Source organism: Sabethes cyaneus, chromosome 1 (assembly GCF_943734655.1).
Source record: "Sabethes cyaneus chromosome 1, idSabCyanKW18_F2, whole genome shotgun sequence".
In the NCBI taxonomy this organism is placed as follows: Eukaryota; Metazoa; Arthropoda; class Insecta; order Diptera; family Culicidae; genus Sabethes; species Sabethes cyaneus.
In genome coordinates, this window is record NC_071353.1 from 145762585 (window position 1) to 145834673 (window position 72089).

General features: G+C 41.1%; 5 protein-coding genes across 5 annotated transcripts; 4 read left to right on the forward strand and 1 right to left on the reverse strand.

Moving 5' to 3' along the window:
* The first annotated feature begins 28627 nt into the window (after window positions 1-28627).
* On the forward strand, window positions 28628-31770 carry LOC128746356 (zinc finger protein 595-like). Its single transcript, XM_053843410.1, has 2 exons — window positions 28628-28845; window positions 30462-31770. The coding sequence occupies exons 1-2, from the start codon at window positions 28628-28630 to the stop codon at window positions 31768-31770; spliced, it is 1527 nt and encodes a 508-aa protein (XP_053699385.1).
* Window positions 31771-31788: 18 nt separating this feature from the next.
* LOC128733076 (oocyte zinc finger protein XlCOF15-like) lies at window positions 31789-43960 on the forward strand. The gene is made up of 2 exons (XM_053826675.1): window positions 31789-31940; window positions 42728-43960. Exon 2 carries the CDS (start codon window positions 42840-42842, stop codon window positions 43647-43649), a length of 810 nt encoding a protein of 269 aa, XP_053682650.1. The 5' UTR covers window positions 31789-31940; window positions 42728-42839; the 3' UTR covers window positions 43650-43960.
* Window positions 32593-33300, reverse strand: LOC128746357 (jerky protein homolog-like). Its single transcript, XM_053843411.1, has one exon. It carries the CDS (start codon window positions 33298-33300, stop codon window positions 32593-32595), a length of 708 nt encoding a protein of 235 aa, XP_053699386.1.
* A 962-nt stretch (window positions 43961-44922) lies between the features above and the next one.
* Window positions 44923-54672, forward strand: LOC128744162 (zinc finger protein 664-like). The gene is made up of 2 exons (XM_053840973.1): window positions 44923-45287; window positions 53296-54672. Exons 1-2 carry the CDS (start codon window positions 44998-45000, stop codon window positions 54449-54451), a joined length of 1446 nt encoding a protein of 481 aa, XP_053696948.1. The 5' UTR covers window positions 44923-44997; the 3' UTR covers window positions 54452-54672.
* A 5324-nt stretch (window positions 54673-59996) lies between these two features.
* On the forward strand, window positions 59997-61723 carry LOC128745236 (uncharacterized). The gene is made up of 3 exons (XM_053842267.1): window positions 59997-60521; window positions 60588-60951; window positions 61023-61723. The coding sequence occupies exons 1-3, from the start codon at window positions 60256-60258 to the stop codon at window positions 61500-61502; spliced, it is 1110 nt and encodes a 369-aa protein (XP_053698242.1). The 5' UTR covers window positions 59997-60255; the 3' UTR covers window positions 61503-61723.
* Window positions 61724-72089: the final 10366 nt, after the last annotated feature.

Consider the following 72089-nt stretch of genomic DNA (forward strand, 5'->3'; position numbering starts at 1 on the left):
ACCGAACTTCAGCTGCTTCCAACAACGCCGACAGGGAGATGTTTAAAACGACAGAAAGTAGTTGTTCTGACGGAGAGGAGCCCAAAACCGACCAAACTACTGCTGAAAGGTTGCAGGAAATAGTTCTCAACACACACCAGCAACAGGACGAAGTTGAGCAGTTAAGCAAGGTAAAACTGATAAAAATGGATGAAGAGTTTGAGACGGAAAACGGAGGACAATGTCAAATAAGGCAGAGAGCAAGAAGTAAAACAGAGGAGTGTTAAGATTGTTGAATAGTTATGTAAGGTGTAAATCGTAAATTACTTAGGTTAGTTGAAATAAAATCGATTTATTCATTCTATACATATCAAAAACTCAATTACCCACCCAAAAATAGTGGCCTTAAATGTGCTGAATAGAGTTCTCCATTAGCGGAAAGACACTGGAAATGCGGTCGTTTTTCATTCAACAAACCATCAGTCACTTTTCTTTCTGTTCTAGCGAGCGTCAGAACAGCAACAGTCATAATCCTACCACTGAAAGATTATTCAAGTGTGACCTGTGATAGTGAAACCTAGTTCACTTCCTACCAACCGGACAGCCACAGAACGCGGCACGCAGGAGAAAAGAATTTTGAATGCGACATTTGTGACAAATATTTTTTTCTCTCCTAAGGGTAGATGGTTTGACGGGCACTTCGGCAGCCTCCTAGATTTTAATTGTGCATGTAGAATGTAATATATGACTCATACATTCGTCGATCAGAAACCACTCAAATGTGACATCTGTGGGGCTTTGCTGAAATCCGCTAGGAATCTAAAGTTACATCTGAGGATGCATCCAAGCTGTTAAGTCTTGATTGCGATGACGCTTTTCTTTTATTTCACGTAGTAGGCCAGGTTATATGTATTATTATAGGAGTTGTCAAACTGGACTGCTGAATTGAAGTTGAAAAATTTGGGTCGAGTACACAATACTGGGAATTCAACGAACAAAACAATTACATTAGATGAGCATGGACCTGACCACTACAAACTGCTTTGGAGCTTTATTATGCAAATCATTTTGGTAAAAGCTGGCAAATTTGTCGATTAATTTTTAGGGCCGAGGGAGCTGAGAAACAGGCGGAAATAACCGTTCTGATTCAAACTTAGAACAGTCTCAAACTTCGAACACTTCAGATTAGAATGCTCATTAGTATCGCTAATATGATAAAATATTATGCTTATTGTACACCAACGTGTTCGTCAGAATGTCCTCTATCCGCATGTGAGGCATGACAGTGAACTCTAGGACCCCTTGTAAGAAATCAGCAGGCGCTGGAAAAAAGTAAGAGCTCAGATTTTCACTTGGCCCGCTTAGTCTTAGCGTTTCGTGCAAAAGTAGGGTAGATGATCTATTAGTTGCGCCACTAAGCGGAATATATCTCCATTTTGCTTGTTTATTGAGGTATATGCTTCAATTAATGCTTGTGGGATTTAAATTTATTGAATACAAGGTATTTGTCACAAGGCAAGACAATTGCTTTCATTGTACGAGAAGCTTTATAAAGAAAAAATGAATTTTCCGATTCAATTATATTGTACCAACAGTTGCGCTAATGTTTCCTTAATTAAGTTTGATGTTCCTTTAATTGTGGTATTCCATATACATTGCTAGGTTGCTAAGTGAAAAAACATCGTAGCAAAACTATAGATGAGCGCCTATAGTTGTGCGCTTCAACTGCGCGTTGGATTTTGGAAAATTGGCATTTTAGCAAATAATGCTTTAATTTTAAATGGTGTAGTTTAACTACCAATACTTCTAAACACCTGTTTTATATAATGAATGTAATTGTTTTATCTAAAATGCTACGGTGACGAAAATATGCATTAATAATGAATAGTAGCGCAACTATTGGTACTACCACAACTATTGGATCAACTACCCTAGTGGTTTTTTCGTTGGTATTATTTTACTAATTTTAGAATGTTCACCTTCCAACTACGTGATTATTAGATAAGTGCAAGGTATTTAAGTAGTAAAACATAGGGGTCATTCCACGTCATGTATCCGAGTCACCTGTAATCGACCTTCTCGGATTTTCACCAAACTCGGCCAGATTGCTCGTTTTGGGTCAAGAAGCAAAAATTCCCGAGTTTGGTGCCGATTGGACTTTCCCTCGATTTTTGGGACCCCCCCCCCCCCCCCCCTTTTATTAGAAAAAGCATCATTTTCGTCAAATTCGCTTATTTTCTTTTGCTTATATCTTCGTAAATATTCAATTTAGAAAAAAAAACTCACTTTGACTTTGTCGAACGTCTTGATTTTGGCCGTTATTAAGTGCTCCAGTACTTCCGGAATTCTCACTGGTTAGAGGAGAAATCCACCAATACTTTTACCGGTTCAACTTCTATTATTTTCGTTGCTTTCATCACCTTCTAAGTTCCTAGGGAATACTATACTGGTCCCTAGATTTCCACGGACGGTAACCGTTGATGGCGACGAACTAGAAGTGGTAGAGGAGTTCGTGTATTTTGGATCGCTGGTGACCGCGGACAACAACACTAGTAAGGAGATCCAGCGGTGCATCCAAGCGGAAAATCGGGCCTACTTTGCCCTTCGTAAAACGCTACGATCAGGAAGCATACGCCGCCGCACGAAGCTAACAATTTACAAAACCATTATTAGACCGGTAGTTCTTTATGGACTTGAAGCCGTGACGCTGCTTACGGAGGATACACCGTGCCGTGTTTGAGCCGGAAGTGCTACGGACGATATTTGGCGGAATACAAACTGAAAGCGGAGAGTGGCGGAGGCGTATAAATCAAGAGCTACAGGCACTGCTTGGGGAGACTCCCATCGTACATCTAGCGAAAGTTAGCAGGCTACGGTGGGCCGGACACGGCGTACGGTGCCGGACAACAGTGCGACGAAAATAGTCCTCTTCAACAACCCCACCGGCACCAGGAACAGGGGGCCCAACGTGCACGATGGCTCGACCAGGTCGAAAGCGATTTGCGACTTCTGAGACGACTAGGAAATTGGCGACGAGTGGCCCAAGACCGAGTTGAATGGAGACGAGTGCTTGAAACAGCACGAGCCATCCCGGTTCTATGCTGCTAAAGAAGAAGAAGAAGAAGGTCGTACCGAACCATATACATCATTCAACAATGACGACCATTCAACAATGGTCGTACCGAACCATATACATCATTCAATTGGATTTTATTCTCATTTTCTCCGAATACTATTAACGCTATTAGTAACAAAAACAGAGACAGATAAAACTCTGTTCATACACCCTGGTTTCATCGAAAAAGTGTTTTACTGCATGAAGTAACTCCAGAAAGGACAAGCGTTATCGCACTTTGGAAATTTCCGAAACGAAAACTAATGTGGCTGGATATCAAAAAATTGGCTAAAGTTTTTGGAGCGTCTTAGTAGAATACGAAACCTAAAATTAAATAAAAAGAAGAAAGCTTATCCAATTTAATTCTACTATGTATATTTTATTCACGACAGCTACGTATTTCGTCTACGACTTGCAGACTTCCTCAGTGTATGTTTTCGAGTCTGTTCGAAAACAGACACTGAGCAAGCCGGCAAGTCTGTCGTGAATAAAAGTTGGAAGTTTTCTTCTTTTTTATTTTTTAGACCAAAAATTCATCCAATTCCAACCTGGACTGAATAAATAAACTTGCTGTTATAGAAACACTAGCTGACCCGACAAACTTCGTATTGCCACAAATTAACCTGTGTTGTACATAAATCATGAATCATGAATCTTTGTCACAATCTCAAGTTTTGCAAGCCCCCCAGCGGGCGGCACTTCCGAAGGCGGGTCACCGGCAACACTCGCGACCGTCTCGTCTTGAATGATCTAGTTGATAGATAGTTTTTGTGGTCTTGTTATTGACTAATGTTTTATGGAAGAGTCTCGAATTTCTCGAGTTCGATTAGTTTTTGAGTTTCGCAAAAATTTCTGTTTTATTTGTATGAGAGTCCTCATACACCCCTACCACAGGGGTGAGAGGTCTCTAACTATCATAAAATAAATTCATGACTCCGAAATCTCCCGCATGCCAAATTTGGTTCCATTTGCTTGATTAGTTCTCAAGTTATAAGGAAATTTGAATTTCATTTGTATGGGAGCCCCCCTCTTAAAAGGGGAAGGGGTCCTTATTCACCATAGAAAATATTCTTGCCCTCGAAAACTTTCACATGCCAAATTTGGTTCCATTTGCGTGATTAGTTCTCGAGTTATGAGGAAATTTGTATTTCTTTGGTACAGGAGCCCCCCCTCTTAAAGTGGGGAGGGGTCCTAATTCACTATAGAAAATATTCTTGCCCTCGACAACCTTCACATGCCAAATTTAGTTCGATTTGCTTGATTAGTTCTCGAGTTATGAGGAAATTTGTATTTCATTTGTATGAAAGCCCCCCCTCTTAAAGGGGAGAGGAGTCATAATTCCCCTTCTAAAGAGGGAAGGGGTCTTGTCACCAAAAACACCCACATGCCAAATTTTGTTCTATTTGCTTGATTAATTCTCGAGTTATGCAGAAATTTGTGTTTCATTTGTATGGGAGCCCCCCTCTTAGTGGGGGAGGGGTCTCTAACCATCACTAAAACCTTTTCTGGCCCCAAAAACCTCTACATGCAAATTTTCACGCCGATTGATTCAGTAGTTTTCGATTCTATAAGGAACATCCCGACAGACAGAAATCCATTTTTATATATAAGACTAGCTGACTCGACAAACTTCGTATTGCCACAAATTAACCCGTGTTGTACATAAATCATGAATCTCGGATGATCTTTGTCACTTCTCGAGTTTTGCAAGCCCCCTAGTGGGCGGCGCTTCCGACGGCGGGTCACCGGCAACACTTGCGACCGGCTCGTCCTGAATGATCTAGTGTTACTATAGATAGTTTTTGTGGTCTTGTTATTGATTAATGTTTTATGGAAGAGTCTCGAATTTCTCGAGTTGGATTAGTTTTTGAGTTTCGCAAAAATTTCTGTTTTATTTGTATGAGAGTCCATATCCCCCTACCACAGGGGTGAGAGGTCTCTAACTATCATAAAATAAATTCAAGACTCAAAAATCTCCTACATGCTAAATTTGGTTCCATTTGCTTGATTAGTACTCAAATTATAAGGAAATTTGTATTTCATTTGTATGGGAGCCCACCCTCTTAAAAGGGAAAGGGGTCGTAATACACCACAGAAAAAAAATTCTGCCATCTAAAACTCTCACATGCCAAATTTGGTTCCATTTGCTTGATTAGTTCTAAAGTTGTGAGCAAATTTGTATTTCGTTTGAATGGGAGCCCCCCCCTCCTAAAAAGGTAAGAAGTCCTAATTCATCATGGGAAAAATGGTTGCCTCCAAAAACACCCACATGCCAAATATGGTTCCATTTGCTTGATTAGTTCTCGAATTATGAGGAAATTTGTATTTCATTTGTGTAGAAGCCCCCCCTCTTGAAGTGTGGAAGGATCCTAATTCACCGTAGAAATTATTTTTGCCTCCAAAAACCTCCACATGCCGAATTTGGTTCTATTTGCTTGATTAGTTCTCGAGTTATGGGGAAATTTGTATTTCATTTGTATTGGAGCCCCCCCTCCTAATGTGGGAAGAGGTCCTATTTAATCACAGAAAAAATTCTTGCCTCCAAAAACACCTACACGCCAAATTTGGTTCCATTTGCTGGATTAGTTCTCGAGTTATGAGGAAATTTGTATTTCGTTTGTATAGGACCCCCCCTCCTAAAGTGGGGAGGGGTCCCAATTCATCATTGAAAATAAAATTGTCTCCAAAAACACACACATGCCAAATTTGGTTCAATTCGCTTGATTAGTTCTCGAGTTATGAGGAAATTTATATTTCATTTGTACAGGAGCCCCTCCTCTTAAAGTGGGGAGGAGTCCTAATTCACCATAGAAAATTTTCTTGCTCTCGAAAACCTTCACATGCCAAATTTGGTTCCATTTGCTTGATTAGTTCTCGAGTTATGAGGAAATTTGTATGGAAGTCCCCCCTCTTAAAGGGGAGAGGAGTTATAATTCCTCTTATAAAGAGGGGAGGGGTCTCAATTCACCATAGAATAAATTCTTGTCACCAAAAAAAACACCCACATGCCAAATGTTGTTCTATTTGCTTGATTAGTTCTCGAGTTAGGAGGAAATTTGTATTTCATTTGTACAGGAGCCCCCCCTCTTAGAGTGGGGAGGGGTCCTAATTCACCGTAGAAAATTTTCTTGCCCTCGAAAACCTTCACATGCCAAAGTTGGTTCCATTTGCTTGATTAGTTCTCGAGTTATGAGGAAATTTGTATGGAAGCCCCCCCTCTTAAAGGGGAAAGGAGTTACAATTCCCCTTATAAAGAGGGAGGGGTCTCAATTTACCATAGAATAAATTCTTGTCACCGAAAACACGCACATGCCAAATTTGGTTCTATTTGCTTGATTAGTTCTCGAGTTATGAGGAAATTTGTATTTCATTTGTATAGGAGCCCCCCCTCCTAAAGTGGGGAGAGGTTCTTATTCATCATAGAAAACATTCTTGCCTCCAAAAACACCTACATGCCAAATTTGGTTCCATTTGCTGGATTAGCTCTCGAGTTATAAGGAAATTTGTATTTCGTTTGTATAGGAGCCCCCCCCCCCCCTCTTAAAGTGGGGAGGGGTCCCAATTCATCATAGAAAAAAATTTTGTCTTCAAAAACACACACATGCCAAATTTGGTTCCATTTGCTTGATTAGTTCTCGAGTTATGAGGAAATTGGTATTTCATTTGTACAGGAGCCCCCCCTCTTAAAGTGAGGAGGGGTCCTAATTCAACATAGAAAATTTTCTTGCCCTCGAAAACCTTCACATGCCAAATTTGGTTCCATTTGCTTGATTATTTCTCGAGTTATGAGGAAATTTGTATGGAAACCCCCCCTCTTAAAGGGGAGAGGAGTTATAATTCCCCTTTTAAAGAGGGGAGGGGTCTCAAATTACCCTAGAATAAATTCTTGTCACCGAAAACACCCACATGCCAAATTTGGTTCTATTTGCTTGATTAGTTCTCGAGTTATGCAGAAATTTGTGTTTCATTTGTATGGGAGCCCCCCCTCTTAGTGGGGGGAGGGGTCTCTAACCATCACTAAAACCTTTTCTGGCCCCAAAAACCTCTACATGCAAATTTTCACGCCGATTGGTTCAGTAGTTTTTGATTCTATAAGGAACACAGGACAGACAGACAGACAGACAGACAGACAGAAATCCTTCTTTATAGGTATAGATATCTTCATCCTCACCTTATATATGCTCTCATTGAGTAAAACAACTATCAATTTCATTTGTCAAATATGAAATGGTTCGCATTCCGAACTGATTTTAACCACTCGAGGAGAGATAACCATCAAACTGTCAAATTTTAACTAAAAAGTTAAAAATTTCGCGAAATGGTTCACAGCCTTAGAAATACCAGACAGAACAAGGAGAGTTTTACTTCGTCATTCTAAAACTTCGAATACAATCAAACCAATCAATCAAAAAGTTCTCTTATATGGGCATTTTTCAACTGTACTTCTTTCATGGGCTTGTGCGATGGTTGTGCGTAAATCATCCAAACGGACGCCGTATACCGTTTTCGTCACCAGAATATGGTGGTATTTGAATTTCTCAGCTGCCGCCTCCCGCAAACCGCCATAACGCGGTAAGCACATTTTACATTTTTAAGAGTTTAATAATAGATTGTATATGGTATAGTTAATAGTTTTCTGAACGAAACCAATAGTTCAAAAATCCGTCTTATGTAGGTATTGTCGTTATCGTCGGGCCATCACGATTTTACAGTTTTAGTAACTAATGATATCTATGATACAACCGTTTTTCAATCGTGTACACTCAAGTCGCTTTTTACGCGAAGGATACGTCCCGCGTAAATTCCGAAAACCGCGTAAAAAACACGTAAATTCCGAAAACCGCGTAAAAAAACCGCGTAAATTCCAAAATTCGTCTAAAAATAACCAAAATTTCGCGTAAAAAAACTTTGTGGATTTCAACGCTACGCGAAAAAACAGACGTTTTGAGCACATCCGCGTAAATTTCAAAAATCGCGTAAAAAACCGCGTAAATTCCGAAAACCGCGTAGATTTCGAAAACCGCGTAAAAAAACCACGTAAATTCCGAAAACCGCTTAAAAAAACCGTGTAAATTCCAAAATTCATGTAAAAAACCAAAATTTCGCGTAAAAAAACTGTGGATTTCAACGCTACGCGAAAAAACAGACGTTTTGAGCACATCAGCGTACATTGCGAAAATCGCGTAAATTCCGAAAACCGCGTAGATTCCCAAAACCGCGTAAATTCCGAAAACAGCGTTAAAAAAACCGCGTGAATTCCGGAAATCGCGTAAAAATAGTCGCGTAAAAAAACTGCGTAAAAAGCGACTTCAGTGTATTCAAAACACCCGTACTGAATTCGGTGACTAAATCTTACAAAAAAAGTTTTCCAGGTGCAATGAACTTTTCTTCATGAAATGATTCATGAAATGCAATTAACGAGATACATTTTGAAAATGTCTGAGGTGTATTGTGCTGCACACGAAGACTATAGAAAAATCCCCTCCAGTAAGGTGTTTGGGAAGGCTAAGGTGAAATAGTAGAAAGGCGCTATTTGTAAAGGTCGGGCCACTTGAGTAGTCATGGTTGGGCCATCATAATTTTAAGCACTGAAGCGCAATAATCGCTAGAGAATGTCGGTCACGTAAAATGTGATGAAATAAAGCAAAATTAATACGATAAAAACCTAGATTTTTGTTGTTTTTTCATTGTAGTTGTACACTTCGGAAAAGGCGATTATGGTAATATTGATTAAAATTTTAAAATTTCGCAAAAATGCAATTAAAAATAGGGTATTTGTACCTATATGAGCCGTTGTTCACGGAATCCATTCTTTTCATATCTCTATATAGAATTTCAATACGTATGTCCTAGATTTTCTGCGGTGGCCCAACCTGTACAACATGGCCCGACCATGACAACATTTTTTGTCTTCACGTAAATGCCTATAACTTTTTTATTTTTCAATCAGAACTTTCCGGAAATATACCTTATTCTTAGACCTATGCAACGATATATTTAGATTTTTTTGAAACGAAAGTGATGGGCGAATTCCAAAACGTGGCCCAATCACGACGACACTCCCCTACACACTTAAAAAACTCAGCAAAATTTGCTGAGATTTGGGCAGCCGAGCGTTCGGTAAAATTTTTATTTTATTTAAAAGGAATTTATGTGCTGACTATGCTACGAATAACAAGGAATAAAATTCCGCAGAAAATTCCGCCCGTGAGTCAAACAAATCTCTGCGCGTCCAGTTTGTTTTCCAAAAATAGAAACTCAGTGGCCAGTGGTTTGTGAATTTTTATGCGACGATACTATGGAATCAGAGAATTCAACCCATTCCAAACTAGGTAGGTACTTTGGGACTGTCCGGTGCTTGGTGTTTTCTTATCATCTTTGTTTGGTTGTTGCTTTGCGAGCGGTCTGCTGAATTTTCCGAGGACCTCGTTTGAAAAAAATGTTCGTCGACTATCATATATGACTTTCGAAATGATTTTCATGTGATTTTTTCTTTTAGATTTACCGATTCACCCGAATCCTGCAGTCAACCAAAAAAGCGAAAGCGGGCTGCTTTCACGGAAAGTAACATACAGGACCTGCTCGCCAGTATACGGCGCGGAACGCAGTCCATGTACCGGGCATCGAAACTGTCCGGCATACCACGCACCACACTTCAGTACAGGCTAAGCGCTAAATACAAAAATAAAGGTACGAAAGGGCCGAACCCAGTCTTCACAGCGGCTGAGGAACGATATTTTGTCTCCTGGATAAAGACTATGGAGCGAAGGGGATTTCCGGTGACTCGCGCCGCTCTAACGTACAGGATTTCAACGTTCCTTGAGACAAACCCGAGGAGAACCCCATTTAAGAACAACATACCTGGTAGGATCGGGTTGTTAGAAACCAATTTATGGTTTAGAATAAATTTTACTTTTCAATTTTAGGAAACACTTGGTTCATTAAATTTTTTAAGCGTCATCCTCAGGTAACGATTAAAACACCGGAATCGTTGGCGAAAGTATCGGCAAAAAATATACATGACTGGTTCCAGACGGTAGAGACTTACTTGATCGATCACGGGTTGACTGATGTACTGTGTGATCCCTCAAGAGTATTCCAAGGAGATGAAATCGGATTCTACTTGAAACCCTATTTAAGTAGAGCGATTGCTACATCACTGACCGCAAACAGTAAAAAGCAGATCATTACTGGGATGTTTTCTTTCGGTGCTGACAGCAGTATCATCCCTCCGTACGTCGTACTTCCACAATGGGCATCGAGTAAAGACCTAGCGGAGACTTTACCAGCAAACGACTGGGGATGGGGCCGTTCGGATAACGGTTGGATGGACTCGGCAAATTTCATACAATATGTCACCGAAACCCTGCATCCATGGTTGGTTCAGAAAAATGCTAAGTTTCCAGTCCTATATTTTGTCGATTGTCACAAGTCGCAGATGGCCCTAGAAGCGGCCGACGCCTGTGAACGATTAGGCATTATTTTATTTGCTCTTTTCCCGGACTCCACCCGAATGCTGCAACCCGCTGATGTCGAAATTTTTAAGCCGCTCAAAAAACGATGGTTTGAAGTGGTCAGTAAATGGAAAGCGGCAAACAGCCGCGCTGCAGTGTCTGTCGGGGATTTTGCACCGTTGTTAAAGACCACCATGGAGATGGCAATCACAACCGGTGCCATAACGAGCGCATTCTCCGCATGCGGATTGTTTCCGTACCGTCCGGACGCTGTGAACTACAGCAAATGCGTTACCATTGCGTCTGAACCCGAACTAGCTTCAAAGGGAGCTGAAACGGCACCACCCAGACCGGATTTGGTGGTATCATATCAACTAGTCGATCAAATTCTCGAAATGCTGGGACCAAAGAAAATTGAATTGTACGTAAACACGAAATCTGAGAATCTTTCCCACGAGGATAGAGTTCTCGCTTTCATCTACCAGAACATTCTGTGCCAGCCGAATCCAACTTCGGTTGCTTCCGGCACTGATAGAGGGAAACTGATAAAAATCGATGAAGATGACGAGTCTGAGACGGAAAACAATCACATTAAGGCAGAGAGCAAGGAGTAAACAGTAAAATGCTAAAACTGTTGAACCAGCAGAAAGCGTGTGGATAGTTATATAAGGTTTAAATCGTAAGCTAGTTAAGTTAGTTAAAATAAACTCGTTTCATTAATTCTATATCTATAAATTAATAAATTACCTACCCAAAAATAAGGACCTTAATTGCGTTACGGATTGCTCCATTCGCGAAAAGACACTAGAAATGCGAGTGTTTTCATTCAAAAATCGTTTCTTTTCACAGTTATTTCTTTCTGTCTCTATCTGTTTGCAGCGGCCGGAATGTCTCAAAAGCAAATCCTTCTATTGCTGACCAGCGGAAACTGCCACGGGAAAACCAATTCGAATGTGACATCTGTGGCCGATGTTTTCGCCGAAAAAAACAAATAACAGAGCACATTAAAAATCGCCACATTACGGAGCGTCCCCATAAGTGTCTCGTTTGTGGGAAAGGGTTCAGTAATCGCTATTCGCTCACGCTGCACATGGACAGTCATAGCGACGAGCGACCGTTCAGGTGTGACATCTGCGGCTCATCGTACAAGCGACGGAATACGCTGACCATCCACAGAAAACGACACACATCCGTTCCGGATCGTCCGCACAAGTGCGACATTTGCGGAAAAACCTTCATGTTTCGTTACGCAGTCGTAAGGCATATGTCCTGTCACAGCGACGAAAAACAATTCAAATGCGACATCTGCGGCTTTTTATACAAATCAAAACGTGCGGTTGACATTCACAAAAAATACGGTCATCCAACCAGTGGAGATTTTCCGTACAAGTGTCACCTTTGTGGAATAGGGTTCAGAGTTCGTCATGTGCTTACGAATCACATGCGAACGCACAGCGATGAGCGACCCTTTAAGTGCGACATCTGTGGCCTGGCGTACAAGTCAACTGGCAATCTGGATGGTCACAGGAAAATTCACACATCCCTGGTAGAAAATGCCTACAAGTGTGACATTTGCGGCAAAGGTTTCATGCTTCGAAATCGTCTCACGAGGCATTTGCTAAGCCACAGAGACAATCATCCATGTCACATCTGCGGTTCAACGTTTAGGACCAAACTGGAGCTACTTGAGCATCGGAAAACTCATACGGCCGCCGAGGCAAAAATTTTGAAATGCGATATCTGCGGCTTATCCTATATGTCCGCTACGAGTCTCAAAAATCACCGGAATGTGCACAAAACTCTCCAGCAACAGTTCAGTCCGTTCTTAAACGGGTGAAAAAAAAAACGGTTGGAAATTTTCCGTTTTGCTTCACAAAGTAGGCGGCACGTTTCTGCTTTGTTACATATAAGGTCGCCATTCACCGCTCAGCTCCATTTACCGCTCATTTCAAACAAAAAATGCTTATATCTTTTTAAAAAGGTTCATTATTGCAAAAATTATTGACAAACAATAATTTTGTATATTTAATGATACGAATTAAACATAAATTTCCACTATATTCATAAAAGCTCATTTCCAAAATAAATAATCTTTATAGTGAGGGACGAAGAACGACATTTTGATCGCGTCTTTATTAAGACTGAGTGCAAATGACTAAGTTAATTATCAGCTCAAGCGAACTTGTTGCTTTGGTTATTTAGAAACTATTCTACTAAATAGCGTGAAATAAGTCAACAGTATTTATATTAAGGTTCTATTCTGCTATAAATGCCGCACCCAAAACAAGGGTCAAAACGCGGGTTTTATTTATTTGGTAACAGTAAAAAATATGAGCGGTAAATGGCACCCATATGGGCGGTAAATGGATCATCATATTTCAAGTGAGCGGTAAAAGGGGTTATTGCATTACTTTTATAAAAAAAAAAGTAACTATTATTAAATATTTAGAAACCCAGTAAATTTTTCTTGTAAACACAATTGTTTTCTCTATCTTATGACGTAAATTGGGTTTCGATGGACCTGAATTTAGATTGGCTATGGACAAACTAACTTAGAATCGTTTTTAAATGAGCGGTGGATGGCGACCATACGGTACATACTTTTACAACATGTAAAAGCCACGTGTTCACTCAAAAGTTTCTTTTAGTAAAATACAGAACTTTGGACTCGATTCTACCGGCAGTGTGTTTGCACCTCTAACGCTCCGAAAAATCTCAATAAAATACTTGAGTCCTTTTTTTGTTATTCCGGTTCAATTTTGAATCGTTTTTCTGCTATTTTTGTATCATTTCGATGTCACTATTTACCGTTTTTGTATCAACTTTTTTCACTTTCGTGGATTTTTGGGGCTCTTTTTGTGTTTTGTTTTGACGTAGGACTACGTCTTATGGCAATGTTTGGGATGGGGTGTCATTCCAAAAATTCCAAAATGACCCAATTGAAGAAAAGTATTGATTGTTGAGGTTGCACTTTTGAAAAATTGAGCATAATGAAGCTATGTTTAACCAGAATTCTCGCATCGTGAGTGGTTGTTGGAAATGACATCAAAGTGGATTTCGGCCCTTCGTGATTCAGCCATTCGTGTTTCGGCCATTCGGTACCAGCCCATAGGTAAATACATTCAAAAGTGTAGTTCTGCCTCTTACCAATTACAGATTCGGGATAGGTAGGAAAAAAGGCCGGATCATAATGCGTCCAACAATTACATAAAATAAGACTTGGCTACGAGTAGTACGCTAGGTAGTACCAGAGTAGGCAGTAGGCAAGACATTCCTGTTGAAAAACAGGTAAGCTATTTCTCTCTAGGCTAGACTGATTTTTACCTGTCCATTTATATAAGTGCCCTAATTTTCAATAATACATTCAGTTTCCCCGTTTAACTTCAAACTAATCGGATATCATTCGGAATTGATATTGGAATCAAAGGAAGCCGTGATCGCATCAACTGTCAAATCGGAATCAAACATTTTGTGACAATGGAATTCATCAAGGGATTGGAACCGGTTGAAGCTCAAGCCATATCTCCACAAGAGTTGATTGAGTTTGAAGCAGCAACTGCCAAGAAGACGGCATATATGCTGCTAACCATGGACGATTTTCACGATAATTATAATAATTTATTGGTGCCTAGGACAGACGTCCCCGGTCTCATCGGACAGGTAGCTAAAATTGTTCCTAGCATTATGCAACCACTGAAGTGGGAGAAAAGATACAAAAGCTTGGACATTCTTAAGCAGATATTTTACTGTATCGAGCCGGAGTCCAGATTTGCGCGCCTTGGAATGGCACCCGACAAGCACTGGAGGATCCAGGTCACTGAAGTTGTAACGAAACAACAGTTTAATAAGATCAAGGAGGCGCAATTTTGTTGCGGCTCAAAAAGATACCAGGACTTCGAATGGAAACACCGCCAGGTTGCCGATGATGTTAGTGAGTACATTTCCCAATTCGCTGACGGTGATAGGTATGTCACAGAAGGAATGTTGATCATAACGGCCAACAAAAGCACCAATGCCCCAAAAGCCCCTCCTATTGTTGGCATGGAGCGCCATACGCTTGCCCTCACTGTTCATCAAGCTGTCTTAATAGGATTCTACATCCTACAAAGATTCGCCGCTCTTGCCTGCGAGAAAGACCATGCCATTTTGACACCATTGGCTGGGGCTATCTTTTCACCTAAACTCATTTGGGATATGATGCAGTGTGAGATTATAAAACAAACATTTGTAGAACAGTGGAAATTAATCGATGCTATCAATAAAAGCTGTTACAGCAGAGGGTACTTGCTAGCTGGCTCAAGGGCTGATATAGCAGCAGTAGCTATTTTGGTGAAAACAATGACAGTCGAGGACTACTGGGATAGGGAGCGAATCTGCCATAGGACCATCCAGCAGTTCCTAAAGCGGAAAAGACACGGAAATTCCGCTGTGTTTGACGCTATTGCTAAGTTTATATACGGCTGGATTCCGGAGGAGTACACGTATGATAACCTCATACAAAAGTCCAACAATGTCAGCCTAGGATTGTTAGCAAAACTGGAAGCAACAGGACAACTTTAAAAAGTGGATCTCGAGGCACATTTGTACTGGAATGCTTGTAGGCAAAGAACTCAGCAAACGGTGAATTCCCTAAATGGTACTCAATATTCCGTCGTGATTAACTTTCTAATATTCGACCCAAGTAATTTTATACATTTCTTTACAATAAACTTTTAAACTTTTTGATAACCAAACTAATTATCGTTTTTTTGTCGTGATATCGTGTTTGATTTGTCTTTCCTCAGCCTGCTGATTTATCTTTTTATCGCTTGACACTTACGTCTTGTTAACCTTTTTGGATTTTCCAAATGGCACTTATTGTTCTCTTTTGTTTTTTTTCTCGAGCTCCTAATCAAGTGGAGTTTTTTTGTATGGTCTTCTCTCACTACACAGGTGCTGGTGATAAACGATACATTTAACGTATGTCATATGAAAACCGTTTACGAACACTCTGAGAGGTTAGTAAACCCTCTCGCCGTCAGGAACCACTTGAGTGACGAATTAATCTATGCAAATTAATCTAATCTAATAAGCTCTTACATAAGATTCCGTTTTCGGGTTTAAATAGAATAAAATATTGATGTGCATATCGAACATCCATTACTCCAAATCATTTTCATCCTTTGTAGAAAGTATGGGAGCGGATCTTGAAAACCGCTTACTGGATGAAAATTTTCGTGTACCTATATATGCGTAATCTCCGCATGTTGCTGCAGCACGTTAAGAAGAATCTATTACTCGTCAATACTGGCATGCCCAGGCTGATGGGGCATACTGGGGTACGTGCCCCACATTTTACTTATGCCGAATCAATAGCTTTTACTAAAGTCTACGATCTGAACACTATTTCTCAAAATTAGTGTTCAGTTTTTTAGATCAAAGGATCTACGAATATTCAAGGTTAACAACATTTTCCAGGAAGCTCCAAGATAGTTATTATTTCCATTTTTTTATTGGGGTAATTATTCGATTACATAAAATACTTAAGAGTAACTATCCTACAGGGGTTAGACAAAATGATCGGGACAGCCGCTCATTTCAAACAAAAAATGTTTATATCTTTTTAAAATGGTTTATTATTGTAAAAACTGTTGACAACAATAATTTTGTATGTTTAAAGATACAAATTAAACATAAATTTCCACTATATTCATAAAAGCTCATTTCCAAAATAGATAATCTTTATAGTGAGGAGCGAAAAACGACATTTTGATCGCGTCTTTATAAGGACCGAATGCAAAAGACTTTGCTTGATTAGTTCTCGAGTTATGAGGAAATTTGTTTTTCATTTATATAGGAGCCCCTTCCCCTCTTAAAGTTGGGAGGGGTCCTAATTCACCATAGAAAATATTCTTGCCCTCGAAAACTTTCACATGCCAAATTTGGTTCCATTTGCTTGATTAGCTCTCGAGTTGTGAGGAAATTTGTATTTCATTTGTATAGGAGCCTCCCCTCCTAAAGTAAGGAGGGGTCCCAGTTCATCATAGAAAAAATTTTTGTCTCCAAAAACACCCACATGCCAAATTTGGTTCCATTTGCTTAATTACTTCGCGAGTTATGAGGAAAATTGTGTTTCTTTGGTACAGGAGCCCCCCCTCTTAAAGTGGGAGGGGGGTCCTAATTTACTATAGAAAATATTCTTGCCATCGAAAACCTTCACATGCCAAATTTGGTTCCATTTGCTTGATTAGTTCTCGAGTTATGAGGAAATTTGTATGGAAGCCCCCCCTTTTAAAGAGGAGAGGAGTTATAATTCCCCTTATAAAGAGGGGAGGGGTCTCAATTTACCATAGAATAAATTCTTGTCACCGAAAACAGCCACATGCCAAATTTTGTTCTATTTGCTTGATTAGTTGTCGAGTTATGCAGAAATTTGTGTTTCATTTGTATGGGAGCCCCCGCCCTCTTAGTGGGGGGAGGGGTTTCTAACCATCACTTAAACCTTTCCTGGCCCCAAAAAACCTCTACATGCATATTTTCATGCCGATTGGTTCAGTAGTTTTTGATTCTATAAGGAACATACGGACAGACAGACAGACAGAAATCCTTCTTTATAGGTATAGATAGTAAAAAATATGAGCGGTAAATGGCACCCATGTGGGCGGTGAATGGATCATCATATTTCAAGTGAGCGGTAAAGGGGTCAAGAGATTGCATTACTTTTTTTTAAAAGTCACTATTATTAAATATTTAGAAACCAAGTAAGTTTTTCTTGTAAACACAAATGTTTTCTCTATCTTATGACGCAAATTGGGGTTCGATGGATCTCAATTTAGATTTGCTATAGACAAACTCACTTAGAATCGTTTTTAAATGAGCGGTAGATGGCAACCATACGGTATTTAACTTGGTCAGACCAACTCAAAGTAACTCCATTCATCTTGATAATGTGATTATTATTTGGCTTGAGGGAAGAAGCTCTTGGCTTATGAGGAAAAATAATTAATTGAGTTTTAGAAGCATTGGGAGAAATTCTCCACTTTTGCAAGTATTTGGAGAAAATATCCAAGCTTTTCTGCAGCCGACTACATATGACACGAAGACTTTTTCCTTTTACGAAAATGCTTGTATCGTCACAGAATAACGACTTAGTGCAGTCAGCCGGTAATGCAGGAAGATCATATGTGTATATGTTAGACAGGATTGAGCCTTGAGGCACACCTGCTTTAACAGAAAATTTATCAGATTTAGAATTCTGATAGACAACCTGTAAAAATCGATCAGTTAAATAATTTTGTAAAAGTTTTACGAGGTAAATTAGAAAATTAAAATTTAACAATTTCGTGATTAAACCTTTATGCCAAACACTGTCGAATGCTTTTTCTGTGTCTAGAAGAGCAACTCCAGGAGAATAGCCATCGGCTTTATTAGCTCGTATCATATTAGTAGGACTCTGAGCAATTGATGAGTAGTGGAATGGCCATGCCGGAAACCAAATTGTTCATCTGCAAAAATTGAATGTTCAATAATGTGTGACATCTTTCAAATAAATTACTTATGGAAAGAAGTAAACTTATTGGCCTATAGCTTGAGGCCTCCGCTAGATTTTTATCTGGCTTCAAAATAAGTGTAATCTTAGCAGTTCGAAAAAGTTATTAAATATTTTCACCAAAAATTGATAGGGGATTTCAGAGAGTTTTTAAATTAAAATGTAAAATATCCCATCATCACCAGGTGCTTTCAAGTTCTCTTCTTTTTTTGATAATTGAACGAACCTCATCAGATCAGATGGATGAGGTCCTACCTCACTGACCGTAGTTTATGCGTCAAAATCGGTCCAGTAGAATCGGAACTGTTTTGTAATCTATCAGGGGTTCCACAAGGAAGCAACTTAGGCCCTTTGCTTTTCACACTATTCATCAACGAGCCCTCTATACTGCTGCCTGCTGGATGTCGTCTGTTTTACGCGGACGATGTTAAGGTATACCTGCCAATAAAAACCACACTTGACTGTTTGAGATTGCAGCAGCTGGTTGACCTATTTGAGGCGTGGTGTACGAATAATCTGTTAACAATCAGTGTACCCAAATGCAGTGTTATCTCGTTTTACCGCAAACTGAACCCGATTACCTTTGATTACTCTATTCTGGGTCATGCGCTGCAACGGGTTAATCATATTCGTGACCTGGGAGTGAATCTTGACTGTGCTCTCACCTTTCGTTTGCACTTTGAAGAGATCATCTCAAAAGCTAACAGGCAACTCGGTCTCATCTTTAAAATAGCTAACGAGTTCCGCGATCCGTTTTGTCTTCGTTCGCTATACTGCGCATTGGTACGATCATTACTCGAAACCTGCTCGATAGTCTGGTGCCCGTTTCAAGGTAACTGGATTGCGAGGATTGAAGCAGTACAAAAAAAGTTCGTCCGTTATGCTCTTCGGATGCTGCCGTGGAGCAACCCGCTGGACTTGCCTCCATATGAAAACCGATGCAAATTGCTAGGACTTGAAACCCTCGAAAAGAAGCGCACGACTGCTCCAGTTGTGTTTGTTGCTAAGCTCCTGATCGGCCATATTGACTGTCCGCCTATCCTGGAACAGCTGAATCTATACGCTCCGGAAAGGGCTCTTCGTACTAGGAATTTCCTTCATCTTGACGCTCGGAGAGTTAACTACGGTCAGTTTAGCCCGATAAGGTAAATACATGGCAGCTCAGTTCAACACCGTGTACGAGCTGTTCGATTTTGACATCACCATAGACACTTTTAAAAGACGACTCCTGCAGAGACGATAGCTGTTTGCTGTTTAAGTGTAGTTTTGTGTAAAAGTATCGATAACAATATGTAACTCTTAGTTAGTCTATCCAGCTTTTTACGAGCCATAATGGCGGACGTGTTCGTAATATTTGAACAGAATTTTTGACATTTCCTCAATACATCGCACGGTTTCTTTCCGTACATTCCTTTAGTTTAATCGTGAACGCGCGGAAAGAAAACGTGCGATGTATTGGGGAAATGTCAAAAATGCTGTTCAAACATTACGAACACGTCCGCCATTATGGCTCGTAAAAAGCTGGATATTAGTGTTCATCAAGACAATATTGTGTCGAATGAATTTTTATAAATAAATAACAATTTGTTAAAAGAATATGATCTCCATCTTTTATTGCTGGAGTAAACTTTGAAGGTTTCTTCAGAATTTTTGACAATTTCCAGAAAGGTTTTTCAGCTGCTCAATCGTATTCGCAAACTTTTCATTCCTCAAAGCAGTAAATTTCTGTTTTATCTCTTTTTGCAAACCTTTATAAATAATTTGCAAAGCGGGGTCTCGAATTCGAGTTCGCCTCCTTCAGCCTAATAAGCAATTGAAGGTTGTTATTAACAATCTAATCTAATCTCATTTTCATTTGGATTCATTCTAATTTAATTTGGACCTTCGGAACAGAATAGTCTAGCTTCAATAATAGCACTTTTCAAAGCTTCCAAAGCTGAATCAATATTGGTTTTACTTTGCAAACTTGCTTCATGATTTAAATTTTCAAAATTTATAATTCTTGAACCACTCTGTCTGTATGTGCCTTATAGTAGTAGTAAGAGGGAAATCCACCATCATTTCAAGGACTTGCCAGTGTATGTGGGTAGACTTACAGTAGATCCAAATTTGATTATCAAATGAATATCACACTAATGCTGTTATAGAAGGACCAAAAGGGGTTTGGCGGACCCACAAGCAGAGACACTTGTGCGCATTCCGGGGTTTTAAGATTTTCCTTCCAACATTAGGATTCTTCCATGTAATAATCAATTTCGCTGCACCAGCTTTAACCCACGTGATGACTTGTTTGTGAGAAGAAGAACTTGGCATAGCTGTTTCAGACCTTAAGGACTCCGGTTGGCAATTCACTCCATCATCCAGCCTTCCACAATTATGCTGTTCATAAGAATGATAACAATCATAGCAATTATAATATGATATATAGTAAGGTTATAATAATATTCTGGTAAAAGTTCTATGTCATACCTTCATGTTTGAGTTTTACCTACAACCCGTTAAGTAATTTCCCGTTTTGTAGTCCTCTCATCCTTCCTGTCCTCGCCATAGTTCTCTCCTCTCCACTTGAGATAGCACTAATCTACAAAAAAAAGAGAAAAAACCGGAAGTCCTATGCCGGTTTTCGTCTGGCTTGTTGTTGCTATATGCAGATGTTATTATGTTTTCGTTTGTACCGATATTATCAATATTTTGTATGTATTTGGTAATGTGGTAATTTTCAATAATATAAAAAATTTACATGTGATTGAAGGTGAATTTAATATGGATATTTTGCTCACCAGTACCGCTGATCCAATATGGTTATTAAATATTATTATTAGAATAAATACCTGTATGGAACGTGTCAACGATACTGGCAACACTCACCCGCCTTGCTAAACCAGTTACCAATACTTAAATATACTTCTTCACCACTCCGCTATGAAGTATTCCACCACGCACACATATAAAGATTTTTTGACATTATCTGAGGCCCTCGCTGAGGCTGTTTGCAGTAGGAGTAATATCAACAACATCAAATTCCAAACTCCCGGATCCCCTTCTCCACTCTTTGCTCCCCTCTCACTCCTACATAAGCGATCCTCAGCAAATGTCATTCTCGTTGGTGACGAAACCGCAAATTACTTCATTTAGCGCCGTCTTAGCTGTCCGATCCGATATATACGTGATTTATTTGCAGCTTTCCTTTGCATATATAAACCAGCCTCTGCGCCGGTTATGCCTCCGCACTTCGATGTGTGCGCACAGCCAGTATTCTCTTCACAGGTCCAAATTCCCCCAAATTACCCTACCAGTCGAAAACTTCAACCGTCTGTCCAAAGGCTTGTTAGCGCCAATATGTCTACCTCTCCATTCTGTTACGATCAGGGATTAGTGCCTCCATTTTGTTGTGATGTGGACACTGTCGATCAGTAAGCTCTGCTTATACTTACTAGCCTTTATAGTAGGTTCTGTTATATACGCACTCTTACATACGCTCCCACAAATACAGATCTTCCACTCACTCACTCACACCGAGCCAAGGCAGCACATAATCGCATGTCATGACAGTTTGTGGAGATTTTTTCAGTCTCTGATGAAAATGGCTATGCGTTCACCCACACTGCGTAACACTATCAACCCACGCGCTAGGCTGTTGTTTTCGCTATCGCTTGTGACCTTTTCACTCATACTTCCTTGCATGCACAACTTTTTCGTTTGCGCTTCCCTTCCACTTTTCAGTGCCACTGAAACGCAATTTTATTTTAAAATTTTTCCCTCCGTACTCTTGTCTTTTAGAAATTTGGACAATTCCAACGACTTCATCTCTTCCCAGCACATTTTTCCCCCGCACACAGCTGACTTCGAAAACCAAAAACTCGTTTGGAGCACTCGACCGGTGAACGCATTTTTTTTTATTTTTTCCACTACGCTTGTTCAGTTACGGACTGACTTCAATACACGACCGCACCAGCCGAACTCTTGTGAACGAATGACTCTGTCTGTATGTGCCTTATACACTCGGAAACTACTGAACCGATCGGCGTGAAAATTTGTGTGTCGGAGTTTTTGGGGCCGGCCCCTCTGGAAGGGGCGCTCTCATACAAATGAAACACAAATTTCTGCATAACTCGAGAACTAATTAAGCAAATGGAAGCAATAGACCAAACTCGAGTTTTTAGTTTTGACCTTGAAATGCGGTCAAACATATTCTATTATTATTTTTTGAAATGGTGGTTCTACAATTCTCGGGTAAATTTTCAAATAGACCTAAGTGACAATGAAAGATTCTCTTCGCGTCTCGTCTCTTCCGCTTTTTACGGCGATCCTAATGCATTTTAACACATCAGCTTTGCATAAGACGGTTGCCGGAGTCGCTAGTTAGCTAAATGTTTTGAAAATTTCCTCTTCTATGCATTTATGTAGCCGTGAAAGATGGAAGCGAGGAGACGCGAAGAGAATCTCTCATTGTCACTTAGGTCTATTTGAAAATTTACCCGAGAATTGATGAAGGGACAGTAGGCGAAAGTAATGATTTTTTTTTTGGAAAATGGAGGGGAAAGAGTGGAAACGTAAGGTGGGGGGGAGGGGGGAATAGGTAGCTACGCTTAACAAGTTGTCGTTGTGACTCCTATTTTTTGTCCAATGCTGGAAGGTGCATGGGTCGAACCAAGAGATTATAACCGGATTCGAACCCATAACACCTGCCAGGGCGTGTGGCTCGCTGGTACTTGTACCTTTGAACCACAGAGGCGCTGGACAAAAGGAGACTGCGCAACCCCCCTTATTAGTGTAGCGACCTATCTGGTTTTTGGGGTATTTTTAGACACACAAATTCTGTCTCTTCCTCTGTCAACTGTAGCTCAATAGACGGATGAAACGGCAGAAAAAAAGTAATGTACCGTCAAACGGAGTAACTTGCAACAGTTCTCAACTATGAGTGGTGGTAAAAACTTATCTGCAGCACATTTGAGGACATTTAATTACGACGAAGTTATTAGCCCTAGGATAGAATAATTTCACATATTGAGAAAAAATATGCGATCAATACTGGCTGTTGTAGAAATTTTATACTGGTTTGTTGATAGTAACCCCTTTGACGGGGTAACTTGCAACAAGTAACATTTTTTTCTATTAACTTTAACGTTTCTATTAACTTTAATATGCAAATGTTGATCGGACCTGCGATTTTTAATGTGTTTGCTATAAATAACATAAATATAAAACGCATAAATGTCCTATGTTACGTTTGTGAAAATAATTTATGAGCCCCATAACGGTTAACGGTTTTGTAATTTGAGTTTTTATGTTATTCATGCAGTTGATGTTTCGTGTTTGAATGCGATAGAGCTGCCCTTTTTAGGTATCATTCACATATTACGTAACGCACTTAAGAGAGAGGGGGTTGCGGATAATGCATTATATGTCGTTAATTGACTATACAAAATCGTGTTACGAAGGGGAGCGGAAGTGTTAAAAATCATCGCTACCTTGGTTTCGTAATATATGAATGTTTCTTTACATTACGACTGATCGTAACTAGACACTATCATATTGCTGGCCTACCTCTCTCAGTGATATTTTCTTTTTGCCTCTTCGATGGACATTTTCAGAATATCTCGAGAAAAATTTACACTTTTCTGATTCACCTCAGGCTCTCCAGCTGCGCTTTTAGTATTGTTTGATGCAAAAAGAAATGATAACTTGCCTCGAGAAGTTAACGGAACACAGCTTTTTATATCTACCAGCTGTTGCTAGTTACCCCGTTTAAGAACTTGTTTTATGAATAATGTAACAATACAATAAATTCGACCGATATTGCGTTGTTGCAAGTTACCCCGCTGTTGCAAGTTACCTCTGTGTTTATAGTATCCAAACGGAGTGGGACAATACGCGAAGGGAAAACGTGGAAGATTAGATAAGGGAGGTTCATTTAAGGAAGAGACCATAGTGGGCCTTAGTCTCTTATCTAGCAACTCCTATCCCTACCTTCTTGTGGTATCAGTCGGTACGAGTGCGAGGTTGTACTCCAGGATAGAAACGGCTCTCGAAAGCTCGGATGCTTGGTAGGGGAATTGTGTATAACCTGCCCCCCCTGGCCAATGTGCCCCCCTTCGTTTTCCCTAAACAAGCGAAATTAGAATGCAAAACCACCCAGAAACCATAGTATTTGATGGAACTAGCCTACTATGCAAGTATGACAATTGTCACATGCTGTAAAAACAAAACAAAAATAAATTTGTTTTTGAGCAGCTTCCGATGTAACTTTTGGCGTCGTTTCCATAAGCTATTTTCTTGTCAAAATCTGTAAATAACCGGTTGTTGCGATTCGATTGCGTGAAGTGAACTTCAAAAAGACATCTCTGCCAATAATGATGGTATGAAACGCTTGATTTGCTTTAGAATTTAATATTTTTTAAAATAAGTAAAAGCAGGCCAATATAGCCCACTTGCGGTGCTGCAATTTGCCCCCTGGCAAATGTGGTTATAAACATAGGTAAACAGATCTAAGTTGAAGTCAATTGCCATTATTTAATTCAATTAGTATTGTAGAGTAACCGTGGTGGGAATAATTTATTACCAACGTCCAAATTCCAGGTAATTCAACTACGCGGTGCAAATTGCCACAACTGCAGTCTAATGTGCCCCATGCAGAAAAGAAAAAGTGTACCAGGAGGCCGAAACTAGGTTTATTTTATAAAAAAATACAATATTTTGAAAACAACGGAAATAGTTCTACTCTCTACAAAATAGAGTTGGTCTGGCACTGGTAGAAATACTCAAATTACCGCATTGGGCATATTATACCGCAGGTGGGGCATTTTACCCCGCGCAGACGAGAAACACAACATTTAGGTGCTTTTGTTAAATAATTCCTAGCATATTTATTCCACAATACTCAATGAAATAAACAATTCCAATTGGTTTTCAGCTTAAATACCAACATATATTCGTAGTTGTAACGTTAACGTTAGTTGTAAAAAAACAAGAAGCTGTTCACGATCCGTAGCAGCAAAGCCCAATTTTACCAGAGAGGTGTGTGGTGAAGCGATCGGCAGGGAAGCGATATATAGACCGCTGATCGGGCGTCATAACCTGCACAATCTGCACCGAATCGACGTAACGAATGGTTTGACGAGGAATGCTAGCAGATATTGGCTGAGAAGAATGCAGTGCGGGTACAAATGCTGCGTAGAGGCACCCATCAGAATGTGGAGCGATACAAACAGAAGCGGAGGCAGCAAACCCGACTCTTCAAGAAGAAGAAGCGCCACCTAGAGGAGAAGGAGTGCGAAGAACTCGAACAGCTGTACCGCTTTCACGACACACGGAAGTTCTATCAGAGACTCAACTGAACTTGCAAAGGCTTCGTGCCGCGGGCCGAAATGTGCAGAGATAAAGATGGAGGTATCTTGACTGATGACCGTGCGGTGATCGAAAGGTGGAAGCAGCACTACGATGAACACCTGAATGGCGTGCAGGCGGAAGACCATGATAGCGGAGGAAGTGACCACATTGGTGCAGCAAGCGACGAAGATGTGCCACCCCCATCGATAAGGGAAGTTAAAGAAGCCATCCAGCGGCTGAAGAACAACAAAGCAACGGGAAAGGATGGCATTGGAGCGGAACTTATTAAAATGGGCCCGGACAAGTTGGCCGGCTGTCTGCAGCAACTGATTGTCAAGATTTGGGATACGGAACGACTACCGGTGGAGTGGTAAGACGGGGTAATCTACCCTATCTACAAGAAAGGCGATAAGCTGGATTGTGAGAACTACCGAGCCATCACTATCCTGAATGCCGCCTACAAAATGCTGTCCCAAGTCCTCTTTCATCGACTATCGCCAATAGCCAATAGATGTGTGGGTAGTTACCAGGCCGGCTTCATGGAGGGTCGGTCTACAACGGACCAAATCTTCATCCTGCGGCAGATCCTCCGGAAGTGCCGCGAATTCCGAGTCTCCACGCGCCACCTGTTCATCGATTTCAAAGCCGCATATGATAACGTAAACCGACAACAGCTATGGAAAATTTTGGACGAAAACGGCTTTCCGGGCAAGCTTACTAGACTTATCATGGCTACGATGGATGGGATCCAGTGCTGTGTGAGAATCTCGGGTGGATTGTCGGACCTATTCGAATCTCACAGGGGACTTCGACAAGGAGATGGTCTTTCTTGCCTGCTATTCAATATTGCGCTTGAAGCTGTTATTAGACGAGCGGCGATCGAAATGCGGGGCACGATTTTCAATAAATCCAGTCATTTATCTGCTTTGCTGACGACGTGGATGCTGTCGGCAGAACATTTGAGGCGGTGGAAGATCAGTACACCAGACTGAAACGCGAAGCAGAGAAAATTGGATTGAAGATAAATACGTCTTAAACGTAGTATATGCTGGCGGGCGGGATCGAGCGCGATAGGGCCCGCTTGGGCAGTACCGTGGTAATCGACGGGGATGAGTTCGAGGTAGTCGACGAGTTCGTATACCTTGGCTCGCTGGCAACAGAGGACGAAGCCTCCTAGAGATCACTTGACCAACGAATACAGAACCAAATCGACCATATTCTTTATTAATTGATGGTCGGTTATTCTCGAACATCACCAAGATACGCTTCCGGGCTAGTGAGACGCGCAAGTTTTTCTTGCCTTTAAATCACATACGAAGACCTTTCTTACATCTTCTACACACCCTATTAGAAGCCACTTTGTTTTGTCTTAATTCCCAACTTGAAGTACGCATAAGCTTTCTTTCTAAAATCACTTACATATCTTTGTTTGCTTTTAACCAGGATTCACCGATTTTCAAATAAAACAAAGCTTCTTTAAAGTCACGTCTCGTATCATGGCATGCTTTGGCCATGTGAAATCGTTTTGCTAAACAATCTATCAGTCACTTCTCTTTCTGTTCCAGCGAGACGAATTTCCCGGAAACGATTCATTCCGGTGGTGATCAGCGGAGGAAACTTAAGTACAGTCGCAGCGGCGAGCGGCCATTCCAGTGTGACATTTGTGGTTTATCGTACAAACAAAAAAGTACCCTGAGACATCACAGAAAACGACACGCACTCGCTCCTGATCGTCCGAACAAGTGTGACATTTGTACGGCAAGCTTCACGTTTCATTATGAGCTCACGAGGCATATGTACTGTCACAGTGATGAGAGACACATCAAGTGCGACATCTGTGGTTCGTCGTACAAGTCGAAACGTGCTGTTGACTCGCACAAAAGATACAGCCACGCAACAATTGTGGAACATCAGCACCAGTGCCAGATCTGTGGAAAAGGATTCAAACTTCTTTGTCGGCTTATGAACCATATGCGCAATCACAGCGATCAGCGACCTTTCAAGTGCGACATCTGCGGCTCAGCATACAAGTTAGCTCGTTATCTGAGAGCTCACAAGAAAGTATCTCACACAGCCGTTGTGGACCATCCGCATAAGTGTCACGTTTGTGGACAAAGTTTTCAACTTCGTAGCTTGCTTGTAAAGCATATGCGCAGTCACACCGACGACTCAACCGTTGTGGATCAGCCGTACAGGTGCCCCATTTGTGGAAAAGGCTTCAAATATCGTCATCCACTTAGGGATCATATGCGCAATCACAGCGATGAGCGATCGTTTAAGCACTGACGAACTGACGTGACACAAGCAACACATTTTTGACCGACACATAACCGTCGCTTCAAATAGCAAGCGATCGCTTACGTCAAAAATTCAAACTGACAACTCGCTAGATGACTTTTTTTCTGTCAATAGTGTCAGCTGATTCGGCCGCTGTCTCGCAAGATGGTGATTCGGGTGATTTATGTTATTACTAGCCTTACAAGCAGAAAGTATGTCCATTACCGACGAGCATTTACTAAATTATCAGTAGCAACAGCAAAAGTGTAACGAGCACCCTCAGCCCCAGCAACATAATCCCTGCTTCAACAACAAATGCACACGAGCAACAGAGTCAGTACGGAGATCAATCTACATCACCTCCAGTAGCAGCAGCAGCTGCTGCTGCTTCGTTATCAAATCAATGGCACTTATGGACATCAGCTGCTAATAATTGGGGATCTGGGCGAAATTCAAAGAGTGCAATATCTGAAACCAGCATCCGAAGTGCAAAAAATCAACTGGAGCTTGGGATCGTTTCTCCGATTTACTTTTCTCCACTCTGATGAAAATTTTGCTTGTTTACATGCAGGCCGCTTTTGTTGATTTACGTAACCAATACAGTAAAAAAAAAGGTGCGGTGAGCAAATATATTGCTAGACATTGCGTTTGTATAAATGACCATTAACATCTCGTTGTAACCACGAAAAATGAAATTTTCTGATAAACACCAGTTTATCATTATTATCCCAGTATTATCCCAATTATATTACGCTTGTGATGATGTGTGAAGTGCTACTAATATTTTTTATCATTCGGGTTCATTTCAAACAATTAAGTTTTTTCACCTTTCTTCAGCCTTATTGATAATAAGGGGCGATCCGTTGTACAGATGGCGTTACTGTTTTAACGTATTTTAATTTGAAATTTTGGTCAAAAGTTTCTATGGAAAATGTATGGGATGGCATGTCGGTTCGTCGGTGGTTTAAGTGCGACATCTGTGGTTCGGCGTACAAGTTTGCCCATCAGTTGAAAGTTCACAGCAAAATTCACACATCCCTTTCGGAAAATTCGCATAAGTGTCCCATTTGCGGCAAAGGTTTTATGCTTAACATATACCTAAAGAGACATATGGACAGGCACAGCGACGAACGTTCGCTGAAGTGCGACATCTGCGGTTCAACGTATAAGTCCGAGAGTGGTTTACGTGCGCACCGGAAAGGTCACGCATTCGTCGAGTCAAACCCGTTTCGATGTCAGGTCTGCGGCTTAACGTACAAGTCGGAAGGGGGCCTGCGTACTCACCGGAAAGTTCACATATCAATTCAGCAGAACGGGTTTTCCCTTTCGTTCACAAAGTAGGCTAAAGTTATACGTCATAAGTTGTCAAATTGGATCGCTGCACAAGAAGAAGCTCGGTCCAAGGTGGGTAAACATGAAAGTATTGTTAGTGTGGTACCCCTTCAACCAACGACAAATAGACATAACATTTACTGTTTCATCTTTCCCAATGAATGGGAGCGTTACCGCACATCCCCGTCACGACAGTTGTCAGCTGAAGCCGCCTCCGATAGTGGTGGTAATAGAGGTAGACAACAAATTTTGAAACAAAATTTAAACGAGACAACGCTTGTATTTAATGCTGCGCAGTATGACGAAAGCAGCGTGTTGTTTCCCTTTTTTTGACTGAAGTTTTTGGAGCGTCTTAGTAGAATACGAAACCTAAAAATAAAAAATAAGAAAACTTATCCAATTTAATTCTACTATGTGTATTTTATTCAATGACAGATACGTATTTCGCCTACGACTTGCAGGCTTCCTCAGTGTCTGTTTTCGTAACCCTTTTTTTGTTTATCGTAAAAAATAAGACTATAAAAAGTCAGAATTTTTCCTATCTTATGTTGCCGATAGCACAAAAAAACGAACATCGTTCATTATCTACATCCTGCATGCAACCTATTTTCTGAACCATAAAACCCTATGATTGCGTAATTCTTACAGATGCTGTCAAAATCGAGCCAGCAAGCCTGGCTCAAACGGCTTCAAGAAAAATGTATGAGAATGACGTTTGTGCCAGGGATGTGCGTTACCGCCTTCCCATTTATAAGTAGGGGAACAAGGGGCAAGACGACCACCCGGGGTAAAAGTGCCACTCTTCAGTTTTCCATTAAAACGACGAAGAATTTTAATATGGTTATTTTTTATGGTTTCTAAACTGTCTCACAATACACCATAAGAAAATTCATCGATAAAAAATATAAACTCAAACATTAAAATGATTTTGAAATTTTACTGTTTGAAAATTGCACAAAATGATAATGACTATGCCGAAAACAAGCATACTGAAATCTTATTTATCTTTATGTATATTATTTTTGGTCTAACACATTAACTAGACCTAATTCCTATAGATAGAAGTTAAAATTCAACATTTCTCTACTTTTGGTCATTTTCCCCACCATAGTGGCACTTTTGCCCCGTACCTATTAATATCGAGCGAAAAAACATCTGAAACGAAAACGTTATTTTTTTCTATATTTATATTATTTTGATATTGAACTCACGGAAACTGTTTAGATTATACCCTCATCTAAGTTTAGGCCTTTTCAGGTTGAATTCAATAGGTTCTTTTTGCTCATAATTAATTGAAAACAGTTAAGGTGTCCTTTATGCCCCGGGTCCCCCTACGCAATGCGCTATATGTCGAAAATGTAAATAAAACAATGTTTATTTAACTGTTCTAAAAATGTCCCGACGTTTGCAATTAACAATCTATCGGTCACTTCTCTTTCTGTTGCAGCGACGCGAATGGTTTAGAAACGAATCGTTCTGATAATGGTGATCAGCGGAAGAAGCTTGTTTGTGACTTTTGCGGCAAACATTACAAGTCAAAATATGACCTTCAGAATCACAAGAAAAACCACACCGGTGAAAAGCCATTCAAGTGTGACATATGTAGCAAAACTTTCTTCACTTCCCACCAACTAAACTGCCATAGAAAATGGCATACAGAAGAAAGGAACTTTGAATGTGACATATGTGGCAAATATTTCTCATTAAAAACACAAATAAAGGCCCACATGAATTGCCACATTACGGAGCGGCCACACAAGTGCCTGGTTTGCGGAAAAGCGTTCAGAATCAGATCTTGGTTCGCCCGTCATATGCGCACTCACAGCGATGATCGACGGTTCAAATGTGACATCTGTGGTTTAGCATACAAAGAAAGAAGTTCCCTGAGCGCTCACCGAAAGAGGCACATTTCTATTCCTGACCGTCCGTACAAATGCCACATTTGCCAGAAGAGTTTCATCCTACATCGGACGCTCTTGAAGCACATGTACAGTCACAACGATGAGAGACCCTTCAAATGCGACATTTGTGGCTCAACGCATAAGTCCAAAGAGACACTCAAGACACACCAAAATATTCACAGAACCATTTTGGATTATCCGTTCAAGTGCCAAATTTGTGCAAAAGGTTTTAAATTTCGTCATGCGCTTCTGAAGCACATGTCCAGTCACACGAATGAGCGACTTTTTAAATGCGACATCTGTTGCTCAACATACAAATCAGCTCAAAATCTAAAAAATCACAAACAAATTCACACATCCATTTTGGACAAGCCACATGATAGGTCACATAAAACAATTGACCTAGTTAAAGGAGATCTTCCGCACAAGTGTGACATTTGCGGGAAAACTTTCAAACATCGCAGCGGGCTTGCATCTCACATGTACAGTCACAACGATGAGCGACCCTTCAAATGCGACATCTGTGGCTCACCGTACAAATCAGCTGCCGACCTGGATAAGCATAAGGAAATTCATGCGTCCGTTTTAGGAACTCCGCATAAGTGTCCCATTTGCGGCAAAGGCTTCATGCTTCAAAGTGCCCTCCAGAGGCACGCGCAAAGCCACGATGAACGTCCGTTCAAATGCGACATCTGCGGTTCAACGTATAAGTCCAAAAGTGGTCTACGTGCTCACCGGAAAGGTCACACCGCCGTCGAGTCAAAATCGTTCCGATGTGAAGTTTGCGGTAGAACGTATAAGTCGGAAGGTGGCCTGCGTACTCACCGGAAAGTTCACACGCCATCAGTTCAGTAGTACGAGTTTCCCCTTTCGTTCACAAAGTAGGCTGCAATTTTGCACAAGAAGAATGATCAACACGTGAGTGGCGTATAAAAATTGGCATAACAGAGTAGTGCCAGTCAAAGGAAATTAGTAGAGCTATTATACCAAGCAGGCGATGCTTCTTAACACGTATCATTATTTTGGTAAGTAGAACATGCTGTCTACTTCGGCTGTCCTGAACATCAACAACTTTAGTCATAATTTTGGTTTGGCTTTGATAATGAATTACAGTCAACTTTCGCGTTCTCTTTAATTGGGCTATGTTTTAATCGGGCTCCCGCTGATTGGGCTGCAGCCTATCTAAAACAGTCAGTGAGTTTGCCCTTCGTAATGCACCTTCCAAGGCAATGTTGAATAGCAGGTTAGAGAATGCATCCCCTTGCTTCAGTCCATCCAACGTCACGCAAGCGGCTGAGGTCTCACCCGCTATTCTAACGCATGTTTTGGATCCGTCCAGCGTCGCACGAATTAGCGTAACTAGTTTCGTCGGAAAACCATGTTCTAGCATTATCTGCCACAGCACGCAGAAAAATAAATTGTACAGTATCCCCCCGCTAATCCGACACTCAATAATCCGACGACTCGTTAGTCCGGATCTCGCTAATCCGGAAAATTCCGAACTAAAAAGCGTTGTACTTCGAACGAACTATTTGAAAGTAGTGTTTAAAAAAGCTTTCAAAAGGACTAGGTATATCATTTTGCGTGAAAAATACGGTATATTCAAACAATCCATTTTATTGAATTATCTCAACAAAATATGTAATATTAACGAATTAAAGAAGAAGCAATATCAAATCAATAATGCTGGTTACATTCGCGTTCCATTATGTTATTTTTCATCAATCGAAGCATGCCGACATCTGGCAGCATATTCTCTCTATCCATATATTTAATCAAAAAATCCATCGAACTAATTGCACGCTGAAAATCAGTGGTCGTATCCGGTTCCTCCAACCATTCCTCTTGTATATTTTCATCATCGTTGCACTCATTTTCTTTATTTTCAGTTCCTTTAACATAAGCGACTATTTCGTAATCTGTATAAATTTCGCCATCCCCAGTTACCCAATTGCCAGATACATCTCGCACACAATCGTTTTCCCAGCATCTGACCTCATCCTCCGTATATTCCAAGCCACCCAACTTTCCAATAGATTTAGCAAGAGTGCCGAGAGTGATCGATTCGTTTAGAGAATCGTCCGCTGGCTCTGCGACCTGACCATCAGATCTTTTTAACTTCCTCCAAGAGTTATAAATCGTGCTTGCTGATACTTCATCCCAAGCTTCGGCCACCCATTCAATGCATTCCGCCAGCGTGATTTTTTTTAGTCGATCATCCATTGACAAATTCTCGTTTGTCAAAACTACGTTCAGCAACAGCTTCTTTTTGTACCTCTTTTTAATTGAATTGATCACTCCTTGATCCATCGGTTGTCCTTCTGATGTGCAATTTGGAGGAAGAAATATTACTGTGATCAATCGCTCGTCGGATTCCAAAACCATGGATCCCTCATGGTGCGCTGTGCGATCTAGCAGCCAGGGCTTGAAAAGGGATCGCAAGTTGAATGTGACTGCCGTGAATGCGAACTTTCCGCACTCAAACTCCGCTTTTTGAACGATCATTTGACTGTTTTTTCAATCCAGTCAATCTCCCGCTTGCGCTGCTGCCGTCTTACAATTCATGCGGCATCTCACCAAAAGCAAACAGTCAATCTCCCGTTTTGCTTTGCGCTTTGAGAATATAAACTGCAAACTGACTGGAATCATACGGTGACGTATTTTTTCGTTTCTCTTTTTGTCTCCAAATCGGCTGCTCACAGTAATAGTTTGTCACCCGGACGTCGGTCGGACGCAAGCAAAATATTCGTTTGTATTGGACGGAGTCCGACCGACTTCTTCCATGCACATGTAGTGGTTGTTTTTTTGTAGTATTGAATCATACGATTGTGCGGTTGCTTTTCGTTAGCGTGGTGATTGCCAGTCATTTGACTGTTTTGCAGTCATTCGCTGCTCCAAACGGTAAAGGTAACTTGATCGAAACGAAAATGTCAAAAAGCGTTCATTCTGTTGCGTGCATTCGGCGTTTGACTGAGCAAACTGCCAGTTGTTTTATGCATAGCGTTCGTATTCCACCTCTAAACGGACAGTGTGAACTTGAATGCGCGTTGATGTGACTGCGGTAGAAAAAAAGGATCGGTCGAAGCCCTGCTAGCAGCAGCAGGGCTTTTGGTTCAATCCCTTGCTGGATCGAGAACTTTCGAACTAACGGTACGAACTGTGTATGAAACCACTCATTGAATAGCGACCTGTTCATCCAAGCCTTTTTGCTATGTTTATAGTACATAGGTAGTTTTGTTTCGAGGGAGGCATCTAGGATTCTCTGCTGTTCCCAGAAACATAAGTGGTAGCTTGTGGGTACCATCACTGTTAGCACAAGGCATAAAAGTGCATCGCGTTATGATCACTTTACGACCGGCAGCGATATCTTCATCCTGCAATGCAATCGTGCGATTCGGAAGCAGTTTCAAAAATAATGCTGACTCATCTGCGTTGTAAATTTGCGAAGGAATGAGAGTAAGTCCATCAGTAAGCTCAGAAAAGAAACCATTAAACTTCTCAAAAGCTCGTATGTCGGTAGATGCCCTTTCTCCGGAAAGGGAAATCATCTCAAGTCCATGTCGATTACGAAAACGGTTATACCAGCCGTTCGATGCTGTAAATGTCTGGGATGGGCACTGGATCTGAGCAAAGAAAAACTCTGCCTTAGTTTTTTCCGCGTCAGGTGTCAGGATGTTCTGCTGCAGACGTTGTTGAAGAATCCAGATAAATAATGCCTTTTCCATTTGCGGATAGAGAGCTGACTTCGTAGTATGTCTACGCTTCAATCCAGGTTCACCAAACTTATCCAGAGAATTCCAAATTTTTTGCCTTCGGTTGTAAATATCATAAATGGTGCTCCTTCCAACTCCGTGCAATTTAGCCAGAACTTCAATTTTTTCATTGTTCTTCTCGATAGCCTCGATGATCTGCAATTTTTGATTCAGTGACAAAGCTCGTGACAAAGTGACGTGTTTGCGTTTATTTAGAAGCCTATTTTCCATGACAAAGAACCTTAAAGTCTTTTATTGATTAAATTATGAGCATTTTAGAATAAAAAACAAACTTACGACTTATTTACAACAAAACACGCGAAAATTTCCAAACCTGTTCACGCACCGATGTAAACAAAACGAAATGTCAAAACCACACTGATATAAATTTGACTGTCGGATTATTGAGTCAAAACCTCGTTAAGCCGGCTATGAATTTGGCGGATTAACGGGGCAGTACTGTAAATGCAAAAAAATTCTGTATAAATTCAACAAAAAATATTGTTGACTGAAGGCTAACCAAGATATTTTTTTGATTCTAACTGTTTGACCTTTTAGTTCAACAATAAGGTTTGTTATTTCAAATAATAGCTAGTTTCTATCGAAGAAAAAAATATAGAATCAAAAATAAGTATTTTTGGGTTTATAAACGATCTAGTAGAAGCAAAAAGAGTATAAATTAAGTTTAAACAATATTTTTTGATTAAAAAATATGATTCCAGTTGAACTCAACAACAGGTAATTGTTGTTTCAAACTATTATCATTTTTCTACGTGAGCTCACTTCGTTTAACTGAATCGTACGCCGCTTTAAAGTCCACAAACAGATGGTGTGTCTGCAAGTTGTAGTCCCGGAACTTGTCTAGCAACTGACGCAGGGTAAACATCTGATCCGTCGTGGAGCGATCCTCACAAAAACTAGCTTGGTACTCGCCGACGAAGGACTCCGCTAACGGTCTCAGTCTGCAGAATAGGATACGGGAAAGCAGTCCCTTTTTGAAAATTGGGCAAATGAAGCCATCCAACCACTCCTCCGGCATTTGTTCTTCCTCCCAGATCCTGACAATGATCCCGTGGATTGCTTCGTACAGCCGCTCGCTCCCCGCTTTTAGAAGTTCAGCCGGGATACCGTCCTTCCCAGCAACCTTACCGTTTTTCAGCTCACTGATTGCCTTTTTAACCTCATCCTGTGTTGGTGGCTCCACAGTTGACCATCGCTTATAATTCCTATCCTGTTCCTCCTGATCTCCGCGTTTACCTCTCCATTCAACAGTGTCTGGAAGTGCTCCTTCCACCTGGTTGCTACCGCCGTTTTGTCGGTAAGCAGGTTGCCAGCACTATCATTGCACATCACAGGCATGGCAAAATTCCTGCATCTCACCGTTTTATAGAAACTCTGTGTGTCGTTGCTGGCGTATCGCTCCTCTGCGCCGGCGAGCACGTGCTCCTCGTACTCTCGTTTCTTTAGACGATGGATTCTTTTTTCCGCAACTCTAGTCTCTCTGTATCTCTCTCTGTTTTGACGCGTTGCCGCAGCAAGCATGCGACTCCTGGCCTGGTTCTTTTCATCTGTCACTCTCTGGAATTCGGCATCAAACCAGCTGTTACGCTGTCTTCCACGCGTCGTACCTACCACCTCTCTCGCAGCAGTTTCGATGGCACCATGGATGTTCCTCCACAGCCCATTTATATCTTCTCCTTCTACCTGCTGTTCAGCGATTCGTTGGTCAAGCTTCCTGGCGTACTCCACTGCTACGCCGTCTGCCGTTAACCGCTGGATGTTGAAACGCAGTGTCCTCTCAGTGTGAGCTTTCGCCGTGTTCGACAGCCTTGCGCGAATCTTACTCACTACGAGATACAGGGATACCTCGATATAAGACAATTTATAATTACTAAAAGTTGTCTTATATCGAAATTGTCTTATATTGAAACATGGTTTTTTCAATAAAAAATTGCATTAGCGGTCGCCAGTTTTGCTCTGTGTTATGTGTTTACGGTTTTTGAACTATTTATTATTGTTTGAACTATTAATTTTTACTATTTTTGGGGTTATTTTGAAATAATGAACATCTTCATGGCGCCGATTTCAGAATGGAAAATCAGCTCTGGTATCGTTACCAGCTATGTCAAAGGGATTTGTTTCGATATAAGACAAAAATTGTCTTATATCGAATTGTCTTATATCGAGGTTGTTTTATAGCGAGGCTGTCTTATATCGAGGTATCCCTGTAGTGGTGACAGTCGATATTTGATCCCCGAAAAGACCGTACATCGATAACATCCGAAAAGTGTCGACCGTCAATCAAGACATGATCCATCTGAGAGCTAGAGTCTCCATTTGGATGTCTCCAGGTGTGTTTCCGAATATTCAAACGTGGAAAGTAGGTGCTACAGATGGCAATTCCTCTGGCCGCGCAAAATTTATGAGCCTCAGACCGTTATCATTGGTCGACAGATGGAGGCAGATGTCTTCCAATAATTGGTCGGAAGAATTCCTCCCTCCCGATCTGCGCGTTTGCATCTCCGATGATGATTTTCACGTCGTGTTTTTGGCACTCTCCATTGGTCCTCTCAAGCCTGTCGTAAAACTCGTCCTTAGCATCATCGGATTTATCATTTGTCGGTGCGTATAAGTTGATTAGGCTGTAGTTGAAGAATTTGCCCTTAATCCTCAATACGCAAATACGCTCAACTACGGGCCTCCACCGGGCAATAGGGTTTACTGCACGGAACTCCGTTTCTCCAGCATTTGGCCACCGAACTTCCTGAATAGCAGCGATCTCCACTCCGAGTTGATGCAGCTCTTGAGCAAGCAAGCCAGCCCGTGCCGGTTCATGGAGAATTCGGACATTCCAGGTACCAAGTTTCCAATCATTATCCCTTAATCGTTTCCTTGTCCCTTGCCGTGTCCTATACCAATTGTTCCGTCCTGAATTTCTTTCTTCGTTGTTCGTGGTAATTGAGTTTTCGGTATACTTCCTCACCGGGGCCGCGATACCTACATCCCGCTGATGGGTCTGCCATTATAGGTATAGCTTGCGGGATACAGCATTTAATATTCAGCCGCCCGTTTCGAGACAGACGCTGTGTGAGCCGCCCCTCACCTGGAGAACAGGCACTCTAGTTCGCACCTCTTAGCTTAGCTGCTTCAGTAAGTACCTGAAGCATTTCCGGGTAAGGCCATCGACCGTCATCATTTAACTTTGATCTGCGTGGAGTCGCCAGGTGGGAGCTTGAGAGAGCCAGAGCTATGTTTGACGCTCCTTCCAGGTAACTCTCTCAATTTTATACCCATACCACAGAGAACAGACATCCAGGCTGGCATACCCAACCTGTGTAAATTTTTGTAACGGCCATTTTGAAATAACCCCTCGTTCACGTTAAAGTTACCCCTCGCATTTGTTAGTTTGGCGATTCGTTTGATGGCGGCGCCACCCGCAAGCATCTGTCAAAACTGAAATCCAATATATTTCTTTTCCTTTTTTACGTATGCAAAAACCAAAAAAACATCAAAAGCTCATCAGTAAACAAACCGAACGAAGGGAATGGTACAAAGGTTTATTGATACTATCGAAACTAGTGTGGTATCGATAGTATCGTCAAGCTTCATTGTTAGAAATGATTTGCGATTTGTGACACACACGTAGCAAAATTCGCTCTTCTTTTGATGTTATCGTGTTGTTATGCTAATTATCATTATTATTACTGTTGATGTTTGACTAGTTTTGTTCGAAACAGTATCCGTCAAATCATCAATAAATAGCCCCGTAATATCGATAGTTATTTCAAGTGTTATCTCTCATCGTTAATTGACGGAAATACTTGACGGTGATTGACAGTCAATTTAGTTTGGCGATTCGTAGGCTAGGCGGCGTTTGATAACTGTTGTAATTTTAACGGTTTTTCGTTTGAATTTTGAAGTAGGACTACTTCTTTGATTTCTATATTGGGGTGCACTTTAGAAAAACAAAAAGGGAACATGTAACGAAAAGTGGTTATGGTTTGCACGCTTATAACTCAGTCATCCGTCAACAGTTTCTAGAGATATTTGTATCAATCGATTGGAAATTTTTCAAAAAATCCATTACAACACAGTAGATTACATGTTTCCCTAACAGACGTTTAATAATTGAGAAAAGATAAGTCGAATATTTAATATTTCTTATTTGCATTTTTTTGCCTTCCACGTCAGTGCTTCCCTAGCACGGATGACAGAAATATATACGAGATGAGCTATGGGTTAAACTTCTTTTCCTTACCTTCTTCGGTCACCGGTTTTCGTTGGAAACACATCGGCAAGCAGCTAGCTTGCGACGCATCGGACAGCCAGTTTTCGAGTCACATCCGTGGCATAATTTTAAAGGTTGTATTTGAAACTTTGTTTGCCTTTGCCTCGGTGTGCGTCATCAGTCGGTCGCCGGCTTTCGTTGGCGAAACATCAGCCAGCAGCAGCTAGCTTGCGGCGCATCGGACAGCTAGTTTTCGAGTCACGTCCGTGGCAATTTTAAAGGTTGTATTTGAAACATTGTTTGCCCTTTGCCTTACGGTGCACGTCATCAGTCGGTCGCCGGCTTTCGTTGGAGACACATCGGCAAGCAGCTAGCTTGCGACTCATAACATCATGAACATAAAAGTCTATCTTGATTACAGATTCTACCAGTAGCGTTTGTCCCATAAACAGTATTCCCACCATTAATCCACACACCAATAACCTATCTGATGGATGAAAGTAGACAATGGACACCACGAGTCAGAAATTTGAGAATTCGAGATTAACAAACGGACCTTTTCAGGTCCACTATTTAAATTAGCTGAAGAGTTGAAATTATGAATTTCTCACATGTAAGAACACAATCCTTTACCTTTCGTTACTCGCGTCAACTCCGATTTATAGGCATGCTAAAACGTAACAGAGTTCTCTCGAATACTAATGCCACTTGGTGAAAAACTTATGGAACTTTTTCCACCATTTGAAAGATCTTTGTCTGCGAATCGACCTTACTGAAAACAGTAATTTTATTTATTGCTAGATTCCCGAGATAAAGTCAACGGTTCACAGGTGTTGTACAAAATACAACAGCGCAAATAAACCTTCCGTTACTGCGCAACAGGGGAATCTATTATATGAAATTCGTACAAAAATCACCGGCTTTGGCATTGGGAGACGAATTGCTCTACATTCGTAGTCCTACTTCAAGCCTGCGCCCGTGCCACTAGGCATGGACCCTTGTAATTTTACACAGAAAATTACGAAAAATTTGTTCTAGCTTGGATGTCTGTTCTCTGTGCCCATACGTTCATACGTTGCGCATAATTGCCTGCAATAGCTGGTTGGAAAACTTGCTCCACCACAAGAATATGATGACTGCTCGACGGTGCCGAAGGGATCGGGAAACTCCAAAATATTCGCAATCCCAGTGCATCCCGGTGGTTACACCGGTGGTGCCCGGGGGCTCACACTCGTGTGGTCTAATTTTCTCACACACGAGTACTCATTCTAGCAAACACGCCGGCATATGCACCCGTTTCGGACTCTCGCTCTTATTTATTTATGCACTGCGACGAGCGAGTATGCATTTAGCTAACAGTTACGGTCGTCGCTCTCGTTCGTTACTCGCGAGGGCTCGCACTGCCGCCCATGAGTAGAATCGGGGGCGAAGATGAAGAGAAAAGGAAAAAGCAATACAAAACCTGTATCCCACTGCGCCTCTTGGCCTCACAGGCAGCTAGGTGCTTACGCATTCTTTAACTCTCGAGTACAGTATGGAAAAGGACGATGTCAGTCTATGCGTTCGCGAGAGTGTAGGTAGCAGAATGTCTGCACACATCACCGGCGCTTGCGTGTGCGGCGTAAGCGTTGAATGCGATTGAGAGTAGGCATCGTTGGCCGTGGACGGGAGAGGCGTGCCTGTGACCTCTCGTTTTTCGGAGAACCGCATTGAGTTAACTTAATTAAGGGCAGACTGGCGTAATACCCATAGCTATTGATGCGGTGTCAACCGCGATCGTTTTTTGAACCATAATCAAAAAATTCTCTGAACAGTATTTCCGCTGGCCAAATACTAGCAGAAAATGCAATGGTTTTAAGCTTTGGAGCAAGGCCTACTTTGAAAGAAACAAGCCGAAGCGACCTCGTATCCACGTCTTTCTTAACCAACTTAACAACCTCGGGTGATTCATCACATTACAGCCACCCCTATCAATTGATTCACGTTTTCAACTGAAACATCCGGATGAATTCTGGATAGGTACATCCAGAATTTATTTTCCGGGTCTTGAATGGTGGGTTTTGTCGTAGACAAGCTGGTATTCGTACCTGTTGTGATGTCCCAATTAGAAATGTGAGGAACTTGCTAAACAATCTCTAAATAACGAAAAGATTAAATAGTGTTCTATTGTGTTCTGTTCTGTGGCACTGGTAAAAGGTGAAAATCCCCGGAGCATATGAAACGATTGGTTTGAAGGAGAATGCTAACAAGTGGTGGAGACGAAAAACACGGCATAAAAAAGTTATCTGAGCATTGCTACTAGGGAGAACTTGGCCAAATACCGTCGAGTAAAAAGCCAGTTAGTCATGATTCTGTGGAGTGAAAAATGTCATAAGGTGGACAGAAGGAGGGAATCTGATTACAACAGAGCACGAAGTGATCGCCGGCTGGAAGCAGTTCTTCGATGAACACCTCAATGGCGAAATTACAGAAGGAGGCGGACCGTTTTTTAACCCAAAATCAGTTATATCTTATTAATGCATATAAAGTAAAATAGTCTACAGCAAAAATATTCCTCTTTTATGTGCAAAATGTTGTCACATTGAGCTGTCTGTTGAAATAAACATGTTACAAGAAAAAATGTGATTTGAGGGGTCGTTTATAAACAAAGGTCTATTGCTGAAAATGGGTAAAAGGTAGAAGTTTGATATTTTCAGAAAAAATACTTGAAATTAGTATATCTTTAATATTTTGAAACCAAAACGGTGAAAAAAAATTTACTCAAAAAGTTATTATATGAAACGATTGGTTTGAAGGAGAATGCAAAGAAGTGGCGGAGAGGAAAAACCCAGCCTAGGAAAATTATCTGAGCATTGCTACTAGGGAGAACTTGCTCAAATACCGTCGAGCAAAAAACAAACAGTTAATCATGATTCTGTGCAATTCGCTATATAAGCACAAATCGATCTCTAGTACTCTCATGGAATTGCCTTATGGAAAGTTTGTGAAGAATTGGTACAAAGTTTTGTCTATCCTTTTCACTCTATAACAAACCTATGCACCGACTTCACAAATAGAACAAACTTGGGAAGGTGGCAGCACCGTTTCGCGCACATAGCGAATAAAAAGCGTCACAAAGAGGACAGGGGAAGGGAATTCGATCACCACTCACCCAGATCTTATTACGCCGGCTGTCTCCGATAGCACAAGGTTTCGTAGGGAATTCTCAGGCGGGCTTCATAGGGGCTCGCTCAATTACGGACCAAATTTTGCAGAAATTCGACCACGCATTACTCGTTTGTTGACTTCAAAGCAGCATATGATACAGTCCATCGCGATCAGCTATTGCAGATGATGCACGACCATGGCTTTTCAGATAATTGGATCCGGGAACATTCGAGTCCCTCTGAGGCACGACGAGGGTTGAGACAAGTTGACGGTTTATCCTGCAAGCTGTTTAACGTCGCTCTTGAGGGGGTGATTCGATTTTCACCAAAGATAGCGAAATCCTTCAAAGATAGGCTTCACAGATGACTTTGATATCATTGCCAGGAACTCGCGACGACGGAGGTAATCTAGGTCAGATTGAAAGCAGAGTTTAGGAGGATTGTGTTACAAAACAATGCATCGGACGATGCAATGACGAATGCAGCGCATTGCTTCTCATCCTTTGCTTATCGTATAGAATAAAAACCTTTAGATTTTTGCTATCTTTTTACTCCTGTAATAAAACAAACGAACGTCCTTTTCTATCTACATGCCACACGTAACAAAATTTCTAGCCAGCGAGCTGTTTTTTGTCAATTGTTTTTCGATTAATAGAACCACTTTTTTCTGCTCATTTTCTTTTCAGTTGGGAGCAAAACTTCATTACGTATCTGAACGCGAAACAGTCTCATCGAGTTGAGCGAAAATTTGTGTGCGAACTTTGTAACAAAGCATTCAAGTCAGAATACCATCTCCTAATGCATCAAAATAGCCACACCGAGGAACGACCGCATCAATGTAGCCTATGTGGCGAAGCCTTCCGCAGCCGTATCAAACTTGGCCAACATCAGTTGCTTGTTCATGAACAAGATTCAAAGCTAAAAAGTAAAGTTCCTTCAGAGCTTGAAAAGGACATGCGCGATCACGGCGGGCGACCGTTTCAGTGCGACATCTGTGGTGCATCATACAAATCGGCTGGCGGTTTAAACTCTCACAGGAAAAGACACTCATTCGTCGAGCCAAAACCGTTTAAATGTGGCATATGCGGCAAATCTTTCGCTACTACAAGTAATCTCAACGTTCACACAGCCATACACATGGGCAAAAAAGAAAAAGAAACGAATTTCAAGTGTGAAATCTGCGGAAAAGGCTTTATCGTTAATGCGAGCCTAACGAAACACAAAAAACTGCACATGGATCCGCCGCACAAATGCCGAACTTGCGGTGCTGGTTTCCTGTATCCTTACAAACTCGTACGTCATATGCGCAGCCACAGCGATGAGCGACTGTACAATTGCGATATTTGCGGTGTATCCTTTAAAACGCCTGATGGGATGTCCACGCACAGAATTACTCATTTTTACCTCAAACCAAAACCGTTCGAGTGCACAGAGTGTGGACAGCATTTGCCTTCCAAAGACAGTTTGCGGCAACATGCTAGAAAACATAATATTGACTTTCAGTGTTCTAAGTGCAATCAGGGCTTTACAAGCGTTCAGGCACTCAAACGGCACGAAGCGAAACGATTTTGCGCCAGACAGACAAAAAAGATCTCCCAAAAATCTTAATTCTTAGACATCGTTGACGTTCTTGTGACACTTCTGGCGTTCTGGCCTGGCAGTGGCTCGCCCTTTGATCGAATGGCAAAAGGCTGGTTCTTTAGCTGGTTGCACCAGTAGGGTGAGTATTGTTATTACAATATTGCCCACACTTTAACCCGCTCGTAAACGTTTTGTTTGACAATGGACAATTTCAACTACGATGTGAATAATTAACAAATACAATGATGTTAATGATTTATTATAGAATTTGCAAGGTCAGTGTTAGAAAATGCTCCAAGTTTATACTAAGTAAAATTTGACTAAAATAAAAAGAAATTAATAGCAACATAATAATACAACTTAACTAACGTTACAGAACAAAAGAATGCCTCATAGAAATCCTGAAGCTCGTGAAAGTAATATCGCTTAAGAAGAAAAGCCATTCAAAATACATTACAAATCTCAGTCCTATTAGTCTTTTGAGTGCTCTTTCTCAGGCTTTTGAGAAGTTAGTTAGGGCACAGTTAGTTAGTTTAGCAGAAAAACCCGCTATAAAGCCTGTTTATTAGCTTTTGAGAGAGAGAGCTGGTCTGAAGAACTTAAAGTAGTTTAAACATCGCTTGTCCAACCACCATTTAAGTGCCTACTTTATGCAGCTTTGATCGCTTTAAAGCAGCCAGTAAACAGTAATTGCTCTTGCAATTCAGCTACCCTTGTTACTTGGGTAGTTTATTTTTGAGAATTTCAACTGGAAAGTTTTAGCGTATACATTTTCACGAAGGTTGATGAGCAGAGATGCCAGAAGTGAAGACATGTCTTCATTTTGAAGACATTTTGGTTACAAAAAAGTGAAATGTCTTCACTTGAAGACATGTGAAGACTAGAGTGACTATATACAGAGTGGCGACAAGTCATCCCAAATGTATGCAATGCGGTTTTTCGAAGGTTTTTCTTTCTCTTTCTTGCATACGCGTTGGATAGGCCGTCTGCTCGATTGGAATGACACTGACAGATAATTATCACTCCAATTTTGACATTGTCGCCACTCTGTATATAGTCACTCTAGTGAAGACATGTCTTCACCATGCAATTTAAATGGGCGGAAAGCCGAAAGCAGACAAATGAAGACATTTTTCCTTGATTCGTGAAGACTTTTCAAAAAATCACCTGGCATCTCTGTTGATGAGCAAACTGAGCTGACAGCTGACACTGACAGTTCCATGATTCAATGTTTATGTTTACATACTACTCGTACATGCTCGTTTCAATCTGGTACGCGTACGGCTTCGTTACGAAGGAAAAGATAAATTTGCCAATAAATTGTTGCGGTGTGAAACAAATTGTGTATGAAAAGTGTTCCGGTCTCGATATCGACATGGAAGAAGCGTCTATAAAAATGGAAAAGCCGGAAGTGTCCACTGCGATAAAAGTGGAGGAAGTGATAATAACCCATACTCTCGAAGAGGAACCATCAGCACTCGCTAGTAAAAGTAATGGAGTTGACTGTTCCGGTGAAACAACGCTGCCGAAAGCAGAAATACACATTGACGGCACAGGTGAAGTGAGTGATGATGAACCTACGACGGTAGAAAGCCCAGTTGGCGAAGTGGACAAAACAGAGCCTGCTGCGGTTGCTGACGGCAACGTTGTGGCTTCCAATTCAAGGTAAATTAGAATGATTGGAACATCTGTAAGTAAAATGACTATATTTTTAAATGACAGTTATCAAAATCATTATCAGTATTATTCTCAAGTAAAAATTCCCAGTAAAATTCCCAAAAACGTACTGCGTGCAATAATTATCTTTTCTGTTAACAATTGGCTAATAGGTTGCGATGAAACAGTAACAACTCCGCTAGGCTACGTGTTTGTTATAGCAATCACAATTTAGTTTTTTCACTCCAATTCCATCTTTTATCCTGTTCGAAACCGCTAAATATCTGGTGAACGGAATTCTTCCGTTTTGCGAAAATGGAGAGATTTTTTTTAACCAGAGCCATAGGCTAAAGCTATATCTCGAAGCAGCTGGAGTTTCAAACGTTTTTACTGGTCTACTGGTGAGTTGTCTTGCCGATGATTGCTTGGAAATCGTGCGTGAGAAAGCAACCACGAATGAAATGTGGTCAGAAAACAACTGGCACGTTTGCAAACGAAGGACGGCTCTGAGATGAGGAATCACCTTCCGGAATTTGACGGACTAATTCGGAAGCTAAAAACAGCTGACGCTACACTAACCAACGGGGAAACATAGAAAATGGGACTGTTATGCGATTCACGGCAGTGTATTACCAGTTGGTGTTACTCCAGTTGAACAATGGCTAGGCAAAACCCAGTTTGAATCAAGTTCATGTTTTTGGCTGGCATTTGTTTGGATTCCTAAACAGCAACGTAAGAAGTTGGGTCCGAAGAGTCGTGAGATGGTCATAATTGGTTATGCTCTAAATGGCTTAAATGGCTCGAATTTGGAACCGAAGCACTCGAAAGGTAGTTATTTCTCCTGACGTTTGGTTTAAAGAGTCTTCCATATGCTGCCTCGGTAAAAGATGTAGCTTGTAGCAGAAGTTTCCTTTTTGGTTCATTTCTCGTCCGAGCAAAAGGGGGAAGATACACGGCCCTGTGATGAAATAGTTACCGAAGAGATGAACTTACGATGATCCGAACCACTTTAGCGGCTGCTGTTCTTTTTTCAAGACGGTATTTTTGCTTGGCGATCTCAAGGAAATGATCAACATTGCTGTTCCAGATGGGGTAAATGCTCTACCAAATACACACCTCTATTCCACATACCGATCGGAGCCGGATCCGATCAGAAATTGCGCTTCGATCGGAATCAGGCTTCGGTCGTGCTCTGTAAAATATTTCAATTCTCGGCGTTATATGCAAAGCACAGAAGACGAATCGATTTGCTCTCTCTCAGTCGGATGTTATCTTCTCCGACGCGAAGAGTTTTGTTTTGCTTTTGCAATGGTTTGCTGCTTTGCTCTGCCGGCGAGTGAGCATCAGTTTGATTTCATCTTTCCTTTTCTGCCAGAGCGCTACCGAATGCATGTTCTCAAAGACACGGAGCAAATCGTTTCAGTCCATGTAATTGCCTATCGCATATCACATTGCCTCTTTGGGACACGTTATTGTGCTCCTTCTGCACAAGATGAGTGGTCGTAAGAAAAAACAGTCGCCTCGATTCTGCATTCCGATCGGGCTCGTTCCGATCAGAAACGTCCCGATCGACGTGTGTTATAGCATACGATGTATTCCGTGAGAAGCGCAATTTCTGATCGATTCCGGCTTCGATCGATATGTAGGATAGAGGCGAGTATTCAGGAATCGTTTGGAGGGAGAGGAAACGGTTGAACAGAAAACGAAAGCAACTTGATCTTTTTTTTTCCTGTATGGACTCATCACTGCGACCCGTAACGTTTGAACTATTGTGATAGCGCCCGGGTGTTTGCTGTATAACCCGCACTGCATTTATTTTTGCTAAAATCGCTATTGATTGAGCGATATGCTTTTATTGAATTTTTTTATGCGTGCTTGTGTGTAATTGGGTACCCTTCCTTCAATGCTTTACTCTACTTTACCCACTTCGTTCCACATGACAGCGCACAGTCCCCAATTATAGTCATCCCTGGTGTAGCAAACCAGTGCATTTTTACTATAAGGGTCTCATTTTTGCACTGTCAATAGTCCATATCGGGATAATATAGAATTCAGCATGAAGGAAGGGTGATGAGGGGCCTGAGAATAAACCCATGTTAAAGTCACTTTGACATCGAATGGCCTCATTCTACTAAGATTCGAACCCATGACCATTCGCTTGTCAAAGCAGACTCGGTAACCTTGCGGCTACAGAGCCCCCCAACTTGATCATTGTGAGATGCAAATTGTTCCGCCTGTTAGAGTTGCCTGAAGCTGTTAGAGTCAAATAGGATCGTAGCACTGACCCCGCACTGTCCTGTATTCTAACAGCTGGTTGCGAAATCTGTCGCATAAAAAAACAGAAGGTCAAATTTCGATTACGGAATTAGCACCCAGGCTTTGGCTTAAATTGCTCCGCCTCTGTATGCATAAGATGAGTAAAATGAAGCCTGATCGGAATACATCGTATGCTATAACACACGTCAATCGAGCCGTTTCTGATCGGAATGCAGAATCGAGGCGACAGTATGCCGACTGCTCAAGTCATTATATGGATTGAAGCAGTCTTCAAGGTGTTGGAATAAGAAGTTTAATCAGATGCTGGTGGATTTGGGTTTCCAGAGGTCAATGCATGACTACTGTCTTTGTACAAGAATTATAAAAGATGACGAGATTTACATTATTCTATTTATATGTTGACGATCTGTTGATTATCGGACGAAAACTCGAATCGATCTCAAAGTTGAAAAAGCAGTTGCAATCAATTTTTGCAATGACGGATTGTGGAACCTCTCAAGTCTCAAGTAAGCTGTATTGAAAAATTACTGGCGCGTTTCAATATGACAACCTGCAACTCGGTAAAGCCCTACGATAAAACTGAACCTTGTCGTGGTGTAGGGCTTTTTAACTAATCAGTAAATGAACAGCGGTCACGTTTACTTCTGAATGTGGGTATATATCAAAATACTTTTGTGATTTCAAGTGGGACTCGGGGTAAAAATTTACCAAATGTGATTGTTGCGTTGTTCAGAAAGTGCTTTTATTCCGTTTAAGAATAAGGCCAGTATGGGGATCTCTGACAATAGATGAAGTTTTCTGGGATTCATCCTTATTTATCACAACTGTCACAAATATCTCCGAAAAATGTCGGATTGATTGAGTTGGTCGAGGGCTTAGGGTTAGTAAGGGGATGTAAGCGGGATACCAGATCCGATTGGATGCCGAAGGACCACTCTGTAATGATTACGGGTAATAGCACTTCTTAGGTAGCAGATGGGAAAATTAGGTCAATTCGTGTCGCGTGTTCGAGTTTCGGCTAGGCGGTGCTGCTAGATAGAGTAGGATTTTTGCACTGGCCCCGTGGCTGTCCTGAGCTCTGATGGCCGCCCCCGGGCTCTGTCGATGGGAAGGGGTCGAGTCTTAAAGAGACGTTTAAGCCCAGAGCTTTACAGCACTTTGGTCTCGAGGGTTGGAAGGCGGGCGAGTCTCTATATTTTGAAGCTTCTGTCGACTACCGCGAACGTCCAGCTTGTGCTGCGCTCAATTTACTTTGTATCGTGGGAATGCACTGTGAATACTAAGGAGATGAAAGATTAAATTTGCCCTGATAAGTTGATAACCACTAATGCTCCGAAATTTGTCTTACCTATTGGTTCATTTGTGGTTGTTTGTGTTGGAAAACTGAAAGCGGGCGCGCGGTTGAAGACCGGTGTCAGGCGGGGCTGACGAATTCTCCACTTCTTCACTATACCACATATTGCAACTCGAGGGGTACAAAAAGTCCAAAGCACATTTACAAATTCGATCTATTATTTTTCTTCTCACCATCATAATTATCATCATCATCGTCATCATCATCATTATATTTAAAATATGACATTCCGGCCTTTGGCAGAGAGATCTTAGAGTCAGTTCGTGGAGTCCGCGCACGGCCGAAACGTCTCCGCCTGCGGGTATAGGCGTGACGGCTATGCTTGGGGCTCTACCTGTGTTTTAGTGGGCGCCAGTGCCTGTCTCGTCAGGTAGAACTGATGTTTGAGGTCTCCCTGACACTTTGTTGACAACACAAAAGGGCCCAGCGCAGAGTTTTATACGCTATTAAGCGACCAGTTGGATAACCCGAAAAAAAGGAAAAAAGGAAAAAAGGACAACCTGCAACTCGGTAAAGGCCCGTTACATCGAGTATCGCTATCGAGAGGTGTTCTATCGCCGGGGATTATTCGAGTAGTAACTACAAACGCACACTCAGAGGAAAAAAACCCTGCGAGAGTGGCCATGAAGGGACGGAAGTCAAGTTGGTCGCCGTCCCCACATCGGTGCACGTCTCGACAAGTACCGACGTAGTGTAAATGCTCACCCTCCTCCTTATTCTTATTCTTATTAATACCATCACAGCCACAATAAAGGATTCCTGGAAATAATTTTAATAATTTCTAGTGACAGAAATATTTCAAATTATTTTCTTGTCTGTATTAACATTTGGAAAACATCCGAGATACATCGCAAATGTTAAATCGGCCAGGCCAACTGTGAAGTATTACCGCAAAGACGATTCTGTGAAATGTATCTTGTGTGAATAAGTTATTCATACATACATACATTTCTGAATCAGCAGGGAAAGAAGAAACGGGGACGTCTCGTACCAACCGTTTCTGATAAATTATTAAGCTTTGTTACGCTGGGAGTATTTAGCTAGTAAAGATTAAATAATACTCCGGACCCTCGAGGATGAACTTATGGCATTTAGGCCAAAAGTCCGGCTGCAATAGGCCAAGGTTATAGCGCCTTATTTCGCTCTCTGCAAATAGATGAAACTACCAAAGATGTAGTAAACAGTACGATCTACCCAAGATGTGTTAGGATAAAAACATTAAAGAAGTAAAATATTTGCTTAATAAACTAACTTAAATGAAGAAATGATGAGAATGCATTCATTGTAAACCTTGATTGATAAACAAGGCATATGAATTATTTCTGATATGCGTATGTAACAATTGAATAAAATTATTCATAATTGATACAAAACTAAATTAGTGAAAGATAAAATGTGAAATAATCCATTTAACAAAAATTTAAAATAGAAATAAGTAAGTTAGACTATAAGTTATAAAATTCAAGATGCTACGTTTAGCATGCAGAAAATCATACTCATGATGAATAATTAAATTCAAAACGATCTCACCGGCACTTCCAATGTGTTCTCTCGTTAATTTCATCAGCACATCTGTGAATTTGCTACAATCCAAGATAGTGAAACTAGGTGATATGATGATTGCTTAACCTTGAATGTTCCTTGATTGGAAACGATGATCTGCAAAAACCACCGTGTCGTATACGACTGTAGATATTTCCGTACACCGAGATTGATTTTGGAAACAAGTGTAATTCTTTCTTATTTGGCAACCCGTTCAGCAAGCTGGAAGAATCCGCAGTTTATGGCAGAGAAAATCCTTTGACTCCAGATTGTCGAACGGGAATCGCTGGTGGTGATTGACCCCACTAGGAGCACCACCGGTAGGGTTTAATTTTCCATATTCAAGATCACTAGGTCACTTTTTTCATGGTTATATCTAAAACTAATTGAAGAGCGAGTTCTCACCGCTCCAGCGCTAGATTTACACCGAACATTCACCGATAGTATTAAAGGGCTTGATAACTCGGGCATCCTGCATTTATTTCGAAAACTGCTAGCTTCAATAGTTATTCGGTATTTATTGAACCATTTTTCCGGAAAACACACGAAAAAATTGACAGCGAAAATTTTTGCTGCCGACCACACGCGCTGCTTACTTCGATCTTCCAATGTGAATGCTCACCCTCCTCCCGAAGTAAAACTTAACGGTAGTTTCAAGAGGGCAGGGAATATAGGAGGAAGTAAGGAATTTTTTAGTGGATAGGCACAAGGTATAATTGTCAATCCCACACAGCGTTATCACATTGCAGGCCAGCTTTTGAAGGTTTTTCTCTTTTCTATAACAAAAAAAAAAAAGAAAAACTCGTTTCTTTTCGTGTTATGAAGAAACATTTCTGGTAAAGATATGACAAAAACATGTTCTATTAGTTTCAACAAAGTCAATTAAAAATCAATTCAACTTCAACAAAGTCATAGTTAACTGATAAAATAAGGCATAATCAAGTGATACATAATAAAAAAGGCAAAACACAGCATGGATCATGAATCCTGTCATTCATGGAATCACAAGAAGCACTTCAAACACCTAGACCAGTGCTGGCCAGCTTCCAAACAAACGGGAGCAGCTGCCGCGATGTTCGTAAAGTGAGTGGTAGTTTTCGCTTGGTTTTTGGCTCCTTTTGGTCGACCTCGTTTGCGCTTAGGGGGCGCTTGTTAGAAAGGGATTTCTGCTTCATCTTATTGGCGATTTCTCTGGTGTTTGTTTTTGATAGAGGCATGTTGCCAGAAGGAGAAACCGTGAATGAGCAATCGAACTGTTTATGTTAGAAGAGAAGAGCCTGGCTTACAATCCAGAGCGAAGAATTCTGCCAAATTGTTGAATTGCGTAAAAGCAAAAAAGTTGTAAGAATGACTGTAAAATATTTGCTGCACCTAGAAGAGTGGACCCAACATATTCAACAATCTATCAGTCTTTTCTCTGTTTCTCTCTGTTGTTCCAGCATCACGGATTTTCCGGAAACGAACCGTTCTGACGGTGATCAACAGAAGAGCTTCATCTGTAATTTGTGCGGCGAAAAGTACCGTTCGAAATACGATCTCTGGTACCACAGGAGACGCAAACACGCCGATAAAGGGTCATTTGTATGCGACATTTGTGGTAGGGCTCTCTCCAGTTCCGACGCGCTGAAATACCACAGAGCATGTCATACACGAGAAAAGAATTTCGAATGTGAGATATGTGGCAAACATTTTTCCCTAAAAACACAACTAACTGAACACCTGAAGCGCCACAACACGGACCGTTCACACAAGTGTCTTATTTGCGCCAAAGGGTTTAGAACTAGTTTTTTGCTGTCACTGCATATGCGCGTTCACAGCGAGGAACGGCCATTCAAGTGTGACATCTGCGGTTTATCATACAAGCAGAATTATACTCTGAACGCTCATAGAAAAAAACACACGTCCATTTCGCACAAGTGCGACGTTTGTGGAAATAAGTTGGTGAACGATACGTACAGTCACAGCGAAGAGAAACAATTCAAATGCGACAGGTGTGGCTCATTGCATCAAATAAAACAGATTGTTGACGGTCACAAAAACCGCCGACACGCAACCAATGGGGTGGATTTTGCAAGCAAGTGTGACATTTGTGGAAAAGATTTCAAAAAGCGTCAACGGTTTGCACGCCACATGCACAGTCATAGCGATGAGCGACCCTTTCCGTGCGACATCTGTGGCTCAACGTTCAAGTCAACGGGCAATCTGAAAAGTCACCAGAAAATTCATACATCCAATCCGGAAAATCCGGACAAGTGTCACATTTGCGGTAAAAGTTTCAGGTTTCGCGAGCGCCTTGCGAGGCATATACGCGGCCACGAGGTTGTGTATCCGTGCGACATCTGCGGTTTAACGTACAAGTCACACACCGGGCTGAGTGATCACCGGAAAACTCACTCGTTCAACGAGCCAAGACCTTTCAAGTGCGACATCTGCGGGTCGTCCTATAAGGCAGCTAGGAGCCTAAAGTATCACCGGCTGAGGGTTCACCAAAGCTTTGACCAGGCTTGAGAATTTCATGTGAAGTTTCGCCCACTTTGCTTCGCAAAGTAGGCCAACAGTTATGCGTTAATTATCAACTGTCAAAATCAAATAAACATAGACATAGAAATATTATTAACATAAAATTATGCGTTTTATTTTATATTTTTTAACTTGCTGACCCGGCAAACTGCATACCTCCTTGCTTCCTTGTTTCTAGAATTCTAGTTTCTCTTTGTGGCCGTGCATCAGACTGGATCTGAATGGGCAATAGTTCAATCATGAGACAAAGTTTTTATTAAACTGACCTGCAAATGTAGACCTTTTCATTTACCAATCTACCCGTCACCTTTCTTTCTATTCCAGCGACACGAACCGTTCGGAAACGAATCGTTCCGGGCGCGATCACTGGAAGAAGCTCAAGTACAGTTACAGCGTTGAGCGGCCATTCGAATGTGACATTTGCGGTTTATGTTATAAAAGTAGCGGTACCCTGAGCGCTCACCGAAAAAGACACACATCCACTCCCGAGCTGAAGTGCTTGGTTTGTGAGAAAAGCTTCCTTTTTCATCATGAACTCGGGCAGCACATGTACAGTCACACCGACGAAAGACCCTGCACATGCGACATCTGTGGCTCATCGTATAAGTCAAAACGCGCCTTGGACGTTCACAAAAACTACATCCACACAACCGTTGTGGATTATCCGCACAAGTGCGAAACTTGTGGAAAAGGATTCCGACTTAGACAGCCGCTCAGGAACCATATGCGCAGTCATAGTGATGAGAGACCTTTTCCGTGCGACATCTGCGGTTTAGCATTCAAGTCTGCTCGCGATTTGAAAGTACACAAGGCGAAAGTTCACACCGACACTGACTTTGTGGATCGTCGGTACAAGTGCAAGCTTTGTGGACAAAGCTTCGGAGGTCGTACTGCATTGTCAATTCACAGGCGCAGTCACAGTGATAACCCAGCCATTGACGAGCGTCCACACAAGTGTGACATTTGTGAGAAAAGCTTCAGTTTTTATGGTAAGCTAGTAGACCACATGGGCAGTCACAGCGACGAGAAACACTTTACCTGCGACATCTGCAGCTTGTCATACAAATCAAAAGACGCTCTATACTATCACAAAAAACGTGTCCACCCGACCGTTTTGGGCATTGTGGATCATCCGTTCAAGTGTCATATTTGTGGACAAGGTTTTGCCTATCGTTGTCTGCTCACAATTCACATGCGCAAGCACACCGACGAGCGACCTTTTGAATGCGACATCTGCGGCTTAACGTACAAGTCAGCTTGTAATCTGGAAGTTCACAAGAAAACTCACTCAACGGTTTTGAAAAATGCGCATACGTGCGACATTTGCGGTAAGGGCTTCGGTGCTCGATATCGCCTTGCAATCCATATGCACAGTCACAGTGACGAGCGCCCGTTCAAATGTGACGTCTGCGGCTCCACGTACAAGGCAGAGAATAGCCTAAGTAGTCACCGGAAACGGCACACCTCGGTCCAGCCTTGATTCCTGATGGGAATTTTGTGGAAAATTCTCCGTTTGCTTCACAAACTAGGCCAAAGTTATACAACAACATCAAGTACGCTTATGGCAGTCCTTCTCCCATTAACTCAGGAAACCACCAGAAAGTATAGAACTAAGGTAACTGCCGAGAGTACAGGAAGATTGTGAAACTTTAATCACCAAATATTATGTCCTTCAAGGTACACAGCTGTCACATAAGGTAATTTGAGACTAGTAATAAAGAGTACTTCTATATACATACGCAATATTTTCGAACATAGTTATTTCTAACTAAAAATCCACGCTCTGTGATTGGTCGGAATAAGTAGTGCTGATTTACCGTAGCGATAATGATATTTCCATACCACAAGCAGTCAGTTGTTTACAAGCATACTTAAATTTACACTTATTCCAGTTTTTACCCTTGCATTTAATGGTTTTCATTATATTTTTCCTTTATTTTTATACAAAAAACTACAAGGTATACAGCCCTAAGGGTTGCACTATGGGCAAGAAATCAAAATTTCGGGACAAATATATTTGCGGTTAAACGGCATGTCTCCGCTCAATGTGGTCTTCGGCAACATTCTGAATGAAAAAATGATACATCTTTTGAAGGGGTCGTTCAAAATATTTAGGTGCTACTTTAACGACAATTTAAGTAATAACTTTTTGAGTAAATTTTTTTCACCATTTGTTTTATCTTATTAATTAATGCATATAAATCAAAACAGTCTTGAGCAAAAATATTCCTCTTTTAAGTGCAAAATATTTTCTGTAACATCACATTGAGCTGTCTGTTGAAATAAACATGTTACAAGAAGAAATGTGATTTGAGGGGTCGTTTATAAGCAAAGGTCTATTGCTGAAAATGGGTAAAAGGTAGAAGTTTCATATCTTCAGAAAAATTACTTGAAATTGGTTTATCTTTAATATTTTGGAACCAAAAAGGTGAAAAAAAAGTTTACTCAAAAAGTTATTAATTAAATTGTTGTTTAAGTAACGCTTAAATATTGGACGACCCCTTCAAAATATGCATCCATTTTTTATTCAAAAAGTTGCCGAAGACCACATTGAGCTGAGACATGCCGTTTAACCGCAAATATTTTTGTCCCGAAATTTTGATTTCTGGCCCATAGTGGGTTGTGGCGAAAGAATGACGTATTAGGCCTATGTTAGCGTTATCCAAGGGGTCGGACACTCAGCACATTGTGCCGCGGCACTCCAGAGAAATCTAACGGCACACCTCCGATTCTATTTTACATATAAAATGGGAGCACTGCCAGTTGTCAAAATCATCTCGCACGGTTGCCAGATCTATCAGATTATAACGAATTTAACAAATCTTGCAGTTCGACACTTTCGGTACAGCATCGGCACGCAGTTCGGCTCGTTTCAAGTCGCCTATAACATAAAAACGGCTGTGCCGAGCACCCCATCGACATCTCTATAGCGAGCTGCATTGAACGTCAGCGACAGCATGTCCTGGGCTCAAAATTTGACAGCGGGCCCAAATCAGTCTGCTGGCCGTTGAGTGAAACGCATTGCTGACATGCTATCTCATTTTCGTACACACGAGATGATGGCGGCGAAAACATGGTTGCCTGCCGATGGGGTGGTGCCGAGTGACCGACCGCTTGATATTTATGCATATTTACATACTTTTACTCGGCTGCTAATATATATTTACCGGTATTAATGAATATTTTACGAAAGTTTCCACCTTTTTCAATACGATCTTGAGCTGTCAAGTCCCATAACAATATGTGGCAAGAGTTGTTATGAGTGGGGGCTACCCTATATGGCATAAAGACATTTAGCATAATGCTGTTTGGCACAACACCATTTGGCATAACGGTCTTTTGGCATAATGGTTATTTGGCATAATTTATAATCTAGCCAGGTTTAGTTGTTTGGTGCTTAATCTTTATGTGTGCAGCAATTTACTGAGTACCTTTTCAGTTTTAAATTGTTATAACTCAGTCAATTTGGAAGATACGTTACGGAAGTCTTGTGACATTGTAAAATTTGTTGATTTCAGGCAATTGAATCTGTTCCTGTGGAACCATTGATAGTCAATTGGGTACACAAGGCAAAATTAGAATTGGTTTCACGGATCCTTTTTGACATTTCGAAAGGATATGGTCACAGTAGTACTGATTGATCATATCGGAACTGAATTCTAAACGAATACTCGATGGTTTTAGTGCTAAGCATTATTTCGAATCCTAAACTATAATCTTTGATCCTGTGGAAGCCAGTTTCGCAATGACCATTCAAAACAAAAATTACTACCTACTCCAGAATGTTCAACCTGAATGATTTAAATTTTAAATTTAAATGAATTTCTAGAGTTTTGACACCCACATCATGACAGTTATTCTTGTAATCCAACCAGTTCTCTACTTCATAGCTGACACTCCGTCGTAATTCCGGATTTTCTGGCACTGTCTTTTAATGGCCAACTAGTCCTGTGTGTCTAAACTAGATAAATTTACGAACCAAATGACACCTGTTACGTCAAAATCAATTTAAATTTATGACAATTGTTTAAGTTCGCTTTTGGGTAGCTGGGTACGCTTGTCGCCCTCCTAAAGATGTTTTTTGTAGTTGGTAAACCTACTAAAACGAATAAGCCTAGACAAAAGTGATTTCTGCAAAGGTTCGCCGACAAACACTCACAAACTTTATGATATTAAACTCGATTCCTATAACACCAGTGCAAAAGCCAGTGACAATTAGTAATTGATTATTAATCTTTGCGTACCGATTTCCTGTTCCATAGTATGCTAGAATGTCTTTGACTTTTGTGCTTTTCAAAATTTCTGGTAATTGATTATCTGCCGTCAACCTCAAGAAATTTTTTGTTGCTTCTTGCCATAGAAAGAAACCTTGCATAACTTTTCGAAAGAACTAAGAGTATCGCTTAAAAACGTACCGGTGCGTTACATATACCTGTACAGTCTGAATTCGTTGAAACGATAGAATGTTGAAATACAAGTGCATTTTAGTTAGAGCAGGGCTCAACTAGAGAACACCCAACTAACGAACAGCCCAATAAACGAGATTTTTTACGAGCGAGTCATTGCTGTATTTGAAAGTTTTACTTACACTTCATATAGCACACAGTAACCATCCACTATACACTAAATTTGTCAATTTCGAAAACCAGAGTTTCAGAAAAACTAAGAAGGTTAAAGTCCTTCACCTTGCTCCCAATTGTGCGCATCGCGTATCTATATATATATAAGTGAGCGTGAGTATGTTTGTATGTTCCACCATAACTCCAGAACGCATTGACCGATCTCCACCAAACTTGGCACACATGTTCCTTGATATAAGAGAATCAGCACGGGGAGGTTGACTAAAGGGTGGGTGGGGGCCATAACTCCGAAATGCCTGGACGGTTATTCAACAAACTTGGCAGGGGGGGAGGTTTCCTGACAGGGGAGAGGGTCCCTAATAGGGGGAGGTCATAACTCCTTGACCGTTCTTTATCAAACTTGGCACACATGTTCCTTGACATTAGGGAATCAGCACCGGTGTTTGACGAAGGGGGGTGGGACTAATAGGGGGGGAGACGATAACTCCGAAACGCCTTGACCATTCTTTATCAAACTTTCATACATGTTCCTTGATATAAGGGAATCGGAACTGAAGGGGTTGACAAAAGAGGGGGGGAGTAACAAGGGGAAGACTCCGAAATGTTTGGACGGTTCTTCCTTAAGTGACGGTGGAACAAAACAGGAAGCTGATGACAGAAAGGGGGAGTAACGCCCACATGAATGTAACAATTTATCCGTACAACAGAAAAAATCAAAATACGAAACACTAAACGGGAATGCTCGCAGCTGTGTAATTATGCGCCGAATCAAAGTGACCCGTATAAAAAGTGTTCGACCATTAGTGCTAAGTGTTGCTGGCCGACTCTATTTGAGTCACAGGAGCAATCATTCAAACAGTGTGCACACTTAGATTTTATCACCGAGCACGGTAAAATAAATTGCCGAGATCCCAACAGCTGAGATCTCGGTGAAAATCTCGGTAAAATATTGAAACACCGAGATCTTGGAAATCCAAAACATCAAACAACTGTCAAACTTTACCGACAATCTCGGTATTATTTTTCCAAGATATTCGGTAATCAATACTGAAACTCGGTTGAAATTGCCGAAAATTCGTAAAGCGTAAGCGACTCAAACTGTCAAATTTTAACGAGATTTTCTGTAAAACACTAGCTGAAAATGCCGAACTACGGTATTAATATGCTGAAAACCCGGTATTTTTAATAAGTGATGAATTTAATAATTATGAAAATCAATAAAATTTTGAATAAAACCATAAAACTATTCTAATCGTAGCATTCGCATAGTCTAAAAAAGCCTACTACTGCATTGCAGCCAACGGGGATGTTGTATTCTTTCCATGAGATGACCCATTGGCCTCCAAACTGCAACATCTCACCACGAATTACTAGCACTGGATTCACGTTATGGGTTGGGAGGGAATCGTCAACCTAGAGAAATGTTTTTCATATTTTATCTTCCAAAATTCAGTACAGTAATTAAAAAAGCTTACTCCAATCTATTGCACCAACCCGTTCAAAGGATTTTCCTGTGTTGCGGCTGCATCACGCGTGCGCTCACAGCCTCTGGTAAGGTTCTTAGACCGAATGATAGTCAGGGATCGAAAAATATCTGCAAGAATTTATGCGTTAAGTTAATACATGCACACATTCATAAACATTCCATTTACCATCCGAAATTTCTTTGAAGAGATGCCGATACGCGGTTAGAATTTTCACAATTTTAACTTCACCGGTAACGAAACTGCTGTCGATCGCGCACAGTTAATTTTTGACATTGTTTTCCGAAATCTCGGTAAAACAGTTTGGGGCTTTTTTCGGTAGTATTTAACGAAATTTCGTTAAAACGATATTGAAGTACCTAGATTCGGCACTTTATTTTACTGAGCTCGGGGATTTACTGTTTTACTGATCTTCTCGGCAAATAATATTGCAGTATCTCGGTAAATAAGCTTCATTTCCGATATCTCAGTAAAATAATATTCCAAGTTACGGTAAAACGAGAAATGTTTACCGATATCACGGAAAAACAGACCTATTTTTGTGTAGTTCGGTATTTTACTTTACCGAGACTTTATTTTGGAATTAAGTATGTAGGAATTAATGCTTTCTGGTCAATGGTTTTCTGCATGGTTATTGGTGCTTTCTGGGGTTTGGTTTTCTAGGAAAAAAAGCTTCGGCGTTTTATTTTCTGGGGAATAGTTTTCGGAGAATTGTTATACAATCGTAAAATGACTTTATGCCAAATGGGCGCCCCCCGGTTATTACGGATTTCAACTGCAAAATTAATATCAATTTTTGGGTGTAAAACTACTCAGATCCTTTGTATGTAATTCCAACAAATTTAGGTAAAAATATTTAAGAGTGTAGTTTTTTTATAAGACTTATCGATGTTATCGATAAGCTTTAAAACTCCCATCCGTAATGTTTACCAAAAAATGACGCGAATCCGAAAGCAAACCAGCAAACGCGAACGCCGTCGGCAAATAAGAAATTAATAATCGACAGAACTAAGAAATTTCAATACATGTTGTAAGTGTTTTTGCTACGTGAATTTTGCAGTGCTCGACGATTAGAACGTGACTGTTTGTGTAAGTAAACTTTATTGGCTGCTGTCTAGAAGATTAGAACTCCACAACATCCATCACCGGACACCAGGAATGAATTAGACACGCTTGTTTTGTGAAATTTAGCGATCGAAATATTTGTTGATCTGTTGCGTATGAGTTCCTACGTACTGCGGAATCGTAGCGTAGCAAGAGATTCTACTTCATCGAAAGTAGAAGAATCAAGTACAGTTAAGGCAAAAGTGACAACAGGACTAAATTCAATGGATGTGGAAAGTGAACCGTACAGTGGGGGGGAAGAGACAATAATGATGGAATTGGTAAACGGAGAAGCCTCAATGGACATCGTTGATGGAGGCGATGACACAAAAGCGGACCCACTGCAGCAAGCAACCGCCAACGGTGCAGCCTCCAGTTCCAAGTAAATACCATTTTAAACTTTGCCCGAAGCATTTGAAAAAAAAAATTAATGTTACAATTTTTACAGAACCCTTTACAACCAGAAAAGAAACAAAGTATCTGGTGAATGGTCCAGGGACAACACTTCGAAGCTTATCAGAGCAGTCCGTAGCAACGTTCAGCTGTGGAATCCAGCCGTGGCAGAATATCGAAACCGAAGTCGGCGGAACGACACTTGGCACCAAATTGCAAAGAGCACTTTCAACGGATACTACCAAGCATCGGAGTTGGCTGCAAAATGGACCAATTTGCGAATACAGTTCAAAGCGTACCATGCCAAACGTGGAAAAGCGAAGTTGGATCCAGCGGAGGTTTCGTGGTACCACTACCAGACAATGCTGTTTATTACCACGGCGGAAGATGGACAAAAGCCAGGCTCAACGGTTAAAGTGGTTAGTCTTGTTGAATATATTTTGGTATTTTTTTCTAACTAAGTTTATCATTATTAATTCGACGGCAACAGGAGAAGCGCCAACAAGATGAACCTGCTCATGTTCACACAAACGTTAAAATAAGTCCGGAAAAACGCAGTAGGCAAATGACTAGCGAATCGAATGAGCGATTTGACGAGCGGCTATCGGTTGACATGGAACGCAGCAGACAAACGATTCGTGAGTCGAAAGACCGAAGCGCCGAGCGCCGACCGGTTACCATAGAGCGCAGTGGTGAACGAATGTTGCTTAGCAGCGAGTCGAACCAACGGATCGAAGAAGGCCGGTACGTTGCGATAGACAGTGTGCAGGCCGCCATTGCAAAGCTCAACGAAAACGACAGTTATCAAGTGTTCGGCAATTACGTTGCAGCGGAGCTGAGGAAACTTCCGCGAAGACAGGCAAATTTCATCCAACGGAAGCTGAATCGAACGCTGCTGGATCTGCTGGATGCAAACGATTCCGAATCTCCGTATCCAAGCGAAGACGGTAGTCTGCCGGCTAGCTTGTGAAAGTAATGTCGCAGCTCTAAAGAGCTGGATTTATTATAGTTTGTAAGTGTAAAACGTGTTTTTTACGAAAAGTTTAAAAAATACGACCGACCGAATCGAAGTGTCACATTCAGGCAAAAGTTTTAGTGCAAATAAAAGTGGAAGTCACCGACAGGTATGTTTCAAATTTAGAATTATTTTGAAAAAAATAAGAAAATGATAGGATCTAAATAAAACTTTTTTCAATATGACAAAATTAAGACATTTTTGCTGTATGGAGGTACTGCAAACTCAGTCAACTTGGCGGAAGTAAATATTTGTCCTGCAATTGTTGGGTAGTGGCTTTTTCCAGTGATGTTAGGCTCTTCTTACGAGCGAACTGTGCAGGACTTGTGTCACATGCCTGCCCATAAACGCATAACAGTCCCATCTGACTTTTCACAGTCACAGTAGTAGAAACCTATCAATAAGCATCTGTTTTTTGGAAATCCCTGGATCGATTCGTCTGCAACAACTACCAAACGTGAGATTTTATGACCTGGAAGAACACTATAGAGGGGAATTTGGATAGGATGTACGGTTTCGAAGTGGGAACAAGTTCCGGAACTTGAACATAGAAGCACCTGTGACACACACACAACCCCATCATGTGACATCTATAAGTACACGAATTTGCAAATCTTGACTATTGGTAGTCACATTAAGTGTTCGAGACGTCATTGGTCGCATCTAACCATATCCGTGAATATTCCGGATACCTCTTCGGGGAACAGTTTCTGAATTTAACTAAAATACAACATGTGACTTCTCTAAGTCGGTACTCGAAATTGCAAAACTAGTTCGAAATAGTTCATTTGTTATCATATATAGTGTCCACAATCACATTGGTCATACTCGGACACGTTCTGTGACTGTTCCGGACACACAGGAAAGCGATTAGCTTCTGTGTCGAACAAACCCCATCATGCGACCCGACTATAAACTCAAGATAACAAATTAGGTACAAATAAAAGGAGAAAAGGCACGGAAGAGATTTGAGTCAAAACGGACATTTTGAACAATTGAATTGAACGATCACGTGAATTATGAAAACAACAACGACACGTGGTCTTGAAAATACTGCCGAGACACCGGCAACGCAAGGATCAAAGCATGCTGTGACTGTTATGCGTTTATTCTTCTTTATTCAAGCACAAATAAACGCATAGGGTAGATGCTCCAGTAATGGAGGGATTATGTCGGGGGATAGTGTATAAAGACAATTTGAACGCTCAATTTATCAGTTTCCAATTGAACTACATGATAATATGGTGCACCATAGTGTTGGCTTTAAATACATACCAAAATTATACCATTCTGCTGGTTAATATATCTAAAATATTGCTTTTCCTGACATTAGTATGTGCTCCTAAAGTAGTGGTAATGTTCCTATAATAGTGGAAAATTTGCCTATAATAGTGGAATGTTGTTTACCGCCTTAGCAACGCTTGTAATGAGCATGGCAGCAGGTGGATAACAACGTATGCTTGTTAAAATGCTATGGATTGTTACGAATTTCTTAAGCAATTGCACTCTATTGGACTGCTGAAAAGGAATTTGTAATTTTTGCACCAACATCTTGAATTTTAACTGTGTATCTTAGATAAAACTGTTAACAAATATATATTTAACAATAGAAAACGGAAATTATCTCGAAATCCGCCAAAATTATGATATATTTCGAGTTTCCACCACTACTGGTACTACCACAACTACTGGAGCATCTACCCTATTAGTAATTTCGGCATTTAAGTGATTTTATGGCAATTTGAACGATTTGTTTCAAAAATGGGATCAACATTAAAGAAAAATTGTCGCGATTTCAACAGCGTTTTTCGAAGATGCACGTTTTCGTAGATGTCACTGTCTTCCATCTAGGCTGTCTTGAAGAATGAATTTCACTGCACAGTCGTCCGGCATTCTTGCGACGTGGCCGGCCCACCGTAGTCTCCCAACGTACGATGTAGAATCTCTCGCCAAGTGTACGATGGGAATCTCTCCAAGCAGTGCCTGTAGCTCATGATTCATACGTCTCCGCCACTCTCCGCTTTCCGTTTGTACTCCGCCAAAAATAGTCCGCAACACCTTTCATTCAAATACGGCTAGTGCTCGTATGTCCTTCGTAAGCACAGTTACTGTCTCAAGTCCGTAGAGGACTACCGGTTTGATTAGCGTGTTGTACATCGTCAGCTTTGTGCGGCGACGCATGCTTCCAGATCGAAGCATCTTGCGGAGGGAAAAGTAGGCTCGATTTCCAGCATGAGTGCGTCGTTGGGTCTCCTTACTCGTATTATTTCGGCGGTGACCGGAGATCCCAAATATACGAACTCATCAACCAATTCCAGTTCATCACTGTAACTCCCACATCTCTCATTTGGTAAACCCGCTCAAACCTCTGTCTAACGATTCAATAGGCAAACATAATCGGTAATCGGATTCTGTCTGCGATGAACGGTTAACACATTGCATTTGTTGATGCCAAGAGTCAAAAAATGCCGGGAGTACCAACTCTGTATACGATCTATAGATATAGATAGAGATCTATAGAGCTGCTAGTATTCGCAATCATTAGTACTGTGTATAATTTCGTATATTTTGACGTCGTCGGCGTGAAATAGGCGACATCCAGATGGTAGTATGTAGTTGGTTGATAAATAGCGAGAACTAAGGAGGTCCAAGATTACGCCCCTGGGGAACACCCGAAACATTCGTCAACACTGCAGAGCGAAAACCTTCGATCTTACCGCAAAGCGATCGGTTTATCAAATACCTAGGATGTGAACCAGGAGATTAAGTATCTGTAGACTTCAAGTTTCTCTAATTTGCTTAGCAAAATTTCGTGATCCACGCAATCAAATGCTGCCTTGAGATCAGTATAGTATATCAACTTGTTCACCGCTGTCCATTGTGCGAATGCATACTGATGCAAATTCGGTAGAATTGTTCGTAACAGACCGCTTAGGATAGAATCCATGCCGAGTTGAGTTATCCATGGACTCTGGAATGCCATCGGGACCAGCAGCATATGAAAGCTTTAACATTTGAAGTGCATACATGACGATTCGTTCACTAATGTGGTATGGACGGAATTTAAAAGCATCACTAGGACAGTCGTTGATGGCAATGGTGACTAGATTAGGTGAGACAGAGCATTCGTTAAACGAATTCATAAAATGTTGGACAAAAAGATCGCACTTTTCAAGTTCAGAGATGGCAGCTTGCTCCCCAGGTGAACGGACACTGGCAGACCTGAATGATACAGAAATCTGTTGGGTTTCCTGTAGTCGTTACTCGCACGGTTGAATTCAAGTTTTGTAAAGTAAGAACGATTCCGGCAATATCTTCGTTGAGCTCTACTGTTTTACCTGACTCACTGCGAATATGCGTATTATTGAAATAAAACTTAACCATACGTTTTATTCGTTTATAACGCATGTGCAATTAATATCGATAACAAACGATTTTTTATAAGTTGTGCTTTTGTTATTGCATTTAATTTGTAAAAAGTTGCATGAATAAAAATTCAGTTTCACAATCCAATTATTGCGTACTACTGGCACTTGATATATAACGTTTAAGTACGTTATTTTTAGTGATCAAAATTAACGATATTTTCGATACAAAGGCGATATTTTTCGAAACCTTTCGAACCAACACGATCCCGCGAACACAACGCATATTCGCAGTGAGTCAGGTAACACAGTAGCCCTTAGCCGCCTTAGGCTGTGTAGGTGATTATTCGTCCAAGGAGGTTTTGGCGGCAAGTACAAATTCAGTTAGCACGTTCAGGATTGTTCGCTAAAAATAAATAACGGTGTCGTCAATACATACAGCAAAGTTGTATGTATGTAATTGTATGCCAGGCAACGCGATATAGCGGTTCTAATTCCGTCATTCCGGTGTACCATAATTCCCGAAAGTATCGTCAAAAATTATGAGATTAAACCGAATGCCCATAGCATGACGAAACGCACGGTTGTAGTCGTCTACGATTAGCTCGGTAACCAGATGTTTCCTCGCAAGGATCACCGGATACCTTGTGTCGAATTGAGTACGCGGTGTAGCTCCGATTCTGCCATCCATCCGCAGCACTTCGAACTCACCCACAGCAGATGATTTCTTGAACAGTACCATCGTCAACAAACTGTTGTTCGCTTTCTTCAGCTCATCCTGTGTTAGGTGTAGAATTCCCGGATCCTCACCCTAAAGTCGAAGTTTTAGATTGTCAATAAATCAGTGCACGTAAGCTACAGCTATTGAAAGACGTCGCTGCCTAAAGAAGCGGTTGACTGCCATAATCCTATTCGAAATAAAATATACTTGGGCTACATAGCACGATGGCCGCTCCTCTGCTCCACGAACTGCTTGTACTGTCGATGATCGGCACGTAGCCATGCTAGGACCATTGCGTAATCAGTGTGCCTCCCTACGACCGATGACATCAAGTGGGTTCCCAAGACCGGTTGCTTGCAGTTCCAAGCGAGGAATCGACAGCGGTTTTAGTGGCGCAACTTTTGTTTTGGCAGCTACTAACGTACATTCCGCTTTACCGCTGGGATTAACTACCCTGAAATAAGCCACAGCGGAGAACGCGACTTCACTTGCATCGACGTAGACGTTGAGGTCAAGAAGTTTGTAGATTTGCGCGTTCGCTTCGACGAAACGTGGACCACGTGAAATCCGCAGGTCCCTGATCTTCGGAAAGACCTCCGTCCATCTGTCGAATTAGCCGTCTTGTACTTTCTTGTCCCACTGTAAGCCAGCTCGCCAAACGTCTTGAAGAAAAATTTTGCCAAGGAGCAGCTAAACACTCAGAAACCTAGTGGGTCGAAGTCATTTTCATGGCGAATTGTAGTTCATCGTTTGCTGTCAGCAACAGCATCCCAAATACTGGATCACTTCCGTCGGTTGGGTTCAGGTAATGGCTCTTGCTATTTTGCGGATCTTCCTCCTTCATCTCTCAACACCTCTGCACTGTTTGATAGTCAGTTTCGAAGCTGCTTGTTTGTCGTCTTCGAAGCTGTCGAGAAACTCGTCGACATGATGGTTCCTTACGATTGCTTTCGCAGCTTGTGGAAAGTGATTCACACACTCCTCGGCATTCTTGTTTTTTACAAACTGTGCCGACGCCGGTGAGCTAATAATAGATTTAAAGGTGGCAACGTCTATTAAGAAAGTTTCCAGGGGTTCTGCTGGGTAGTTCCTCCATAGAAAACATTGCGAAAGACGGTCCTGTTCCCGTATCGATGTCTGGTGGAACATTTCTTTAATGTCTGTCTAAAACTGGCCGAAACGAGATAGCACAGATAGCAGTGATAAGTTTATCTGGTCCTTTGAGCAGCATGTAGTCCCATATCAAACGATTTTTTTCTGGGCATTCGCGGTCGCAGTTCCGTTACTACTCCTAGCCGCACCAAACACGCTTTGCGTCTGCTTGAGACAGTTCACTTTCAGTAGCACGGTGTGCGTAATCTTTCACCTGATACTCAGTCATTTGCTTCCTTAGATTTGCAGCTAATTCGGGATCTCGAACCGCCATACCGTAGCTATCTGGAAACTCAACACGGTCATATCTACCTCCAATGGAAGGTCGTTCCTTCCATAATTCTCCTGACTCACTTGTCGTCTTCGGACTCTACTGTGTTACCTGACTCATAACGAATATACGTTATATACGGGGGAGGGTCTCGTAACTGACTAACTTTGCGGTTTTTCGTTTAATTGATCATATATTCGAATAGAGCATACAAATATCAACTATATAACATAAGAAATTACATGTTTACTCCAAAAATAAAAGCAAGAGATTTTATAATTTCGGAAATAGGGGTCCGTTATGAGTCAGGTAACACAATAGCTGCGGCGGGGCTTTATCAAATTGCGTAAGTCTTGGTCACATTCACACATTCACATGCATTGGAGTGGAGCGTGTTCGTAGTTTCTCCGTCGCTACCACCAAAAATGCATCAGCCCAATTTGGTTTTTACGGCAATGGGCTACTTTTTCTTGCTTTCTTTCACTTGTAGCGGCACCGCGAGACTTATACCGCTTTTGTTTTTGCTTAGGTCCAACCTAGATTCGATCTAGTTCCAATCGAACGGCTGTCAAAACGTTTGTTTTTTCACTCAGGTTGAATCTAGTTTCGCTCTGGGTTGCATTTTTCAGACGACGGGTTCGCACTGGGAATTTTGCAGTTTCAATCCCGCTACAAGCAATGCACTGACAAGTGACAACACGAAAACGTTTGTTTATTCTCCCAAAAATTTTTGTTTATTCAGTGGTCCTATTGGAACTAACTCAGGTTAAAGGTACCCAGGTTTGGGGGCCCTATAACCGCAAAGTTACCTAGTCTGCCTTGACAAGGGAGTGGTCGTGGGTTCGAATCTTAGTAGAATTAGGCCATTCGATGTTAACGTTAAGTGACTTTAGCATGGGTTTATTCTCAGGTCCCTCCACATCCTTCCTACTAAAATTCTGCATTTACTAACAAGGAAGCCTCTTCCCTCTTGGCAGGGTAAGTTATATGAATGGTACTTGCGAATGAAGCCTCTTGTTCAAGGACAAATTATAGCTTGTTCCGCTTCCTGGTTCTAGGAACGTGATTGGTATTGCATAAAGTAGTAAGGAGCACATACACACCCTCACTCTGTGCTGAACTCTGCTTTACTGACCATGAAGCCTTTAGTCGGGGCTGGTTATAAAAATGATACTTGCTCGAGGTGCGAATGAAGCCTCTTGTCCAAGGACAAATTATAACTATTCTCCGCACTTCCTGGCCCTAGAGCTAGATTAGTTGAAAAGCAGTAAGAAGCGTAGAAGGAAAAGAGGGGTGAAAACACTCCGACACTTTAAGCACGGATAATAAGCAAGCAGTTCGCTTGCGATACTGCAATAACAACGAAGTGTGGAACAACACCTGAATAAGATTACAATAGATCAAAAACTACAAGGTATACAGCCCTAAGGGTTGTACGAAATGGTGACGTAGGACTGTGTCATAAAATACTCATTATAAATGCCGTTGCTTTCGCCACCAATAGCCGTCGATGGTAAATACTGACCGTCCGTCAGTGCAATTGTGCGATGAATGAGCAGACGGCGAACCAAGAGTACCATTTTATAGTCACTGGCACTGCCGCTGCTGCTTGTAAGCTAGTGAGGTGGTGGGGGAAACCATATCGGCTGCTGCTGCTGCTCGAATGATTATCCGACGCTGAATGAGCAAGCATTTTCCATGGAACGTTGAAACGTTAACCATTTAGAAAAGTGAAGAAAAATCTTTTCATTCTTCAATTACTCTAGTTCTTATAAGAACTGTTTAAGACCACAACGGCCTACTGCTGAATTTGCTGCCCGTCAGCCGATTTGCTTCCATTTGCTGTTGGTTTGCGAAAATAACCGCCAAAATGCCATTGGGTGCCTCGAATTGTCATCGAAAATGACATTAGATGCCGCAAAGGTCCTTGGATTTGCCTCCAATAGCCGCCAAAAATGCTATCGTTACCTCCCGATTGCTATCGTTGTTGGCTCCGATCGCTGGTGTTTGCCGCCAAATGCCGTTGCTTTCGCCACCAATAGCCGTCGGTGGTAAATACTGACCGTCCGTCAGTGCGATTGTGCGATGAATGAGCAGACGGCGAACCAAGAGTACCATTTTATAGTCACTGGCACTGCCGCTGCTGCTTGTAAGCTAGTGTAGGTGGTGGGGGAAACCATATCGGCTGCTGCTGCTTAAATGATTGTCCGACACTGATTGAGCAAGCTATCGAACAATTTCGCATGTCTGCGATGGGGATAATGCAAAATGTAATGTTAAGTGCATCGTGTGGGATACACGTTGGCCATTGCCCTCTGATTCCGCTTGTCTTTGGGACCGGTGTTGCCGTCAATAGCCATCGATGTTGCCGATTGGATTGGAAAAGGGGTGTGGCTTACAAAGTGGTCTCAAGGTTATCATTTGGATCCAAATCCTTTGGTGTATCTAATTGTCGTCCGTGCCTGTGAAGCTAGGCGATAACAAGGGAAATGTATGGAAAAATTCGACCTTGAGTATGTTACGATAAAATTGCTGGACATTTTATCTATCCAACGACATATTAACTGTTATGTTTCGTTCAGTAGTATAGTAGCTATTAGCGTTTGAAATATTTCATTCAAACGTTACACTTCTATTTCTCGTTTTTACAAAGTGCTACCCAGTCCCAGTATAGTAAACAAAGACGTAGTCCTACGTCAAAAAATGCTGGTCGTAGTGATAATATCCACACACAAAAAAAAGCAGGTTAAAAAACAAAAACGCTATAGATTATTCAACCCTAATATACACCTTCTCGCGCGCTTAATGGCGGCTAGTGGATACAGTTTTCGACAATTTTTGTTTGCTTTTGGGAACTCCGCTCACGTATGCTTGAAAATTCTGGATTTTGAGTGCCTTGTCGCCTCTGTAATCTATACATGACACATTCCACCGTGACGTTACAACGTTTTGACTTTTCTTTGCACAGTATTTATGTTTTAGCTGGGAAAATCGTTGAGAAACCCCCAAATATTATTATATATTTGGAAAGAGCATAAAATTTCCTATTGAAAGTGAACAAATTAATAGCATTTGCTTTGCCCAGATTGTTTTGGAAAGCAAATATGTAGCGTGACGTTACAACGCGCCAGAAATACGTCTTTTGGTTCTTCTGTCAAAAAACATGAAAATTCTGCTCTCTTTCAAATTTTATCTAAAGACTTTCTTCTATGATTTGATAAGAGATGAATACTGAACAACTTGCCGTTTTCAGAATTCTGATAGTTAGTGAAGTTAATTTTTAAACAGCTTTTACTTTTCGTGACGTTACAACGCTCTGCTTTGCACAGAGAGGGTCGTAGCTCCGTTGTAACGTCACGAAAAATCTGTTCATTTAATATTCGTTAATTATCGCTGTTGCTGCCCTCTGTACATAAGGGATAATCCAAAAATGTGTTGTTAATTTGTCTTTCACTATTTCGCCTACGTAATTGTGGGGTTGTTCACAAACTACGTCGCGCAGTGGGAGGGATGCTAAGAAAGTAAGACATAAGTAATAGCATCGAAACCTTAAGACATAGCATAATAGTTGCTTCAGAAAAGTTTCTTCATTTAAAAAGCGCTTTCTAGTGGTGAAAAAATATTCGGACATTAGGGTGTCTTCAAGCAGATACAAAAAATATTTTCTCTATTTTATGTCAGATATGATAGCTGTCTACAAAACATTTGTATAAAAGCTAATTTTAAGAAACTTTGTTGAATACTGAAGATTTATATTTCGTACATGAAAAAAGTTTTAGAGCCAAACTCTTAGGGACACCCTTAAAAATAGTTTTTTTTTCTTCGATCTAGCTCTTTAATAACGCTTCGTATGGCTTGCCAATGTTCTAATAAATTGGTAACCTAATTAAATTGCACATTTTTGTCGAAAATAGTAGGCTCTATCTTTTTCCCTTTAAAAGCTATTACTGGCTTTTTTATTTTTACATGTACTCTTTAATGTACTGTATCTCAGAGAACAGCAGCTATATGCAGCTAATCTCACTTGTTTTTGTGAGTCAATTTATGCTGTATTCCACCATATACAATATAGGACAGAACACTGAGGAATATCTAAAAAAAGGTATTATGAAGGCAACCGTAGGTGAACATGTCGAAATGAAAGAAACAAGGGATAGCTCCTAAAGGGAAAAAGATAGAGCTCTAGTATCTTCGACAAAAATGTGCAATTAAATTTGATTAAGGGTAAACGGGGTAACAACGCCCGCCGGGGTAATACCGCCCACCATGTTTTTACAGGGCCTTGCTCAAATTGGTGTTAAATGTTGATGATAGTCATATTACTGAATGCGTTCGCAATATTTTACAATACCTTGTACAGCAATATCGTATAAACTATCGGAGAAATAAATAAAAACAGATTTTTTGTTATAATTGTTTCGTTTTTTATAACTTTGTTCCCGCAGAACCTAGGGTCTATTTTATTCAAAACGCTAAAACTTTTAGTAAATCCAACCCATATCGCATCTCTGATCCTGTCTTCATCCGACAGTACCTAAATTAGGTAACTGTTCATGCAGTTTTGTTGAAATAAATAGTGAAATGTGTAACTCGGTCATTTGGGGGTAAAACCGCCCACAACGAACGGCGCAAGACCGTTGTACAGAATGCTAGTGCGCTAAGGAGATTTTTAAAATAATTGCATAGTTTGGACCAAAGAATCTCAGATTTACATAAAGCAATATAAATGTGCTTAGTTTGTAGCTGGTAGACTGTTTGGAAAAATCTAAATCGCCAATTTTCCCGCGGGCTCTATGGACATTTTCTTGTTTTCTCAATTATAGCTTTTTTCAATAATTCCTCCCTCTTGGAACAAATATCATGGAATAAACATATTTTTTATGAAAATATAGCAAATTATCTTAGCAATGGAAAAATAATATGCATCTGCTTTATCAATCAGAACAATTTGAAATGTCAAAAAATGACCCACCCGATAAATTGTAGGAACTTTAATACCCATATTGTTATATTTTATCTTAGATCCTCTCTAG

What these genes read in the sequence shown, in the direction of transcription:
- LOC128746356 (XM_053843410.1), top strand. Translation starts at nt 28,628, where the DNA reads ATGTCGGTTCGTCGGTGGTTTAAGTGCGACATCTGTGGTTCGGCGTAC. An exon ending in TGCGACATCTGCGGTTCAAC is followed by an intron (nt 28,846 to 30,461) that starts GTATAAGTCCGA and finishes TTTCTGTTGCAG; the next exon opens with CGACGCGAATGGTTTAGAAA.
- LOC128746357 (XM_053843411.1), bottom strand. Translation starts at nt 33,300, where the DNA reads ATGGTTTTGGAATCCGACGAGCGATTGATCACAGTAATATTTCTTCCT.
- LOC128744162 (XM_053840973.1), top strand. Translation starts at nt 44,998, where the DNA reads ATGGAAGAAGCGTCTATAAAAATGGAAAAGCCGGAAGTGTCCACTGCG. An exon ending in GTTGTGGCTTCCAATTCAAG is followed by an intron (nt 45,288 to 53,295) that starts GTAAATTAGAAT and finishes TTTCTATTCCAG; the next exon opens with CGACACGAACCGTTCGGAAA.
- LOC128745236 (XM_053842267.1), top strand. Translation starts at nt 60,256, where the DNA reads ATGAGTTCCTACGTACTGCGGAATCGTAGCGTAGCAAGAGATTCTACT. An exon ending in GGTGCAGCCTCCAGTTCCAA is followed by an intron (nt 60,522 to 60,587) that starts GTAAATACCATT and finishes CAATTTTTACAG; the next exon opens with AACCCTTTACAACCAGAAAA. An exon ending in CAGGCTCAACGGTTAAAGTG is followed by an intron (nt 60,952 to 61,022) that starts GTTAGTCTTGTT and finishes CGACGGCAACAG; the next exon opens with GAGAAGCGCCAACAAGATGA.
- LOC128733076 (XM_053826675.1), top strand. Translation starts at nt 42,840, where the DNA reads ATGCATCAAAATAGCCACACCGAGGAACGACCGCATCAATGTAGCCTA.